The sequence below is a fragment of the Mobula hypostoma genome, chromosome 6 (genome assembly GCF_963921235.1).
Source record: "Mobula hypostoma chromosome 6, sMobHyp1.1, whole genome shotgun sequence".
NCBI lineage: Eukaryota > Metazoa > Chordata > Chondrichthyes > Myliobatiformes > Myliobatidae > Mobula > Mobula hypostoma.
The window spans coordinates 110,482,645-110,554,733 of NC_086102.1; the positions used below are offsets into that span (position 1 = coordinate 110,482,645).

Genomic DNA, 72,089 nt, shown 5'->3' on the forward strand with positions numbered 1-72,089 from the left:
TGAATAAGAATCCTACAGAAGAAAATTCAAAAACCTCTATCCCCTTGCTTTACAAAACTCCATCTGCCTCTGACCTGAAAATTAAGATTTGAGGTCATTACTTTTATAAAATAACTTGATTTGTTACATGAACATCTAACCATATGGAGAAATGTGTTGATTTGTCTCAGTGACCAACACAGACTAAAAACATGTTGGGGACAGCCTGCAATTATCACCGTGATTCACGTGCCAACATAGCATGCCCACAAGTCACTAACCCTTACCCACGTGTCTTTGGAATGTGGGAGGAAACCAGAACACCTGGAGGAAACCTTCACAGTCACAGGGAGAATGAACAAACTCCTTACAGGCAGTGGCAAGATTTGAACCCAAATCAGTGATCGCTGGTGCTGTAAAGTGATTGTGCTAACCATGGTACTATACGGAATTTGCTGAGGTGTGTTGGTCAGGGGACGAGATACAACAGATAACAACAACATTCAAAATTCAACAACGTTGTGGGCCGAAGGGCCTGTTTCTGATGTACTGTTCTATGTTCCAAATGCACGTGTAACCAGTACGAGCGCTGAGCCACAACTGACATCTGGTGGCCTCTGCTCGTGCTGCCACGTCACACCTGAGTGATGTCAGCTGTTGGCGAGAAAAACTTTGGTTTTCGGAACTTTTTGGATTTCAGAATTTCGGATAAGGGATTGTGGATCTGTAATTTTATTTTATCTTATATTAGGCCAGGATAGAGTCCTTGCAGTCAGCCAAATAACATTTATTAACATAAATGCAGTTACAGCAAATATCAAGTAAACAAAGAGTGCATTGCAACATAAACAACAGGTCTTCCAGTTCAGTCTTCTGAATGGCATCTTCTCCATCTCCCCAAACACGTCAGTATCTTTATCTGATGATGTTATTCCGCACGGTGCTGGTGAACCGCCCACAATGAGAGGGTTAATGTATGAGGAGCTTTGATGCTCTGCGCCTGTACTCACCAGAGTTTTGAAGAATGAAGGGGATCCATTTTGAAGAATGAGGGGACCTTGTACACTGAGACTGTGCACAAAGACATCCCTTTTGAATAGAAATGAAGAGGAATAGAGAGGATGGTGAATCCGTTACCACAGATGGTTGTGGAGGCCAAGTCACTGGCTATATTTAAAACAGAGTTTGATCGGTTCTTGAGTAGTTAAAGGTTATGTGTAGAGGGCAGGAGAATAGGGAAGAAATGGAAGGGCCACGGTGGAGTGGTAGAGCGGACTGCATGGGCTGAGTGGCCTGCCTGCTCCTGTATCATCTGGGCTATGAAATTTGAAATCGCATAGACAAGTAAATACTGAGAAGAGATACTGAAAAGGAAAGGTAAGTTGGTTACAGTCCTGAAGGGAGATGTGTTGTTAAAGCAAAGCTGAAGCTTTTTCACCTATCTCCCCAGAACAAGAGGATAAAACAGACAATATACAACACAGAAAAGTACAGCACAGTACAGGCCTTTCAGTCCACGATGTTGTGCTGACTATTTCTCCTAGCCCAAGATTAATCTCGTCCCACATTCTCTCAATTTTTCTTCCATGGGAAGTTGCCACATTCACCGTAATGATTAAAGGGAAAGAGCAATGGCTGGGAGAAAAAAATCTATGTAGCTTAAAAACTATGGACGTATATTGTTCTCCAGTCTGCTCACACCGGGTAGAGCCAATGCCTCGATTTTGATGATGCTGAGTTATGGAATAGTTCTTAATCTAGAAATCTTCAACTGGTGTGCAAATATTTCTTCCTTATTCAGAAGGCTAGGAACAGCTTGGCTGCCCGAATGGCCCGTCCCACAGTGCTAAAATTCTGGGTGAAGCCAGTAGTCCTTGTGGTTCGTTTTCAATCACCAAATATCATGTAATGTATCAGTTGCAGATGATAATGCGAAAGCGAGAGCTATCATTGGGATAGCAGAGATGAAACCATTCAAATCACATTATTGATCATCAACACACGCAAAGTGCTGGAGGAGCACAGCAGGTCAGGCAGCATCTATGGATGGAAATAAACAGTCGACTTCAGGCTGAGACCCTTCATCAGGACTGGAAGGGTAGGGTGAAGAAGTCAAAATAAAAAGGTAGGGGAGGGAAGAGAGGAAGAGGCACGAGGTGGCAGGTGATAGGTGAAGCCGGGAGAGTGTGAGGGGCTGAAGTAAAGAGTTTTCTCGATCTCTCAATCTCTATCTCTGGAGTTAGCCTACCTACTGATATCTTTTATAAACTCACTGACTCTCACATCTATCTTGACTGTACCTCTTCCTACGTAGACGCTTGTAAAATTGCCATTCCAGTTTCTCAGTTCCTCTGTCTCTGCTACACCTGTTCTCAGGATGAGGGTTTTCATTCCAGCACTAATGAGATGTCCTCCTTCTTCAAAGAAAGGGACTTCCCTTCCTCCACAGTCAATGCTGCCCTCAACTGCATCTCTTCCATTTTAGGCACATCTGCTCTCAACCCCATCCTCCCGCCACCCCACCAGGGATAGGGTCCTTCTTGTCCTCACCTACCACCCCACTAGCCTCCGCATCCAGCACATAATTCTCTGCAACTTCTGCCATCTTCAGTGGGATCCCACAACCAAACACACCTTTCTCTGCCTCCATTTTCTGCATTCTGCAGGGATTGCTCCCTGAACAACTTCCTTGTCCACTCACGCCTCCCCGCTGATCTCATCCCTGGCACTTATCCTTGCAAGAGGAACAAGTCCCAGTCCTGACCCTACACCTTCTCCCTCACTACCATTCAGGGCCCCAACTTGTCCCTCCAGGTGAGGTGACACTTCACCTGCAAGTCTGTTGGGGTCGTCTGCAGTACCTGGTGTTCCTGGTGTGGCCTCCTGGAAATCGGCGAGACCCGGCATAGATTGTGAGACCGCTTCGCCAAGCACCTTCGCTCCCTCTGTCACAAAATGCGGGATTTTCCGATGGTCACCCATTTCAATTCTATTTCCCGTTCCCATTCCAACATGTCTGTCCATGGCTTCCTCTACTGCCACAATGAGGCCTCTCTCAGGTTGGAGGATATATTCAGTCTGGGTAGCCTCCAACCTGATGGCATGAACATTGATTTCTTGAACCTCCAGTAATTGCCCCCCCCACCTCTCTCTCAGAATTCCCCATTCTTGTTTCCCTCTCACAACTTATCTGCTTGCCTGCCCATCACCTCCCTCTGGTGCTCCTCCCCCTTCCCTTTCTTCCATGGTCTTCCCTTCTCCAGCCCTGTATCTCGTCCACCAATCAACGTCCTAGCTCTTTACTTCACCCCACTCTTCCTCTCCCGGTTTCACCTAACACTTGCCTCCTTGTACGTCTTCCTCTCCTCTCTGCACCTTCTTAGTCTGACTCGTTCCCCCTTCCTTTCTAGTGCTGGTGAAGGGTCTCGGCCTGAAATAGCGACTGTTTACTCTTTTCCAAAGATGCTGCCTGACCCACTGAGCTCCTCCTGCACTTTGTGTGTGTTGCTCCAGATTTCCAGCATCTGCAGAATCTCTTGGGTTTATTGACCATCAAACTAGATAACAGCAAAGAGTGGAAAACATCCCACACAATAATGGCTCCAACATCGTATTTAAGCTTCTAGTTCGACAACATTCTGATTGGATGAGATTCCACCATCACAGACAGTCTATATTGTAGAAGAAACGAGTCCGGATTCCGAGGAAGTGGACACCGATCGCTTATAATGTGCTTTTGCATGTTGACTAATAAGTCCTTTATCCGCCAAGAGGTTGAGTAAGTTCCTCCGGAATTTGAGCCCAATGAAGCCGTATAAGATTGGATTAATGCAGCAATGCAGGAATCCCAGAATCCGAGTCACGGACAGACCCCGGTCGATGTGATTGCGCCTGTCACAAGTCTCGGTGATGAGTTTGCTTCTCATCAGAGTGTCAACAAACACAGTGATATTGTGGGGCAGCCAACAAATGAGAAATGCAAGCACCACGGCGATAATGACCTTCATGGCTTTCTGCTTCTGGAAACCCTTCGTCTGACATAGTCTGCGGATGGTGACACTGTAGCAGAAGACCATGACACCCAGTGGGATGAGGAACCCAATAACATGACGCAAGAACCTGGTGCTGTTTTTCCAGGTTGCGATGGATTCACCCTCGAGTAACTCATAACACAGGACACTTCCATCGTAGACGAACTTGCCCTTGTAGAGGATGGGTAAAGACAAGAGAACAGCCAGCACCCACACAACAGCACAGACCAGTTTGATCAGGAACGGCCGCTTCTGCCTGTGGGACTGGGCAGAGTGGACGATGGCGAGGTAACGGTCAACACTGATGCAGGCCAGAAACAGGATGCCACTGTAAAAGTTCACCTCCTGGAGCATGCTGACAACCTTACACATGGCATCATCAAACACCCAGCCAGACATGGCATCCACTGCCCAGAAGGGCAGAGAAACAGCAAAGAGCAGGTCAGCCGTGGCAAGGTGGAGCAGGTAGATGTCTGTGGATGATGTTGAGCGCCGATTGTGTAGAACGACGATCATCACCACCAGGTTCCCCATCACAGCGAGGAAACACACCAGGCTGTAGACAACGGCCAACGTGAGATTGACCCAACTTCCAAAATTTACAGGATGGCAAGGACTGGAGTTCTGATCAGTGAGTACATATTCTGGATATGTGTAATTGTCAAACATATCCTCAAAGTCTACATCATTGAGATCATAGTTCAGGACAGCCATCCCTGAAAGAAACAGAGAAATACATCATAAATACAAGAGATTCTGGAGATGCTGGATATCTTAGGCAACACACACAAAATGATTGAGGAACTCAACAGGTCAGGCAGCATCTATGGAGGGGAATAACCAGTCAATGATTTGGGCTGAGCCTTTCATCAGGACTGGCAAGGAAGGGGGCTGAAGACAGGAAAAGGTTGGTTGGGCGATAGGGGAGATGAGGTAAGAAGCTGAGGGGTGAGAGTTGGAAGGGGTAAGGAGCTGAAAAAGAAGTCAGGTATCTGATAAGAGAAGAGAGAGGGGAGAAAGGGAAAGAGGAGGATCACCCATGGGAGGTGATGGGCAGGCGAGGAGAAGAGAAGAGGTGAGAGGGGAGCTAGAACGAGGAATGGAAAGACAGAGATAGGAGTGGGGGATAAATTAGTGAAATCAATGCTTTTGTTCCAGTTGCTACCATCTGGGAAATGGTACCGCATCATAAAAGCCAGGACCAACAGGACAGCTTCTTCCACCAGGCCATTACACTGCTTAACTCATGCTGACACAACTGTATTTCTATGTGATATTGACTATCCTGTTGTACATACTATTTATTATAAATGAACATAAATTGCACATTGCACATTTGGATGGAAACGTAACGTAAAGATTTTTACTCCTCATGTATATGAAGGACGTAAGTAGTAAAGTCAATTCAATTCAATGGTGCTATCAGGTTGGCAGTTACCCAAATAGACTGAGAGCTGTTGGTCCTCCAACTAGCAAGGGTAAGAAGGTGGCATGACTGTGGAGAGGTTAGCAGAGCACTTTACAGTATCAGCCACCCAGGTTCAATTCATGCCTCCTCCTATCAGGAGCTTGTATGCTCTCTGCTTGACCAAGTGGATTTCCTCTGGGTGCTCCAGTTACCTCTCACAGTCCAAAGACGTTCTGATTGGCAGGTTAGTTGGTCATTGTAAATTTTCCCATGATTGGGCTGGGATTAAATTGGCGGGTTGCTGGGTGACACGGCTTGAAGGGTCTATTCCGAGCTAAATCTCAATAAATAAATCAATAAATAAACTTGTCTTATCTTGGTCATCAAGGAGGTTATGGATGGACATGTCGGAATGGGGACGGGAAGTCAATTTGAAATGGGTAGCCACTGGGAAATTCTGCCTTGCGATGCTGCAATTGACATCGGGTCTCACTGATGTAGAGGAGACCAGACCAAGAGCACTGGTTACAGTCGATGACCCTGACAGCCTCATAGGTGAGGCTTGATTTGTTACATGAACATCTAACCATACGGTGAAATGTGTTGATTTGTCTCAGTGACCAACTCAGACCAAAAACATGTTGGGGACAGCCTGCAATTATCACCGTGATTCACGTGCCAACATAGCATGCCCACAAGTCACTAACCCTTACCCGTGTGCCTTCGGAATGTGGGAGGAAACCAGAACACCCGGAGGAAACCTTCACAGTCACAGGGAGAATGAACAAAAGCAGTGGCAAGAATCGAACTCAAATCAGTGATCGCTGGTGCTGTAAAGTGATTGTGCTAACCATGGCACTGTACGGAACTTGCTGAGGTGTGTTGGTCAGGGGACAAGATAAAACAGATAACAAGAACATTCAAAATTCAACAACATTGTGGGCCGGAGGGCCTGTTTCTGATGTACTGTTCTATGTTCTAAATGAATACCAGCATGTATTTACAATGTAAACAGCATTATAAAATCATTACACCTGAAAAATGTGTCATAGATATTCAGAGAAACTCTTTCACAAATCTCTACAGAATGCTGAAGAGGTCTGTCAATAAGTGAGATGATTAAAATCTGCTTACCTCCACGACAGGACTTTGATGTTTCCAACTTGCCGGTGTGAGGGTTAACTTGTTCCTTTCCTCATCTAACGGGTAAGACACACACTGAGCCTTTGACGAGGTTCGTTTACATGAATGTGTCAGTCAGTCGAATAACAATGACCGTCTGGAAACTGGTGAGGTGTTGTAAGAAATGTCGAAATGTGTCTACCTACGGGAAGAAGAGTGGCAAATCCCACAGACTGGAAACTGCAAGAGCATGCGTCATCTGTATGGGTGAAGTCAGATTGTGACAGAACCAACCCAGTTTGCAACATTATCTCTCCTTCCTGTCGTGTTCTTGTTGAATCGGGGTCATTGGTCAGAGCTGTTCAAATGCAAGTTGTTATTTATCAGAGAAACAAATACCCAAGGTGGAGCTGCAGTACCAGCACAGTACATCACAAACATAACCACTCAAGATAACAAACTTAAAATTATGTACTTCATACATAAATTACATGTGCACAAGATAACCAACAAAGTAAATGACAAGTCTGGATAAGGTTCTTGATTAGTAAGGCTATCAAATGTTATGGGGAGAAGACGGGAGAATGGGGCTGAGAGGGATAGTATGATGATAGAATGGTGGAGGAGAATTGATGGGCCAGGTGACCTAGTTCTACTCCCATGTTGTAGAGCCTTCTGGACCTATGATCCACCAAGACCTGTGTGGATGAGCATGTGTCTTCACATACTTACCAGACATACCCAAACCAAAAGCCACGGATGAACCAGGAGATTCGTAGACTATCAAAAGCTAGGTATGCGTAATTCAAGACAGGTTATCCAGAACTACACAAGAAGTCCAGGTAAGGCCTATGGAAGGCTATTTTAAAAAAGCATTTCCGATTGAGGTTAGGGACAGAATCGGATGTACGCTAGCTCTGGCAGGGTTCGCAGTGGATTACTTCCGAAAGGGTGAAAGCTAACATCATGAATGGCAGTGATGCTTCATTCCCAGGTGAGTTCAATGCTTTTTACACACACTTTGAAAGGGAGAATTAAACTACACCTGCCCAATTCCCTGTAGCATCTGGTGACCTGTAATCTCTGTCTTGGAGGCCGATATCAGAACATCTGTCAAAAGGGTGATCCCTTGCCAAGCATCAGACCCAGATGGTGAAACTGTAGGGCTCTGAAAACCTGAGCCAACCAACTGCCAGGAACGTTCAAGGACATCTTCAAACCATCACTGCTGTAGTCGGAGGCTCCCACCTGCTTCAAATGGGTGACAACGTTTCAGTCCCCAAGAAGAACATGGTGAACTGCAATGACTATCACCCTGTGGCACTCATTGACTGTGATGACGTGCTTTGAGGGGTTGGCCATGACGAGAATCCACTCCTGTCTATGCAAGAAGCTGGACCCACTGCAATTTGTCTATCACCACAATAGGTCTACAGTAGATACAATCTCACTGGCTCTCCACTTGGCCTTGGGTCACGTGGACAATAGTAATACTTATGTCAGGCTGCAACTTATAGACTACAGCTCAGTGTTCAACACAATCATACCCTCATTTCTAATCAATAGGCTCTAGTACCTGGGCCGCTATACATCCCATTGCAACTGGATGCTTGATTTCCTCACCAGAAGACTACAGTCTGTATGAATTGGATGTAACATCTCCACCTTGCTGACAGTGAACACTGGTGCACAAGGGTGTGTGCTTAGCCTACTGTTCCACTCTCTCTACACCTGTGATTGTGTGGTTAGGAGCAGCCTAAACGCCTTCTATACATTTTCCAATGATACAGCTGTTGAACGGTGTCGCAGCAACAAACTTGCCCTCTACATCAGTAAGACCAAGGAATTGACTGTGACTTCAGGAAGCATAAGATGAGGGAACACACACCAGTCCTCACTGAGGGATCAGAAGTGGAAAGGGTGAATGGTTTCAAGTTTCTGGGTATCATCATCTCTGAGGATCTATCCTGGGCCCAACATATTGATGCAGTTACAGAGAAGCCTTGACAACAGCAATATTTCATTAAGAGTTTGAGGAGAATTGATATGTCACCAAAGACACTCACAAATTTCTACAGATGTACCACAGAGAGCATTCTAACTGGTAGGATCATTGTACAGGGAGGGAGTACCGCACAGGATCTGAGAAAGCTACAATGGGTTATAAACTCATCCAGCTTCGTCATGGCCACTAGCCTCACCGACATCAAAGGCACCTACAAAAGGTGATGCCACTAAAAGATGGCATTCGTCATTCAGGAATCCTTTCACCCAGGACATGTCCCCTTCTCATTGTTAGCATCCTGGAGGAGGTGCAGGAGTCTAAAGACTCACACTCAGCATTTCAGGAACAGCTTCTTCGCAGTGCTATCAGATTTCTGATTGAACACTGAACCCATGTCCACCACTTCATTATTTTTTCTCCCTTTTTGCACTACTTATTTAATTAATTATTATTTTTTAAATGTATATTTCTTATTGTCATTTACACTTTTTACTATTAGGTATTGCAAAGAAGTGTTACTGCATGTTAGGTGTCCACAATTTGGTTTTCCTGGGAGTCCATAGTTTCGTTTACTGTGGGCATCACATGTCCCCAGTTTCGTCTTACCAGGAGTCCACAGTTTCGTTTCTGTGAGTGTTACCTTATGACATATGCTGACGGTATAAAAGGAATCTGGGCATAGTGTTGAGAAGGAGTAGAAGGAAAGAGAGAGAGAGTGAAGATCGCAGACTTCGAGCTATCCGGGAACAGCTCACAATCGAGAAGTGTAAAGTCTAATGCTTACCCAAACCCAAAAGATTGGGTTAATCAGTGGCACACTGTGCATTGTGGAGGCGTGTCCGTCCTTCGTATGATCCATGCGTGTGGATTTCATGATAGTCACTTTGTGAAATTGCTCTTCGTGGACTTCGGAACAGTGTTCCTCAGCTGGGATCTTTGGTAACCGTTCCTTCATTCGCTAGCTGTGGAATTTTTGGAATTCATCGTGATCGCCTCATTGCTGCACTGTGATTCCACAAGTCTCTCCTCTCACCTGTTTCGTGAACTACTGGGACTCTCTGAACTGCCACTTTATGACTGTGCTTGAGTAAGATTTGTTAAAAATGGGTTCTAAGTTTGACTGTAAGGGAGCTATAGACGCATAACACTGTTAACTTCTGTTTAAGAAAGTAGTTTATTTAATTTTCTATAACTTTGAGTAGACGTAAATAAATATAGTGGTTTTAATATTAAAAACCGACTCAATTTGTCATCTCTTGCTGCTGGTACATTACGGAGTCGTAAAACTGCAAAATAACAAACTTCATGACACGTGCCAGTGATATTATCTGATTCAGATTCTGAATCCAATAAGAACCTATTCCCTGGAGTGTAGGAGAATCAGGGAATATTTGATAGAAGTGTACACACCTAGGAGGGGCATAGATAGGGAATGTGATCAGGCTTTCTCCACTGAGGTTGGGTGAGACTGGAACCAGCGGTCATAGGGTTAGGGTGAAAGGTGTAATGTTTAAGGGAAACATGAGGGGGCACTTCTTCACTCAGAGGGCAATGAAAGTGTGGATTGAGCTGCCAGTGGAAGTGGTGGATGTGGGTTCAATTTCAGCATTTAAGAAAAGTTTGTATTAGTACATGGATGGGAGAGGTGTGGAGGGCGATGGTCCAGAAGCAGGTCAATGGGTCTTGGCATAATAACTTTTTGTCACAGGCTAGATGGGCTGAAGGGCCTGTTTCCATGGTATAATGCTCTCATACAAAGGCACATCTAACCATTTGTATGTTCTAGTCCTCCACCTCCTCACTGTAGGCTGTCTCATCATTGTTGGTGTAAAGCCCCACCACTCTCATATCATCACCAAACTTGATTATGTGTTTGCTTGGGTGTTTGGCTGTGCAGTCCATAAGACCATAAGACCATAAGACAAAGGAGCAGAAATCGGCCATTCGGCCCATCAAGCCTGCTCCGCCATTTTATCATGAGCTGATCCATTCTCCCATTTAGTCCCACTCCCCCGCCTTCTCACCATAACCTTTGATGCCTTGGCTACTCAGATACCTATCAATCTCTGCCTTAAATACACCCAATGACTTGGCCTCCACCGCCAGCCGTGGCAACAAATTCCATGGAAAAGGATGAGATTATGAACAGATGGACTGAGTATATTCAGAAATTGTTTTGAAGACAATCGAGGTGAAAAACCAGAAATTTACAAACAACATTGAAGGTCCAAGTATTTTAAAACCTGAAGTTCATAATGCAATAAATAAGATGAAGAAAGGAAAGGCAGCAGGTTCTGATGAATTTGTAATAGAACAAATTATCGCCCTTGAAGACTACAGAATTGAAAAACTTACTGATTTAATCAATGACATTTGTGAGACTGGAATAATACCAGAAGAAATGAAAAAAATCAGTATTTATCACTCTTCTTAAGAAACCTGGAGCAACAGAATGTGAATTACATAGGACCATAAGTTTAATGAGTCATACCACCAAGATACTTCTGAGAATTTTGATGACAAGATCTAAAAGTAAGATACAAGCTGAAAAAGGTAAAGAACAATGTGGTTTTGTGAAAGACAAAGGTGCAAGAAACACAATATTGATGTTAAAGATACTATCAGAATGAGCTACTCAAGTGCAAAAAGATTTGTTAGTTTGTTTTATTGACTACACAAAAGCATTTGATAAAGTGAAACACAATAAGTTATTTGAAATGTTACAGAAAACTCTAGATCTAGATTCAAAAGACCTCCGCCTAATCAGAAATCTGTACTGGGAACAAACTGCCGCTGTAAGAATAGATGGAGAAGTGAGTCAGGTTACGAAAATCAAGAGAGGCTTTAGACAAGGGTGTGTTTGCTCCCCTGATTTATTTAATGTGTACAGTGAAACAATATTACAAAAAATAAGAGACAACTTGGGAATCAAAATTGGTGGTGAAAACATCAATAATTTCAGATATGCAGATAACACTGTGTTAATTGCAAGTACGGAGGAAGAACTACAAAACTTAATTGATATAATTGTTGAAGAAAGTGCAAAAATAGGTCTATCTATCAATTACAAAAAGACAGAGTGTATGGTGATATCCAAAAAGAAGGAGAATCCCATCTGCAGGCTGAGAATAAACGGGGAAGACATAAAACAAGTACAGAACTTTTGCTACTTAGGAAGCTGGGTAACATCAGATGGCAGGTGCGACATGAACATCAAAAGAAGAATAGAGATGGCAAAAGACACCTTTACCAGAATGAAGAGTATACTGACCAACACTTAAGTAGGCATGACAACCCGCCTCAGAGCTCTGAAATGTTACGTTTATCCAGTTACGTTATATGGCTCAGAATGTTGGACAATATCTAGTAACATGAGGAATCAAATTGAAGCAGCAGAGATGTGGTTTTTGAGGAGGATGCAAAGAATATCATGGACAAAACGAATATCTAACGAGGATGTCATGAACAGAGCAAACACAAAAAGAGAAATAATGTGTGAGATCATGAAAAGGCAACGTAACTTCATTGGACATGTGATTAGGAAAGAGGAGTTAGAATGCATGGTAATTATGGGAAAGATTGAAGGGAAGAAAGCAAGAGGAAGACAACGAGAAATGATGATGGAGACAGCAGCCAGAGAACTGGAAATGAATACCAATGAATTGATCTACTTGACCTGAAACAAGAGTGCGTGGGCCATGGCAGTCAAAGCTCAAACTGGGCACAATACCTGATGATGATGATGTTTACTTGTATGAATACTGACACTCCCATCAAAATTTTTTGTTTGCCAGCAAGCTACAACTTAGCTCATACCAGTATAAACTTGGATTAAAATTGTATAGACAAACTATTTTAAACTATAGCAAACAAAATAAAGAGAAAGGGCCCATCATAAATATATATTATTCTATAGTGTGCATGTAATTATTAGAGCTCATTGTCACATAATCAATCCAGTTTGCTTCACTTCATTTACTCACTGTACTGAAACGGTTCTGCGCTAAAGAACCAGTCCAATAAAAAAAAGTACCCATGCAACAGCCAAGGAAAAAAGCATCAAACTTCCTCCAATGTTGTGTGCTAGCTGGTTAACTGAAAGTTATCTGCACATTCTTTGTGAAACCATAGTCTGCCTGAGGATTTTCTGGCATCGATGTCTGTCCTTCCAAATGGGATTCTGTGAGTATTTCACCATGTTCTTCCACTACGTTTGTTGCCCAGTTTCATTCTCCCTCTTTCTCCTTCTTCCCCGAAACTCCTTTGATCCCGCGCCCTGTGTAGAAAAAGTGGCTCCCTATTCTTTTTCCCCCACACTCTCTCTAGAATGTTCCCAAGACAAATGACCAAGCCTAACTTATTAATCAACTGAATTTTAAACAGCAAAAAAATGAAATACATGATTGTATAATGTAATTAAAGAAACACTCATTGCATTTTGAGAAAATCTACAGAAAATAAAATACCCGACAGCATAACTTTATTAATGAAATAAAGCATGGTCTGTAACCGGGGATTTTACACACACACACACACGCACATATAAAATAAGCCGTGTAAAAAGAGCTTAAAACAAGTGAGGTCGTGTACATGGGTTCATTGTCAGAAATCTGGTGGTGGAGGGGAAATAGCTGTTCCTAATATGTTGAGGATGTGCCTTCAGGTTCCTTGAGGGTAGCAATTCAAAGACGGCCTGTCCTGGGAGCAGGGTCCTTAATGATCCAAATCTTCTCAAGCTCCCAATAAAGTATAGCCACTGGCATGTTTTCTTTGTAATTACATTTGCCTGCTTTTGGCCTGTATCTTTAAACCTATCTTATCTACGTACCTCTCCAAAAGTCTTTGAAGCATTGCAATTGTACCTGCCTCAACCACTTCCTCTGGCAGCTTGTTCCTCGTACCCAGCTGTGTGAAAAAGTTGCACCTCAGGTCCGTTTAAAGCTGATCCTCTCTCATCCCATCTCTATGCTCTCTGGTTCTGGAATCTTCTACCCTGGGGAAAAACTGCTGCAATTTCCCTTCTCCATGACTTTCAGAATTTTTTGTATAAAGTCGCTCTGATTCTCCCACATTCCAAAGAGTAAAGATCAGGTTTGGGCAGCATCAAACTCCTAATGAAGTATAGCCACTGTCATACCTTCCTCGGTAATGAGATTCCCCTCATTCTTCTAAACTTCAGCGAGCACCTCAGTGGTGTGTGCTTAGCCCACTGCTCTACTCCCTCGACACCCATGACTGTGAGGCTAGGCACAGCTCAGATGTCATCCATAAGTTTGCTGATGATACAACCATTGTTGGTAGTGTCACATACCCCGTGACGGGTTAAAGAACCAGCAGAAATAAAAAACATTTTGGAGTCTGGTATTGCTATTCACTAATACTATTTATTAATAACTAGGCAATACAGTAATATAAATTCAGATATATCAAACAGGTTAGCAAAGATTATATGTATATTAGTGTGGAAATATATGAAAACCAAGCTTCTTCAAGCTTGGGGGTAAATAGATACAGTCTTATGGTGATGGGTAAAGTTCAGTTCAGTTCATGGTATTCAGCTGAGTGGTGATAGAGAGAGAGGTTTCAGTCTTCAGGTGAGCTGATGCCGTCAATTCTTCCCGTTGTCCTCCGAAATCCTTCAGAAGTCACTGAATGTGACCACAACAAAGGGGAACATTCTTCTATGGTGGAATTATCAACCCAGGTGAGGGTTGGTTACATGGATAACTCCCCACTGATCACACCTTTTCCACACTACGAGAGCCACTGATCGATTCTCCAGATCAATCCTCCAAAACCCCACCTTTCTGTGGGCACAACAAAGCTCATCCAGTGTCCAAAACCATGTGTCTGTCAGTCTATCAACTGATCTTCTATTTATCTCACTGTGCTGAACACCAGTTGTCCATCAAGTAGCTCCTCCTCTCTCTGTAAGAACTTAGAAGCTGCCAGTATCCTTGCAGAAGTGTAAACATGCTGCAGAGAAACCATAACACCATCTCCAAGCAGTCTTTCTCTCTCTCTCTCTCTTAATAACAAGGTGTCTGTATTGGACACCTCCCTCTCTCTCTCTCTCTCTCTCTCTCTCTCTCTTAAAAGCACAATTCATAGGGATAATTCAGGATCCCGTCACACCCTCTTCCTTTTAGGAAAAATACTAATGTATCAAAATTTTTAGTTTACCTGTAAATTACAAAGTTTGAAACAATACATGTATAATCATCAGCTAACAGAGCAAAAACATGTACAATTTCTAACTTAACATCTGGATAAACAATTAGCTATAATGTTGTCAGTACCTTTCACATGTTTGATTTTTAGGTCATATTCTTGCAATATCAGACTCCAGTTTAATAACCTTCTATTCTTATCCTTTATCATAGTTAGAAACGCTAACGGATTGTGATCCGTGTAAACTACAAGTGGTCTCTGGGCAGAACAAACATAGACTTCAAAATGTTGTAAAGTCAGAATAAGTGATAGCAACTCTTTTTCAACAGTGGAATAATTTTTTCTGATGCATATTAGATTCCTTTGAGGAATAAGCTACTGGGTGTCCAATGTCATCCACTCCCTTCTGTAACAGTACTGCCCCAGCAACTTCGTCACTAGCATCTGTCGCTATAGAAAATGGCTTTGAAAAATCAGGTGCTTTGAGCACAGGATGATAAAATGGGATGGTTTTCAGGCGTTCAAATGCCTCCTGGCAAAGGTCATTCCATACAAATTTTTCACTCTTCCCTAGGAGTTTTGTTAGGGGGAGAGCGATATCAGCAAAGTTACAAAACTTACGATAATACCAACCATTTCCAAAAACCTTCTTCAAGCTTTCTTGCTTGTTGGAACAGGAATCTCAGCAATAGCCTGAACCTTGGCCTGTTGAGGAGCCAGTTGGCCCTGGCCTACTACATAGCCCAGGTAAGTAACTGTGGCATGGCCAAATTCACTCTTATCAAGGTTCATGGTAAGATTGGCCTTGGAAAGTCTGTCAAATAGTTTCCTTACCGCCGCAATATGCTCTTCTCACGTATCATTCCACACAACCACTAAATTATCAATATAAGCCCCTGTGTTTTCTAGACCTCTAATCACAGAATTGATCATCCTTTGAAATGTCCCTGGAGCGTTTTTCATTCCAAAGGGTAAAACATCGTACTCATACAGTCCAGACGGTGGCACAAATGCGGATATTTCTTTAACCATCTCTGTCAAAGGAACACACCAATATCCTTTTAACAGGTCAATCTTTGTAAGGTATTTAGCCTTCCCCACTCTATCAATACAGTCATTCACTCTCTTTCCTTGTTCTTTCTTGTTTCCAATTTCTTGTTCAACCATTTTGCTTTTCTCTAAATTCATTCTGTAAGGATGATGTTTGATAGGCTGGGCTGAATTTACAATGACGTCATGCACTGCAGCTGTGCACCATTTTGGAATGTCAGGAAATAAATCTTTATGCCTGCTAATTAATTCTTTCAATTGTTTTCTCTGTGCAGGCACCAGATGACAGACTTTATCAGTAAGGTCTGTCAAAATAATGGAATTCTCAAGTTGATACTATATTCAGCTTGTTAAAATGATCTTTCACCTCATTTCCAGATTCCACAACCCCATTTGTTTTCATAGCAGTACTTACTGGTACCATCTCAGAGTCATAATAAGGCTTCAACATATTTACATGCACTAACTGGGTAGCCTTCCTTCTGTCAGGAGTGTTATTAACATAATTCAAAGAATCAATTTTCTTAATTATTTCATATGGTCCATGAAATTGTGCTGGGGGGGTTGGTTGCAAGGGGGAACAGAAGCAGAACCTTATCTCCAACCTCAAACACCTGTTCCCTCGCTCTTCTATCATACCAGTGTTTCATTTTAATTTGGGAGTTTTGCAAATTCTGTTTTGCAAGGTTACAAGCCTTGTTGAGTCTTTCTTGGAATTTCAAAACATAACCCAGCACACTGACACATATTTCCGAATCAGACCACTGTTCTCTGAGCAAGGTCAAAGGTCCTTTGGGCCTGTGGCCTAAAATGAGCTCAAATGGACTAAATCCCAGCAATTCTTGAATTGTATCTCTCACGGCAAAAAGTAATAAATGTATCCCTTCATCCCAGTCCCTGTCATTCTTATGACAGTAGGTTTTAATCATGGTCTTTAAAGTGGAATGAAACCGTTCCAAGGCTCCCTTGGACTCTGGGTGATATACAGATGACCCAATGTGCTTAGCTCCCAGTTCTCCAACTATCCCCTGGAATGTTCTCGAAGTAAAGTTACAACCCGGGTCAAATTGAATTTCTTTGGGCAGACCTACCAGTGTGAAAAACTTACTGAGTGCTTTTACCACAGTCTTGACTTGGATGTTTCTGAGAGGCACGGCTTCAGGGAACCTAGACGCAGCACACATAATTGTTAACAAGTACTGATGACCAGCTGCAGTCTGTAGCAATGGGCCAACACAATCCACTATGACCCTCGAAAAAGGTTCACCAAAAGCAGGTATCGGTTTAAGAGGTGCTACTTGAATAACCTGATTAGGTTTCCCCTCAACCTGACAAGTATGGCAAGTCCTGCAAAAATTCACAACATCCTTTCTTAAATTAGGCCAGTAGAACTCCTTCATAATCCTGTTCACTGTCTTTCTCACTCCAAAATGTCCACCTAAAGGCATACCATGAACCATGTTTAAAATCTCAGCTCTGTAAATTTTTGGAACCACTACTTGATGTTCAATAGCCCAATCCTCACTTGCAGGCACAGTGGCTGGTCTCCACTTCCTCATTAACACCCCATCTTTAAGGTAGTATCCCACTGACTCTCTCTGAAACTCCTCTTCTGGGTGAGAGCTGTCTCCTTTAACACAGCAATTTCAGAATCTCGTTTCTTTTCCTCTATAAATTCCTCCCTGGATAAGGACAAATCTTCCTCATACACCTTACTCTCCAAATCCTGTTGTAACATGGAAGGTAGAGAAGTCTGTGACAAATCATCATGATCTAAACCCCTGATTTTGCTATCATGGGCCTCAGCAGACTTTCTGTGTGGGTCATTAGCAACAGCTTTGCTTGTTAGCTGAACTGCTGAATAAACATTACTTTGGATAGGTGTCAACCTCCCCCCAGTGTTTACTAAACTCAGCACTATCACTAGACTTACAAAAACCATGTGTATATTATGAAAAATGCCAAACAATCCATTTATTTTATTCCTGCAACCTTTATCCTGACCTGTCTCCATAGTAATCTCTTCAAATGGCTTCTCAAAACCAAAACAATCCTTCTTCTCTGCATCACATTCGTGAAAAGCTCTATAACTTTGAAGGTGTTTACATCCAAATATTAAAACAAAATTCAACAGAGTGGCACATGCATCCTTAGTAGGCCCTTGTCCTGCAAGCAGGGTCAAAGGTCGTGAAGCCAATCCAAATTTCACAAGTACTTTATTCAAAAGTCCAGAAAGAACACTTTTCTCAATATCTTCAGTAACATTTGTAGTCATTTGTAACTTGCAGAAACAGCTCGACTTCATTGTCTGTCCAAAAACCCACCTTTCTGTGGGCACAACAAACCTCATCCAGTGTCCAAAACCATGTGTCTGTGAGTCTATCAGCTGACCTTCTATTTATCTCACCATACTGAACACCAGCTGTCCATCAAGTAGCTCCTCCCTTCTCTCTCCGTAAGAACACAGAAGCTGCCAATGTCCTTGCAGAAGGGTAAACATGCTGCAGAGAAACCATAACACTATCTCAAAGCAGTCTTCGCCTTTCTCTCTCTTAATAACAATGTGTCTGTGTTGGACACTTCTCTGTCTCTCTCTCTCTCTCTCTGTCTTTTAAAAGCACAATTCATAGGGATAATTCAGGATCCCGTCACAGTAGAATCTCAGTTGTAGATGACAGGGCATACAGGAGTGAGCTATACCAGCTAGTTGAGTGGTGTCACAGCAACAAACTTGCACTGGAAGTCCGAAAGGTGAAAGAGCTGATTGTGGACTTCAGGAAGGGTAAGACGAGGGAACACAAACTAAACCTCATAGAGAGATCAGAGAGAGTGAGCAATTTCAAGTTCTTAGATATTAAGATCTTTGAGGATTTAACCTGGGCGCAGCATATTGATGCAGCTATAAAGAAAGCAAGATAGTGTCTATACTTCGTTAGGAGTTTGAAGAGATTTGGTTTGTTACCTAAAACACATCTCATCCTTGCCCTGCACCTACTATTAACACCTCCACATACAAGCTTTTGTCCCAATCTTCACCTGCCCTGCATGCACCTTCCACTAACTCCCCAGGCATCATGGACTTACCTTCACTACTGAGCAGATGAGAAGAGCTCTGGGTAAACTCAGACACAGCAAAACATTGGGAACAGATAGTGTGAACCCCAATATCCTGAAGGAGTGTGCTGAGCAGCTGTGTGGAGTTCTCCAGCATATTTTCAATCTGAGTCTCAGCCTGGAAAAGGTCTCGACTGTGTGGAAAACATTATGTGTGGTCCCAATACCCAAGAAGGGTGAACCAAAAATCTTGAATGACTATCGTCCAGTGGCCCTGACCTCACACATCATGAAGAGCCTAGAGAGGCTGGTCCTGGTTTACCTCTGACCCCTGGTCAGATCAGCCCTCGTTCTCCTGCAGTTTGTCTACCAGGAGCACATTGGAGTTGACCATGTTGTCATCTACCTACTGATCAGAGTCTACTCCCATTTGGATAAGCAGGGCAGCACTGTGAGGATCAATGTTGTTTGATTTCTCAAGTGCCTTCAATACCATACAACCTTCGTACAGCTGGGGGAAAAGCTCTATTCAATGCAGGTTGGTGCTTCCATTGGATCCTGGATAATGGACTATCTGACTGTATCATCTGCAGCTCAACATTAGTAAGATAAAGGAGATGGTGACGAACTTTAGGAAGATTACGTCTGCACTGTTTCCTGTTACTATTGATGGTGAGGACGTGGATGTGGTGAGAACCTACAACTATCTGGGAGTGCACCTGGATGACAGACTTGAGTGGAGCACCAACACAGAGGCTGTGTACAAGAAAGGCCAGAGTGACCTCTACTTCCTGAGGAGCCTGAGGTCCTTTGAAATATGCAGGCCTCTCCTTCTCATGTTCTACCAGTCTGTTGTCACCAGTACAATCTTCTATGTGGTGGTGTGCTGGGGCAACAGCATCAACACGGGTGATGCCAACAGGCTCAGTAAACTAATTCTTTTTATTTTGTAATTTACTTTTTTATTGAATTTCATCATCAACCAAACATTTGTGTAAGATGTATTTCAGATACTGTACATATATATCATTTAATCATATTTGTCACAAATCTCCACATAATATTTATCTCAGGTATACACTTATAGAGAGGAAAGAAAGAACAATCGAAAGAAGAAAACTATGTACAGAGTAAGGAGTGATTTTTTTTACAACATATTCATTGACTTGTGAGAATAAAATCAGGCCTATGAGGTGTTATATAGTTAAACCATTCTTTCCAGTATGAATAAAATTGTTCCAACTTATGATTAACAGATGCTGTTATCTTCTCCATTTTGTAAATATCCATTGTAATTTCCATCCGTACATTTAAAGTTGGGCTCTCCTGAGATAACCAATTCCTGGTAAGGGTCTTTTTACCAGCCACCGGTAGTACATTTATTAAATATTTATCTCTTTTCAACCATTCTTGAGGTATATACCCAAAATATATGGTCTTACTCTCCAAGGGTATTTCACATTTAAAGATGTCTTGTACTGTATTATGTATCCCACTCCAATAGTCTTTGATAACGGGGCATTCCCAATAAATATGATAATTGTATGCATTTTGATTTCCACAATTTCTCCAGCAAGCGGGGGAGTTACTATTATAATGGGATTTCTGAGAGGGTGTAATAAAATATCTTATCAAGTTTTTCCACCTGAACCTCCATTTCTGTGAACTGGTACACTTCCGTTGATACCTCCATATTATTATCCAGTCTTCCTCAGATATTATTATCCCTCCTTCCTTCTCCCATTTTGTTTTAATGTATGAAGTCGAATGTGTTTTAAGATTTGACAAACCCTTATAAACGCTTGAAATTATTCTATTACCGTTGTCTGAATTATAACCATCCTATTAACATACTGTCACATCTGTAAATACCGGTAAAAGTCTTGTTTTTCTAATAAGTGTTTCTCTTTGAGCATTTCAAAACTGAACAGTGTTCCTTCTTTCATTATATTGCAAATAACTGTTATTCCTTTAGCTGTCCAGTCCTTAAATCTAGCATCCAGTTTATTCAGTATAAAATCCGAGTCATGTGCACACCATTTAAGAATTGCAGTGTCTCTCTCCAGTTCATATTCTTTTATAATAGTTTTCCATATTTTAAGAGTCCATTTCACCCACGGGTTGTCAATATTATTTATGTAACTTTGTAGGTTGTTATCAGCCAAAATTGCCTGTATGGGGATGGGAAGTATCCTCTCCTCAATGTTTTTCCATTGAGCATCATATGATGGGTTGCACCAGCATATCACCGCTCTCAACTGTGCTGAAAAATAAGGATCTCTAAGAGAAGGTAGGCCCCATCCTCTCTTTTCCTTGGCTAATTGCAAAGTTTTGAGACGAACCCTAGTCCTTTTACCTTGCCATATATATCTTGATAGCATCTTGTTCCATTCATTGAATTGATTTTGGTTAATCTCTATTGGTAGGGTCTGAAAGAGATATAGTATGATGCCTAAATATTTGACAGACTCTGTTTGCCATGCCCAAGGATATCTACTTTCAATTTCTCTTGGGGGGCTATAGTTATATGAAAGTAGTTGGGTTTTATCTATGTTGAGCTTGTATCCTGATAATTGGCCATATAGTTCAAAGGATTGCATCAATTTAGGTAAAGAGTATGTTGGTTGCCCTAGGTAGATCAAGATGTCATCCGTGTAACAGGCCAATTTATGCTCTGTCCCTTTAATAGTAAATTCCCTGATATCTTCATTTTGTCTGATGTATTGAGGTAATGGTTCCAGATATAATACGAAGAGTAGTGGTGATCATGCACAACCCTGTCTCGTCCCCTTTCTAGGGTAAAACTATTAGATAAATATCCATTGATTTTAATCCTGGCAGTTGGATTGTCATATAGTGCCTGTATAGTTTTAATAATTGTGTCATGTAGACCAAATCTATTTAAAACTCTGTAAAGAAAATTCCAATTAACCAAATCAAATGCCTTTTCTACGTCCACACTTATCACTATTGCTTCAATTTCATTTTTTAAAAATATGATCCATAATGTGAAGTGTCCTTCGTATATTGTCTTGTGTTTGGCATTGTTGTATAAAACCTGTCTGATCATTATGTATCAGTGTGGGTAGAAACTCTTCTAATCGTTTGGCCATGATGGAAGTAAATATTCTATAATCCACATTAAGAACAGATATTGGTCTAAATGACCCACATTCCATTTTATCCTTCCTTCTTTTGGTATAGCTGAGATTATCGCCTCCTTCCAGTTGGGTGGCATTTGCGCCTTTCTTAGGGTGCAGTTCAGTGTGGGGAGTAAAACGGGGATTAACTCACTTCTAAACCCTTTATACCACTCTGCCGTATATCCATCTGATCCTGGTGACTTGCTTAATTTAAGCCTACTAATCACAGTTTTTAGTTCAGCTTCAGTTATGTCAGCAGTCATCGTTCTATTTTGTTCGTTGCTTAAAGTCGGTAACTCTAAAGAATTCAGGTAGGTGTCAATTTGGGTTATGCTTCCCCCTGGAACTTTGAAATATAGAGTTTTGTAAAATATTTCAAAAGCTTCTTGAATTTCACTTAGCTTATTTTTTTTTGTATTTTCTGCTATCTTTTTTTTCCAGTTTCCATGCCAGTATTTTCATAGTCTTAGATCCACTTTCATAGTGTCTCTGTTTCAGAAACATTAATTTTTTCTAATTTCTTGTGCAGCCAAACTATTAATTTCATTCCTAATTTTGAAAATTTCCTCTAGTGTATCCTGTGCCAAACTGAATTTGTGTTTTTTTTCTAGCTCCTTCAGCTTATTTTGTAATTTCTCTAATGTTCTATTCCTTATTTTTTTCTTATATGAAAATATTGCTATAATTTTCCTCTTAAGGCAGCCTTCAAGGTATCCCATAGAATGGGAGGTGAAAGCTCTCCATTATCATTGAATTCTAAGTAAAGACCAATTTCTTTTTTAATTTGTTCCTTAAAATAGGGATTATTGAGTAGACTTGAATTTAGTTTCCAAATAGTATTCTTTGGTTGTAGGTCCAAATCAACAGATAAATATATAGGTGCATGGTCATTTACATCTATTGTCGCAATTCCACATGTGTTTATTTTGTCTTTGTCTTTTCGAAATGTTATGAAATAGTCTATTCTTGTATATACGGAATGGGGGGGGGGCAGAATAATGAATGTAATCCCTTCTGTTGGGGAAAATGTCCCTCCATATATCAATTAGACCAACATCCTCAAAAAGATTGTTAACTTTCTTATGTAAGGACTTTGTTTCATAAGTTTTTCTATTGGAAGAATCTAACTTTGGTTGTAATTGTAAATTTAACTCTCCCCCACATATCAGGAGACCTTCCGTTTCTGTTACCATAATATTAGTAATTTCCTGGAAGAAACTAATATCACTTCTTGGGGGTGCGTATATATTCAATAAAGTAACTGGATTTCCGTCTATATTCCCCCTTACCAGAACCTATCTTCCCTCCTTATCTCCCATTTCGAATACTTTTTAAAAACTTAGCTTACTTGAGATGAGAATAGCAACTCCTTTTCTATGTCCTGATTTATATGAGGAGAAAAACAAATTAGTGAAGCCCATTCTCTTTAATTTTCCATGCTCATTATCACTTAAGTGAGTTTCCTGTAAATATATTACATAGACTTGTTCCTTTTTCATTTTTGATAGAATGTTACTGTGCTTGACGGAATTCAACAGCTCTTTGACATTAAAAGAAATTAATTTTACTTTGTCCTTAGCCATGTATATTTAGCTGTTAGTATATCATTGAAATTTGCAGAATATAACTTTGCAGAATATATCATTGAAATTTGCAGAATATATAACAACCTACTCCCTGAACAAGTAAAGAGCCAAGAAACGCGAATAATGGAAAAAAGGTAACAAGGGTGTGATTCCAAGGCTGGGGTCTCTAGATGACCCTGGGTTGGGCTAGAGGAAAAGTCTAGCCGGGGGATAGCCCCTCCTATCTGTGGGTTGAGGGCCCCCGTTGCAGTACCTGTGTATTCCTCCCATGTATATATTCTCATTTAGGTGAGGGAAAAGGAATGAATGAATGAACTTTTAAAAATTGAGTAATATAAAATCCGCATTATAGCACGTATTCCCGAGATAGGTCTATCACCGTCTATTTTTGCTTCCGTTTAGTTTATCAGCACTTTTAAAGTTAGCCAAACCTTATGGCTTTTCTGGAGGAGGTGAGGGCTGCCCTCGGGGAACTGACAATCTCTTCCTAATATCCTTCTCTCGTCCTGCTTCCATCCCCTGCTTTCTAGGTTCTCTTACTATTTCCCAAGCCGATCGGGATAACTGCTCAGCCAGACTTTCCCCTGGTTTGACCACGCTAATGGACAGTCCTCTGTTGTTCATGTCTGTAGTCGCCTCTTCCACCATCTGGTACAGTCGCAGATGGTAAAATACCCTCAGTTTAGCAGGGTACGGGGTTTGGAATTTAATCTTTTCTTGCTTTAATATTCGTTTCGCTTCGGAATATTCCTTCTGTTTCTGTAGGACCACCGGGGTGGGGGGGGGGTGATCATGATCGAAGTATATTAACTTCCTGTTCCAAAAAACCCTCTTCTTACCCCAGCCCCTTCGTAGAATCTTCACCTTGCTCTTGAATCGAAGGAATTTAAGTACTATTGAGCGCGGTTTACTTTGTCTGTTTCCGGGAGGCCACTGGACGAGCGAACTATGTGCCTTCCCAATTTCAATCTCCAGAGTCTGGGGAACCCCCAGCGCCTCCCGCAGCAGCTTGTCTACAAAGTCCATCATCGACAATCCCTCCGCTCCTTCGGGAACATTATAAATCCTGATATTTTTCCATCGCAATCTTCCCTCCTGGTCAAGCAATTTACTTCCCTGTTGATTTAATATTTTTATCGTCTTACTTAGTATCTGTTCCACATTTTGCACGCGATCTTCCACCATCTCAATTCGAGTCTCTGCCACCGCTATTTTCTGATTGACATTGGCGAGCTCTGACTTGATGTCATTGAGTTGCTGCTTTATATCTTTTTGGACTTCCCTTATCTCTTCCAAAATCCTCATCATATTTGCCGCTTCTCCTGAATGAGGCTCAGTGTCAGCTTCACCGCCACGCGCAACTGTAGGACAGCCGCGCGTTGTACCTCTCTCTTCCATAGGCTCCGCAGTGGTGCTTTTTTTTATCTCCATTCTTTCTCCCCATTCTTGCTCCCCTTATCAATTCAGATATTTTCTAAAGATCTTATACTTGATGGATTAACAGGACAAAATATGCGTTTTTCCGGAGGTGCTATTGATTTAATCTGCCATTCTGAACGATGACGTCACCCGAACCCCTCAATAAACTAATTCAAAAGACTGGCTCTGTTATAGGAGTCAAACTGGGCACATTGGAGGCTGTGGTAGAACAAAGGACCCCACAGAAAATCCTGGCAATTCTGGACAATGATGCCAGCTTGGCTGAACAGAGGAGCACTTTTAGCAATAGACTAAGACAACTGTGCTGCTCCAAAGAGCGATATATGAGGTCATTCTTACCCTCGGCCATTAGACTTTATAACGAATAAGAGAAAATCTGAAGATGCTGGAAATCCGACCAACACACACAAAATGCTGGAGGAACTCAGTAGGCTGGGCAGCATCAATGAAAAAAGTACAGCTGACATTTCGGGCCCAGACCCTTCAGCAGGACAGACTCTATCATGAGTCAACCTGCAGCCAGGGAAATGATGACCCTCTCCTGTTAGAATATTTGAAGTAACCTACTTTCTGCTTTTTACTTCTCTTCTAATATTTGTATATCTGTATACTTGTGATGCTCTTAACATTGCAAATAACACTGTAATTTCTTTTGGGATCAATAAAGTATCTATCTATCTATCTAGTCCTCGAAATGAATGCTAAAATTGCATTTGCCTTCCTTATCAATGACACAATCTGCAAATCAACCTTTAGGGAATCCTGCCCAAAGACTCCAAAGTCCCCTTGCACCTCAGATTTTTGAATTTTCTGTCTATTTAAAAAAGTCTACTCTTTTATTTCTTCTGTCAAGGTACATGACCATACATTTCCCAAGACTGTATTCCATCAGCCACTTCTTTGCCCATTCTCCTAATCTGTCTAATCCTTCCGCAGCCTCTCTGTTTCCTCAACACTACTTGCCCTATCCTATATCCCTATCTTTGTATTGTCTGTAAACTTGGTCACTAAACTATCAGTTTGTCATCAAAATCATCAACGTAAAACATAAAAAGAAATGGTCCCAACACAGACCTCTGCGGAATACCACTAGTCACCTGCAACCAACCAGGAAAGGCTCCCTTTATTCCCACTCTTTTCTTCCTGCCAATCAGCCAATGCTCTATCCATGCTAGTATCCTTCCTGTAATACATGGGCTCTTAACTTGTTCAACAGCTGCCTGTGTGGCACCTTGTCAAAAGCCTTCTGAAAACTCCAGTACACAACATCTACTGATTCTGCTTTGTCTGTCCTGCTTGTTATTCCTTCAAAGAATTCCAACAGATTTGTCAGCAAGATTTTCCCTTAAAGAAACTATGCTGACTTTGACCTATTTTATCATGTGCCTCCAAGTATCCCAAAACCACAGCCTTAACAATTGACTCCAGCATCTCCCAACCACTGAGATCAGCCTATAATTTCCTTTCTTCTGCCTCTCCCTGTTCTTGAGGAATGGAATGCCATTTGCAATTTTCCAGTCCTCTGGAACCATGCCAGAATCAACCAATTCTTGAAGGATCATTACTAATGCCTCTACAATCTCTTCAGCCACCTCTTTCAGAACCTAAAGTTGTAGACTATCTGGTCCGGATGATTTAACTACCTTTAGACCTTTCAGTTTCCCAAACACCTTCTCTCTAGTAATGGCAACTTCAGTCACTTTTGCCCCCCTGACACTCTCAGACATCTGGTATACTGCTAGTTTCTTCCATAGTGATGACTGATGCAAAATACTCATTCAGTTTGCCTGTCATTTCCTTGTCCCCCATTACTACCTCTCCAGCATCATTTTCCAGTGGTCTGATGCCTACTCTCACCTCCCTTTTACACTTTATACATCTGAAGAAACTTTTGATATCCTCTTTAATTATATTGACTAGCTTAGCTTTGCATTCCATCTTTACATTCTTTATGACTTTCTTAGATGCCTTCTGTTGGTTTTGAAAAGCGTCCCAATCTTCTAACTTCCCACTAATTTTTGCTCTCTTACATGACCTCACTTTGGCTTTTATGTTGGTTTAGATTTCGTTTGTCAGCCACGGCAATGTCATCCTGCCTTTAGAATATTTCTTCCAAGGGATGTATCTATCCTGCATCTTCTGATACATTTGACTTTAGCTTCTCCATCTCAAACTTCAGGGTGAATTCTATCATTTTATGATATCTTCCCCTAACGGTTATTTTACCTTAAGCTCTCTAATCAATTCCTCTTCATTGCACAACACCCAATCCTGAATAGCTGATCCCCTATTGGGCTCAACTATGAGCTTGTCACAAGTGCAGAGCACCGGTGGACTCAAATGCAGGACGCAAACATGTTTTGTAGCGTTAGTAAAAATAGAGTTTATTAATAGTTACTAGGAAAGCAGAGAAGCAAGGATTGTACAGTGAGACATCAAGAAGTGAATGAAGCAGAAGCAGGAATATGCATGGCTGGAGTTGTCTCGGACCCTGGACCTTGGCCTGGGACTCGGGACCCAGATTTGGACTTGGCCTGGACTTGGACAGGGACTTGAACTTGGACTGGGACTTGGAACTCGGAACATCGGAGCCTGCAATTGGAACTCGGAACATTGGAGCCTGGACTTGGAACTCGGAACATCAGAACACAGAGCTGGGACTCTTCTTGGACACAGAACACAAAGCCAGGACTCTTCCTTGGATACAGGACACAGAACTCAGAACACGAAGAGACAGTTCTCAACTCAGAGTAGCAGCAAACAGCTGGACCTACTCAGCAGAGGCGAGGACACAAAGAGACAAAACCACACAATGATAGACAGTTCTTTATCTTGGCAAGCTCTCGACTCAACCCTGGAACTACAGACAGTGGCTCTTGACTCACTCCGGCGGGTTAACTAGATGGACCTGCTCCAGCGAGGTAGCATAGCAGGCTCGCTCATGCGCTGTAACTTGACGGGCTTGCTCTGGCGAGGAGAGGCGACTTACTGGCACTCGCTTCGGAGAGAAGACTCGACTTGCTCTGGTGATGTGACTTGGCTCACTCTGGCAAGGTGACTTGCTTTCATTTGCTTCGGTGACATGAGGTGAGGTCTTGCCCCGAGCAGCTGTAGGCCCGACACTATATACTACTGGTTCAGCTGAGAATCAAGTGCCTTTAATTACAGAGCCCAAAAAACACGGGGAAACAAAGAATTAAAGGAAAACAAGAAGTCAACAGTCCCGATCGTGACACAAAGGAAATTTAAAGGGAACTAGGGAATAACCGATCAGGACCTTGACAGAGCTGCTCTAAAAAGCCACCTTGTAGGTACTCTAAAACTCCCCCTCTTGGGATCCAGAACCAACCTGATTTTCCCAATCTACCTGCATTTTTAAATCCTCCCCGGACTATTGTAATTTTGCCCTTTTCGTATACATTTTATATCTACCATTCTAATTTGTAGACCACATCTTCACTATTGTTCAGAGGTCTGTATATAACTCCCATCAAGGTCTTTTTACCCTCGTAGTTTCCTAGCTTTACCCACAATGATTCTAAACCTTCCAATCTGAGGTCACCTGATTTCAATATTCACCACATCCCCTCTGCCTGTCTGCCTGTCCTTTCGTTTCAATGTGTGTCCTTGCATCCTATAATCTTCTTTCAGCCACGATTCAGCGGAGCCTACAACATCATTCATGCCAATCTGTAACTGTGCTACAAGTTCATCTACTTCAATAGGTACATTTAATGTCAGAGAAATGTATACAATGTACTGTAAGGTTAAATATACAATTGTATAATGCTACTGGCGCTCTCATAATGTGTACTGGGTGGCAGCAGCGTGTTCAGGAGCCTCACTGCCTGAGGAAGGAAGCTGTGACTCAGCCCAACAGTTCTTTTTTCTCATATTGTCGTACCTCCTGGTAATGTAAAACAACTCATCTCATTCTACATTTCAATGAAAACATGACAAATAAAGCTAATCTTTAATCTTGAATAATACTGCGGCATTAACTCAAATCTCACCAAGGCAGCTGAAAACTTCAGTTTACAGCATCAGGTACAAGCTTTGGTAGATCATGGTACAGCTGTACAAGATGTTGGCGAGACCTCACCAGGAATATTGTGTGCTGTTCTGATCACTGAGGTTGGGTGAGACGTGGTTAAGGGTGAAAGGTGAAATATTTAAGGGGAACCTGAGAGGGAACGTCTTCACTCAGAGGGTGGTGAGACTGTGGATGAGCTGCCAGTGGAAGTGGTGGATGTGGGTTTGATTGTAACATTTAAGAGAAGTTTGGATAAGTACGTGGAAGGGAAGAATGGGGAAAGCTATGGTCCAGGTGTGGCTCAATGGAACTAGACAGAATAACAGCTTAGCATGGGGTGTGGGAGCTGGAGGTCAGGCTGGAGACTAGGCCTCTGCTCAGCGGTCAAAGGCCAGCAACATGGTTGGATGTCAGCCTGGCAGACCAATGAGGACAAGGGCTGGCAGCCTCCCGGATCAATGAGTCTTCGGTGCATTCTGGGATTGGAGTTCTGTGCAGACAGGAGCACGAGGGCTGTTGACCCCTCAGAGGCAAAGGCAGAGATTCAAGCCTATTGTCCGGGGATCAGTCATTGGAGAGTCTGGAGTTAGAGACCTGAATTTCGAGGGCCTCATTCAACGTCATTGGTGAGTCCTGGGGTCAATACCAAAGACTAAAGCCCAAAGATCTATCGAAAGTCCAGAAACTGAAGCTTGGGTCTGCAAGTCTCTGCGATTCACTGGGGAAGTCCCAATATCTGTGCGTCTGAGTCGCTGGAGGCAGGAGGACAAAGACGGCCTCTCCCGGGTTAGAAAACCCCGTGTGAGTGAATGGGAGGGAGGAAGGGATTTGTTTTGCTGCTGTTGTTTTGGTTTGTTGTGGCTGTTGAGTTGTTGTTGCTGATTGTGTTGTCTTGCTGAACATGGTGGGCTTGCTGTGTTGGAATCAAAATCAGGTCTATACATCATACATACCTGTATGTCGGGAAGTTTGTTGTTGTTTTGCGGCAGTGATACAGTTCAATACATAAAAATGCTATCAAGCACAATAAGAAAAAATATATAAAATAAATCAAGTAACTAGTGAAAAAGAAAGCAAAAGTAATGAGGTCGTGTTCATGGTTTCATTATCCATTCAGAAATCTGATGGCAGAGGGGAAGAAGCTGTTCTTAAAACATCTATAATAGTATCTGAAATAGACACATGAATGTATCATGTTAGGGGATGTGTAGGAAGGAAGGGTTTGACTGAAGGTGGAGTAGGTTTATATACACTGTGGCCACTTTATTAGGAACACCTGTATACCTGTTTGTTAATGCAAATATCTAATCAGCCAATCACGTAGCAGCAACTCAATGCATGAAAGCATGCAGACATGGTCAAGAGGTTCAGTTGTTATTCAGACCAAACATCACAATGGGGAAAAAATGTGAACTAAGTGACTTTGACCGTGGAATGATTGTTGGTGCCAGATGAGGTGGTACGAAACTTCTAATCCCCTGGGATTTTTACACATAGCAGTCCCTGTATGTAAAAAGCAAGAATACACATACAGTAAGAGGCAGTTCTGTGGGTGAAAACACCTTGTTAATGAGAGAGGTCAGAAGCGAGAGGTCAGAATGACAGGATGGCAACAGTGGTGTGCAGAAGAGCGTCTCTGAATGCACAGCATGTTGAACCTTGAAGTGGATAAGCCACAGCACCAGACGACCATGACCAGACCCTCAGTAGCCACTTTGTTAGGTAATAAGGGGGCCACTGGGTGTAGGTCAGCACAGCATCATGGGTCAAAGGACCCATACCATTCCGTACTGTTCTATGTCAGAGCAGAATGCAGCAGGGATATCAGAGGTACATTGTTTTTTACACAGAGAGGTGTGTGGATCACCCTGCCGGTGTGGTGGAAGAGGCAGATACTTTAGAGACATTGAAGAGACTCTTAGACTCTTATGAGCAGGTTTGTTAGAGCTGTTGGGGTGGGTTTAACCTAATTTGCCAGTGGGGGATTGGGAAGTGGAATAAAGGGATTCAGGATAGGACGGATGGTAAAAAAGTAAAGATAGCATGCAATCAGACTGTCAGGAAGGGCAGGTAGATGATAGGACAAAATTGCAGCCAACAGGGTGAGTATCAGTGCATTAGGGATGCAGAATCAAAAAGGGTAGCAAATACAGTACTACAGAGTGTTATATCTCAATGCACAGAGTATAAGGAATAAGGTGGATGCTCTTGTTGCACTTCTACAGATTTTCAAGTGTGGTGTTGTGGCCATGACTGAATCATAGCTGAGTGATGGTTGTAGTTGGGAGCTGAATGTCCAAGGTTATGTGTTGTATTGGAGTCACAAGAAGATAGGCAGAGGGGGTGTGTGGCTCTGCTGGTAAAGAAAGGCATCAAATCAGTAGGAAGATGTGACATAGGATCAGAAGATGTTCAATCCTTGTGGGTTGAGTTCAGAAACTGCAAGGGTAAAAGAACCCTGATGGCAGTTATATACAGGCCTCCCAACACTAGCTGGGATGTGAACCACAGATTACAACAGGAAATAGAAAAGGCTTGTCAAAAGGACAATGTTATGATAGTCATGGGAGATTTCAACACGCATGTTGATTGGGAAAATTCGGTCACTCTCAAGAGAGTGAGTTTGTTGAATGCTTACGAGATGGCTTTTTAGAGCAGCTTGTCATTGAGCCTACTAGGAGCTCTGCTACACTGGATTGGGTGTTATGTAATGAACCAGAGACGATTAGGGAGCTTAATGTAAAAGAGGCTTGAGGAGCCACTGATCACAATATGATTGAGTTCAACTTGAAATTTGTTTTCGAGAAAGTAATGTCTGATGTAGCAGTATTTCAGTGGAGTAAAGGAAATCACATTGCCATGAGAGATGAGTTGGCCAAAGTAAATTGGAAGGAGCTGCTGACAGGGATGACAGCAAAGCAGCAATGGTGTGTGCTTCTGGGACAACTGAGGAAGGTGCAGGACAGACGTATTCTAAAAACAAAGAAATACTCAAATGGCAAAATGGTACAACTGTGGCTGGCAAGGGAAGTCAAAGTTAATGTAAAATCAAGAGAGGGCATACAACAAAGCAAATATTGGCAGGAAGATAAAGGTTGGGTAAGCTTTTAAAAGCCTACAGAGAGCAACTAAAATAATCATTAGAAGGGAAAATATGAAATCTGAAAGCAAGCTAGCAAATAATATCAAAGTGGATAGTAAAAGCTTCTTCAAGTATGTAAAAAATAAAAATGAGATGACGGTGGATATAGGACCACTAGAAAATGAGGTCGGAGAAATAATAATGGGGGGGGGTGAACAAGGAAATGGCAGATGAGCTAAATGAGTATTTTGCATCAGTCTTCACTGTGGAAGACACAGTGCCAGATGCTGCAGAAGGAAGAGAAGTGAGTGCAGTTACTATTACAAGGGAAAAGTTGCTCAAAAGGCTGAAAGACCTAAGGGTACATAAGTCACATGAACCAGATGAACTGCACCCTAGGGTTCTAAAAGAGGTAGTGGTAGAGATTGTGGAGGCATTAGCAATGATCTTTAAAAAAATCATTGGGCTCTAGCCCGGTGCCAGAGGACTGGAAAATTGCAAATGTCACTCCACTCTTTAGGAAAGGAGGAAAGCAACGGAAAGGAAATTATAGACCAGTTAGCCTGACCTCAGTGGTTGGGAAGATGGTGGAGTCAATTGGTAAGGATGAGGTTATGGAGAGTTTGGTGATACAGGACAAAATAGGACAAAGTCAGCATGATTTCCTTAAGGGAAAATCTTGCCTGATGAACCTGTTGGAATTCTTTGAGGAGATTACAAGTATGGTAGATAAAGGGGATGCAGTGGATGTTGTATAGTTGTATTTTCAGAAGGCCTTTGACAAGGTGCCACACATGAGGCTGCTTGCTAAATTAAGAGCCCATGGTATTACAGGAAAGTTATTAACATGGTTAGAATATTGGTTGATTCATAGGAGGCAGTGAGTGGGGAAAAAAGGATCCGTATCTGGTTGGCTGCCAGTGACTAGTGGTGATCCGCAGGGGTCTGTGTTGGGACCACTTCTTTTTATGCTGTATATCAATGATTTGGATAATGGAATAGATGGCTTTGTTGCAGATAATACGAAGATTGATGGAAGGGCAGGTAGTGTTGAAGAAACAGGTAGGCTACAGAAGAACTTAGACAAAGTAGGCAAGAAACTGTCAAATGAAATATATTTTTGGAAAATACATGGCAATGCACCTTGGTAGTAGAAATAAAAGTCCAGACTATTTTCTAAGTGGGAAGAAAATTCAAAAGTTTTCTATCAGGTCTCTGGTCAGCCTCTGCTGCTCCAGAGATATCAATGCAAGTTTGCCCAACCTCATGTTATAGCACATGCCCTCTAATCCAGGCAGCACCCGAGTAAGATTCTTCTGCACCTTCTCCAAAGCCTCAACATCCTTCCTATAATGGGACAACCGGAACTGTGTATAATACTCCGGATACGGCCGAACTAGAGTGTTAATAAGCTGCAACATAATTTTCTTACTTTTGAACTTAGTGCCTTTAATGTCTTATCCTTTACCATGTACTGTCTGTTTACATTTGACCAACCAAGGTGCAACACTTGACGTTTGGCCAGGTTAAACTCCATCTGCCATTTCTCTGCCCATATCTGCAGCTGATCACTTTCCCATTGTATTCTTTGCCAGTCTTGTACTCTATCCACAACACCACCAAAATTTATAGCATCTGAAAAATACTTACCAACACACTCATCTACATTTTCATCCAGTTCATTTATGCATGTCACAAACAGCTGAGGTTCAAGTACAAATCCCCACAGAACACCGCTAATCACAGACCTCCAGTTAGAATAAGAACCTTCAACCACCACCCCATTTCTTCTATGGGCAAACCAATTCCAAATCCAACAGCCAGTTCACCATGGATTCCCATGCATCTTAATCTTCCGGTTGAAACTCCCATAAGGGACCTTGTCAAACGCCTTACTAAAATCCTTGTAGCAGCTCTACCTTCATCAATCACCCTCATCACTCATTAAAAAACTCAATAAAGTTCAAAGTTCAAAGCAAATTATTTTCAAAATACATGTGTGTCACTATATGGCACCCAGAGAATTAATTTCCTGTGGGTATACTCAATAAATCCATGCTAGAATCAGTGAAAGACTGCACCAATTGAGTGTTCAATCAGTGTGTAAAAGACATCAAACTGAGCAAATACTAAAAAAGAAAAGAATAATAATAATAATAATAAAAAATAAATAAGCAATAAATATCGAGAACATGGCATGAAGACTCCTTGAAAGTGAATCCATAGTTTGTGGGAATATTTCAGTGATGGGAAAAATGAAGTTGAATGAAGTTATTCTCTTTGGTTCAAGAGCCTGATGGTTGAGGGGTAGTAACTGTTTCAGAACTTGGTGCTGTGAGTCCGAAGGCTTCTGAAACTTCTTCCCACTGGCAGCAGCGAGAAGGGAGCATCACCTGGGTGGAAGGGGACCCTGATAATGGATGCTGCTTTTCTACACCAATGTCACGTGGCTCTCAATGTTTCTCAATGGTGGGGAGGGCTTTACCTGTGATAGATCGGACCGTATCCACTACTTTTTGTCAGATTTTCCATTCAAAGGCGTTGGCGCTTCCATAACAGGCTGTGATATAGCCAATCAATGTTTTCTCCACACATCTATAGAAGTTTGCCAAAGCTTTAGATGTCATGCCAAATCTTCACAAACTTCTAAGGAAATGGAGGCACTGCTATACTTACTTCATATTGGACTTATGTACTGGACTGAGGACAAGCTCTCCGAAATGATAATACCAAGGAATTTAAATTTATTGATCCTCTTCACCTCTCATCCTCTAATGAGGACTGGCTCATGGACCTCTGGTTTCCCATTCCTGCAGTCAATAATCAGCTCCTTGGTCTGGCTGACATTGAGTAAGCGGTTGTTGCTGTGGCACCACTCAGTCAGATTTTCAATCTCTCTCTTCTTTGCTGATTCATCGCCATCTTGATTCAGCCTATGACAGTGATGTCATCTGCAAACTTGAATATTGGATTGGAGCTGTGCTTAGCCTCACAGTCATAAGTGTAAAGCGAGTCGAGCAGGGGACTAAGCACACCGCCTTGTGGTGTACTTGTGCTGATGGAGATCGCGGAAGAGATGGTGTTGCTAATCTGAATGGCCTGGTGTCTGCAAGCGAGGAAATCAAGCATCCAATTGCACAAGGAGGTATTGAGGCCAAGGACTTGAAGCTTATTGGTTAGTTTTGAGAGGATGATAGTATTGAGTGCCAAGCTGCAGTTAATAAAGAACATCCTGATGTGTGTATCTTTGCTGTCCAGATATTCCAGGAATGAGCGACAAGCCAATGAGATGGTTCTGCTGTGGTATGCAAAATGGAGCAGATTCGAGTCACTTCTCAGGCAGGAGTTAATATTTTTCATTGTCAAGCCCTCTCTCAAAACATTTCACCACTGTGGATGCAAGTGCTACTGGATGATAATTATTGAGGGAAGTTACCTCGTTTTCAGTAAGTTCGTAAGACAAAACTTGCCCCACGCAAAGCCATGCTGGCTCTTTCTAATTAGACCATGGTTTTCCAAATGTTCATAAGTCCTATCCCTAAGAATTCTCTCTGGTAATTTCCCTACCACTGATGTGAGAGTCAACGATCTATAGTTTCCAAGATTATTCTTGGTTCCCTTCTTGAACAATGTTGACGTGTTCTTTGGTAGGTCAAATATAAAGAGACAGTACACTGTTGAAGGCAAAACCTTTAACAGTGTTGATGAGCAGAGGGATCTTGGGATCTCTGAAAGTGGTCCCAAGCTACTATTATGAACTGTAACGTTTAAGAAATAAACCAGCAGCAAGAAATTTCACAGTGAGTCAGGTTTTACTGTTAAAACCACTATCTTTATCAGTATCTAGTTATACTAACGTAACTTAGCCAAAATAAACAAATGTTAACAGTGTTATGTGTGTAACTATAGCTCCCAAACTAAATTAAGCTTGGGGAAGCAAGGCTTAGTGTCTTGAGATGGTAAGGTAGGAAAGTTCAGCTCATCCACAGAATGAATGATAGGAGAGAGAGATTTGTAATATAGGGTGAAATGTAGAGAAAAGGTGGTTACGTCGAATTCCACAGGTAAAAGAAAGTATTCCACAGATTCCACGATGGTAAAACGAGATAACAGTTGCTGTAGATCTTGTCCGTCGTGTCGTTCCAAATCCACATACGAACTATCACCGAAAGTGATCTGTCACAGGGATATCGTCTTCAATTGGCTGCTGCACAACATACCCAGGTAAGGGTTGACACATAAGTGGTCTCCACAGGATATCGCGAAAAATCCGCTCCTTCGGATTATACAAAATGACAGTCCCACATTCGTTGTGCACTGTGTGCCGATATTTAACCCAATCTTTTGGGCTTAAAAGAGTTTTAAACCATCGCAATGACCAGCTGAAGTTTCAGCAGCTGGTCTCCTTTCCCCCGCCTCTCTCTCTCTCAGCTGTGACTGTCTGTGTCCTTGTTTTAAAGTTAAACAAGCCGCAAGTCAGTCAGTGAACAACATCGTAGTCCCGCTTCACTTAGGCGCTCTTAAAGTGACAGTCCCCAGTAAACAAAACCTGTGGGTTCGTAACACTACAGAGATTGAAGAGTTGGTTAAAAAGGCATATGGCATGCTTGCTTTTATTAGTCAAGGCATTCACCAACAAAGATAAATAACAAATTTCATGACCTATGCATCAGTGATAATACATCCGATCCTGATTCATGGATAGGAAAGATAGGAAAGGTTTACACAGGGCAAATGAGACTAGCTTAGACAGATAATTTGGTCAGCAATGACGAGTTGGGTTGAAGGCACACACACAGACACACACACACACACACAGACAGACAGACAGACAGACAGACACACACACACACACACAGTTTCAGCATCTATAACTCCATAACTCCCGATCTTACTTGCATGAAACTCAACCAATATCTTGATCGCTTTGGCAGGAGCGTGTTCAGTCCGACACCATGCATCCAGCGCTCTGCGGAGGAATGTTAGAGAATGCAGAACTCTCAGATCCTCGTTGACATAAAACTCCTAAGGTCAGCATTCTAACAAGGCAGGCCCTCTGACCAGCTTCAAAAATCAAGAACAGAAAGCAACACGAGAAGAAGTTCAATGGCCTGGCCACAAAATGCAATCTCAGTTTTTTTGTTATTGTTGCACATCCTGATTCATCCCACAACCTCAGTGGGGTGCCACGGAAGCATGGAACTTAAGGCAATGTCATTACAGCTCAGGGCACTGAAGTTCAGAGATCAATTCCAGAATCCTCTGTAAGAATGCTTATACCTTCTTCCCATGAATGCATGGGTTTCCTCCAGGTGCTCCGATTTACCACCACAGTCCAAAGATGTATTATTTAGCAGATCACTTGGTCATTCTAAATTGTCCCGTGATTAGGCTAGGGTTAAATTGGTCAGTTGCTGGGCAGTATGGCTCATTGGGCAGAAGGGCCTGTTCTGTATTGCATCTCTTAAAACAAGTTGTATTTACACATCGCTCATGATGAAGTTACAGCTCAATAAAACTCTGGTTACAACTTTAAAGCTAATCTTTAAAACGCTCATCTTGAACATTGGATGTTGTTAGGCAAATACACTGTGGGGGGTGAGCTGTGTATTATAAAGAAGACCGATGGATATAGGCTGAGTACAGACTTAATGGCACGATTCTTAGCAGCGTAGAAGAACAGCGGGATCCTAGGGTTTACATCCACAGGTCCCTCAAAGTTACTGCTCAAGTTGATAGGGTTTGTTAAGAAGCTATATGGTGTGTTTGCCTTTGTTAGTTCAAGAACCGTGATGTAATATTGCTGTTCAATAAAACTCTGGTTAAACCACACCTGGAATATTGTGTTCAGTATTGGTTGCCTCATTATAAGAAGAATGTGGAAGCTTTAGAGGGTGCAGAGATTTACCAGGATGCTTTCTGGATTAGAGAGCATGTCTTATGAGGGTAGGTTGAACAAACTAGGGCTTTTTTGCACAGGGAGAAAAAGGATGAGAAGTGACTTGATAGAGGTGTACAAGATGATAAGAGGTGGATAACAAGAGACTTTTTTCTCATGGCAGAAATGGCTAATATGAGTCATTTTAAGGGGATTGGAGAAAAGTATAAGGGGGTTGTCAGCAGTAGTTTTTTACAAGAGAAAGTGTTGGGTGTATGTAATGCACTGCCTGGGTGGTGACAGTGAAAGATACACTAGGGACAATTAAGAGGCTCTATAGCTAGGCACATGGACGATAGAAAAATGGAGAGCTAAGTAGGAGGAAAGGGTTAGATTGATCTTAGAGTAGGTTAAGAGGTTAGCACAACTTCTATGTTCTATAAATACATGTTTCCCCCACCCATCCCCCCCACCACTTTCTGGAGTCCCCTGTCCACTCATGATGGCAGGGTGAAGATACACCTCGACCAAAGGCTCCTTCCCTCCGCTAAGCGAGGGTTTAAATTAATTTGGCGGGGGAAAGGAAACCAGAGTGATGGGGCTGAGGATGAGCTAGTTGGTTTACAAACCGAGGCAGCATGTGGTGAGACTCGTGGCAAGGAGATGTTGATGATAGGGCAAAATTGCAGTCAGCAGGATGAAATGCATTGCAAAAAGGCGACAAAATCAAAAACGGGTGATTAATGCAGGACTGAAGGTGCTATATTTGAATGCATGCAGTATACAGAATAAAGTATATCGGAAACAGTTCTTTTTCTATCTTTAATGTCCTTTAATATCTCTTTTTTTCCCTTTCAGGGTTCTTTTGCAGACCCTGACCTGGAGTTACATGCTGACTTTGGTTCTTTGCAGGAATGGGACCCACTCTCAGGGTCTCACGACTGGCCGCTATTCAATATGCCAAGGACGCAGCCTAGAAAACTAGTGCGCCTTCAGGGTGCCAGATTTTCGTGGCTCTGGAGGTGGGTGGACTTGAGGTCAGTGTCGCCGCCCGGTGCATCGGGGGAGATGGAAGATCGAAAGCAGCGAGCTGGCTGCTGGCTGTGTGCCCAGAGACCCGAGTTCTTTGGGCACAGAGCTCGGAAAAAGCAACGCAACAGACTTTTAACACCATAAATCGGCAAGTTGTTTGTTATGTCTCCCCTCTTGCTGTGAAACCTCTTCTTCCTTTGTTAGAGAGAGAGAGAGAGAGAGCCTGTGGAATGTCAGATACTGGGTGAACAAGTACTCTTTGGGGTACTGCAAGTGTGTGACTTTATTGATGCTTTGCTGCACACTTGGGCGCTCGGTGGGGGTGTGCAGATGCTTTTTTGCGGGTGGGGGAGGGGGTATCATCACTTTGATGCTGTTTATGCATGGGAGGGGGGAGCTGGGGGCCTCTGGGGTTCTAACATTTAACTGTCATCCATTCTTTGGGCCACTCCTCTGTTTTTGTGGATGTTTGTGAAGAAAGAGAATTTCAGGGTGTTCACAGTCGCAGAAATTTTGACCGGGGTGCCCAAATGTTTACATGCCACTGTATATTGTATACATTTCTCTGATATTAAATGTACCTGTTGAAGTAGACGAACTTGTAGCACAGTTACAGATTGGCATGAATGATGTTGTAGGCTCCGCTGAATCGTGGCTGAAAGAAGATTATAGGATGCAAGGACACACATTGAAACGAAAGGACAGGCAGACAGGCAGAGGGGATGTGGTGAATATTGAAATCAGGTGACCTCAGATTGGAAGGTTTAGAATCATTGTGGGTAAAGCTAGGAAACTACGAGGGTAAAAAGACCTTGATGGGAGTTATATACAATATAACTCTGAACAATAGTGAAGATGTGGTCTACAAATTAGAATGGTAGATATAAAATGTATATGAAAAAGGCAAAGTTACAATAGTCCGGGGGGGGGGATTTCAAAATGCAGGTAGATTGGGAAAATAGGTTGGTGCTGGATCCCAAGAGGGGGAATTGTAGAGTACCTGCAAGATGGCTTTTTAGAGCAGCTGATGGTTAAGCCCACTATAGGGGATCAGCTATTCAGGATTGGGTGTTGTGCAATGAAGAGGAATTGATTAGAGAGCTTAAGGTAAAATAACCTTTAGGGGAAGATATCATAAAATGATAGAATTTACCCTGAAGTTTGAGATGGAGAAGCTAAAGTTAAATGTATCAGAAGATGCAGGATAGAGGTATTCTAAAGGCAGGATGACATTGCCGTGGCTGACAAACAAAGTCAAAACTAACATAAAAGCATGTGAGGGACTGGGCTGTAACCACCATTTTCTGTTGCCTTTTCTATTCCTGGGAGTTGGCGTTTCTACACCAGACCATGATGCAATCAGTCAGGATACTCTCTACTGTGCATCTATTGAAGTTCGCCAAAGCTTTTGGTGGCATACTGAATCTATGAATCTCATCTAAGAAAGAAGAGGTGCTATTGTGCCTTCTTTGTGATTGCACTTACGTGCTTTTCCTCGGACACATCCTCTGACATGGTAACACGGATGAATTTAAAGTTACTGACCCTCTCCATCTCCAATCCCCCAGTGAGGACTGGCTGAGAACGTCAATATCTGGCACCGACTGGTGTTACATGAGTTTTATTTGCCACCTAGTAGCCCAGGCCTAGAAACTGCCCCGGTATTGGTGTATTTGGTTGTGGATGGCTTCATTATCTGAGGAGCTATGAATGAATGGCACTAGTGGTGGACCTGCTGTCCTTCTGGTTTGCTGTGCATTTGCTGGTTCGTAGCACATCTACTGGTTTGTGATGGATCTTCTGACTTGTGCTGTGCCTGCTGGTTTGTGATGGATCTTCTGACTTGTGCTGTGCCTGCTGGTTTGTGATGGATCTGCACGGTTAGAGACATAGAGTCATAAAGTACTACAGCACAGATGCAGGACATTCAGCCCATCTAGTTAGTGCTGGACTGTTATTCTGCTTAGTCCCATTGACCTACACCTGGGTCATAGCCCTCCATACCCCTTGTGCCCATGTACCTATCCAAATTGCAATGTCTACATCTAACCCACACAATCACTTCTGCTCAAAGCTCATTCCACACTATCACAAACCTCTGAGTGAAGAAATTCCCTCTTATATTCCCCTTACAACTCAATGGAAATAGTCTGCTTGCATTTACCCTATCTATACCCCTCATAATTTTGTAGATCTCTGGCAGATCTCCCCTTATTCTCCTGTGCTCCAGGGATTAAAATGCTAACCTATTCTCTATAACTCAGGTCTTCAGTCCCAGCAATATCCGAAGTAAATTTTCGCTGTACTTGTTGATATATCACTGAAGACATGTACAAATTTCTACAGATGTACTGCAGAGAGCATTCTAACTGGCTGCTTCACCGTCTGGTGTTAGGGAGGGGTGCTACTGCACAGGATTGAAATAAGCTGCAGAAAGTTGTGACTCAGTCAGCTCCATCATGGGCACTAGCCTCAGTAGCATCCAGGACATCTTCAAAAGTGAAGCCTCAGAAAAGCAGCGTCAGTTACGGGCCCCCACCACCCAGGGCATGCCCTCTTCTCATCGCGACTATCAGGAAGGAGGTACGGGAGCTTGAAGACAAACACTCAATAATTCAGGAACAGCTTCCACCCCTCTACCATCAGATTACTGAATGGACAATGAACCCATGAACATAACCTTATTAAATTTTTTGCACAACTTATTCAATTTATCTATTATATATATGTATTTACTATAATTCTGAGTTCAAGGCTTCATGGTCATGGTAGTCTTTCTTGGGGTAAACACAAGTGTCCCGTCAACACACACAAAAAGTGCTGGTGAACGCAGCAGGCCAGGTAGCATCTATAGGAAGAGGTACAGTTGACGTTTCGGGCCGAGACCCTTCGTCAGGATTTGACTGCTACTTTTGTCCCTTATTTGGGAGTGAGAAAGTTGGCAACCCTAACTGTAAAAGACAATGTTGAGGTGAGTTTAACCCTACTTGAACACCCACCCCTTGGTCCGCAAGAATATTGTCAATATTAAAGCGGTCTGCGGTGCAAAACAGGTTGGGGACCCCTGCCTTAAGGGGAAATCCTGCCTGAAAAATCTGTTAGAGGAAATAACAGGCTGGATAGACAAAGAGGTGTCAGTGGATGTTGTTTACCTGAATTTTCAGAAGACCTTTGACATGTTGTTGTGTATGTGGCTGATAAATAAGATATGAGCCCATGGTATTACAAGACAGATACCAGCATGGATAAAAGATTGGCGAGCAAGAGGCAAAAAGTGGGCATAAAGGGGGCCTTCAGTGGTTGGCTGCCAGTGACTAGTGGTGTTCCACAGGGATCAGTGTTGGTACTGCTTCTTTTCACATCATATGTCAATGATTTGGACGACAGAATTGATAGCACTGGGGCTAAGTTTGCAGACGATACAAAGATAGAAGGAGGGGCAGGTAGTGCTGAGAAAGCAGGAAATCTGAAGAAGGACCTGGACAGATTGAGAAAATGGGTAAAGAAGTGGCAGATGGAATATACACTTTTATAGAAAGAATAAGGGCATAGACTATTTTCTAAACAGGAAAAGAATTCAATAATCAGAGGCACTGTGGAGGAAAGTTACAGAGCATAGAACTTTCATATACTCATTGTTATAAACTTCCTGGTGTCAGCAATCTAACAAGGCAGGCTCTCCTCTGACTCAGAATGGATGCCTCAGCTTTCAAAAACCAGAGGTGAAAATTGGCTGATCCAGCTTACTACATTATCACCCAGATCATTGACATAGATAAGAAATGACAACGGACCCACCTAGCACTGTTCCCTGCAGCACGCCACTTGTCACAGGCAACCATCTACTCCCACTGTCTAGCTTCTCCCACGAAGCCTATGTTAAATCCAACTTACTACCTCATACTGAATGCCAAGCAACAGAACCTTCTTGACCAAGCTTCCATGCAGGACCTTGTCAAATGCACCACTGCTTTGTGGTGTTTCTGCTAGACCTATAAGACTACAAGACAAAGGAGCAGAATTAAGCTATTCGGCCCATCAAATGTGCTCCATCATTCCAACATGGCTAACTCATTTTCCCTCTCAGCCCCATTCTCCTGCCTTTTCCCCTTCGATGCTCTGAATAATCAAGAACTTATCAACCCCTGCTTTAAATATACTCAATGACATGTCCTCCACAGCCAACCATGGCAATGAGTTCCACAGATTCTCCACCCTCTGCCTAAAGAAATTCATCCTCATCTCTGTTCTAAAGAACAGAGACGAGGAGTTATGAGGATGTGCTTTCTGATCCTAGACTCCCCCACTGTAGGAAACAATTTGTCCACAGCCGCTCTACCTGGGAGGAGAGAGAGCAGCGCGCCGCGTGTGCGCAGCCCTCCGGTGAAAAATGATATAGTATCCGTTAAATAGGGGCCGTGGACAATTTTGATTTGATGGAGACAGACATGAAAGCACAGAGGAACATCTGGAGAAAATTCTGAAACGCCAGTTCGCTGCTGTTGTTACTGCGTGGTTGGGAATCTTCCGGAGGGAAGGCCTCAAAATCCCCGGCTTTGCCAGCTGTTGGCGACCGAGATTGAGGTCGAATTGTTCAGACAGAGATGGCGCTCAGTACTCAGTGTTGCAGAGCTGATCGGAGGCTCGAAGTTTTCGGATAACTCAGAGTTGGACTGTGGTCAGGCATGGCAGGAAGAGTTTTCTTCCTTCTTCCGTCTGCGTGAGATGTGGGACATTTGAGAGACTTTGAACTTTTTACTGTGCTCATGGACTTCTTCATCGAGTTATGGTATTGTTACACTGTTGTAACTATATGTAATAACTATGTGGTTTTGTTAGTTCTTTCAGTCTTGGTCTGTCCTGTGTTTTGTGATATCACACCGGAGGAAATATTGTATCATTTCTTAATGCATGCATTACTAAATGACAATAAAAGAGGACTGCGTGTCTTCATAATCTAGAATGAGATCCTCTTCATTCTCGAGAAGCCCCTCTGGAAGCCCCCTAGCAAGCACAGGCACAGAGCCATCAAACACTTCTCATATGTTAACCCTTTCATTCCCGGAATCATTCTCGTGGAGCCCCTCTGGACCCTCCATAATGAACTTTTTTTTTCCTGCGATAAGGGGCCCAAAACTGCTTCCGACACTCCAAGTGCAGTCTGACTAATGCCTTATCAAGCCTCAGCTTTACATCCCTGATTTTATATTCTAGTCCTTTTGGAATGAATGTTAATATTGCATTTGCCTTCCTTACCACTAACTCAACTTGCAAATTTACCTTCCTGGAATCCTGCATGAAGACTTCTAAGTTCCCTTGTATCTCTGATTTCTGACTTTTTTCCCCATTTAGAAATAGTCTGTGCCTTCATTCCTTCTACCAAGTTGCATGACCATGCAGTTCCCTACATGATATTTCATCTGCCATTTTTTTTGCCCAAGCTCCAAATCTGTCCAAGTCTTTCTGCAGACTCTTTGCTTCCTCAAAACTATTTACCCTTCCACCTATCTTCGTATCATCCACAAACCTGGCCACAAAGCTATCAGGTCTGTCATCCAAATCATTGACATATAACTGAAATGAAAGGGTCTCTACATCAGATGCCAATAGCCAACCAGATAAGACCCCATTTATTCACTCTCTTTGCCTCCTGCCAGTTAGCCAATCCATGCTAGTATCTTTCCTGTAAGATCATAGACTTTTTCTCCGTTCACAAACATCGGAGGTTTGTGCTACTTGCAAGTAAATGCCGAGTCACACCAAATCGTGGAATCCCTCTGCGGTTTGGAATCCTACTCAATCTGCGTGAGTCAATCCTTTGTGCAACTGATTACACCACATTTTGCAACATCCTTCCCATTCCACAGTGCCTTGGCTTCATTTACCAGAAGGTTTAGACTGAAGAGACCTCACTTCTCAGGGGCACATTTCTGCCTTTACCAGGAATTGTGGAGGGGGCTCCCGATCATCCTCCCTGCTTGTGGCTTGTCAATTGGATGACCTAGGAAATCATTACAGCAGCTGATATACAGGGCACAAAACACCAGGCGATCTTTGAAAAGGTATGTAGATTTTAATCGGTGATTGAATTAAGTTGAACCTGTATCTGTGATCAAGGAGAAATGATGGTGCCTGGATCACCCTCCCTGCTTGTGGTTTGCCCATTGGATAACCGAGAAAATGACCGTAATCTCATAGAAGCACTAAAGATTCTGCAGGTGCTGGAAATCCAGAGCAACACACGTGCACACACACACCCACAAAGTGCTGGAGGAGCTCAGCAGGTCAGGTAGCATATATAGAGAGGAATAAATAGTCATCGTTCTGAGCTGCAACTCTTCATCAGGACTGGAAGGGAAGGGGGAAGCGACCTGTATAGGAAAGTGGGAGGAGGGAAAGGAGGACAAGTTGACAGGTGAATGGTGAGACCAGGTGAGGTGGTAGGTGGGATAATAGAAAGATAGAAACATAGAAAATAGGTGCAGGAGTAGGCCATTCGGCCCTTCGAGCCTGCACCGCCATTTATTATGATCATGGCTGATCATCCAACTCAGAACCCCGCCCCAGCCTTCCCTCCATACCCCCTGACCCCTGTAGCCACAAGGGCCATATCTAACTCCCTCTTAAACATAGCCAATGAACTGGCCTCAACAGTTTCCTGTGGCAGAGAATTCCACAGATTCACCACTCTCTGTGTGAAGAAGTTTTTCCTAATCTCGGTCCTAAAAGGCTTCCCCTCTATCCTCAAACTGTGACCCCTCGTTCTGGACTTCCCCAACATCGGGAACAATCTTCCTGCATCTAGCCTGTCCAATCCCTTTAGGATCTTATACGTTTCAATCAGATCCCCCCTCAATCTTCTAAATTCCAACGAGTACAAGCCCAGTTCATCCAGTCTTTCTTCATATGAAAGTCCTGCCATCCCAGGAATCAATCTGGTGAACCTTCTTTGTACTCCCTCTATGGCAAGGATGTCTTTCCTCAGATTAGGGGACCAAAACAGCACACAATACTCCAGGTGTGGTCTCACCAAGGCCTTGTACAACTGCAGTAGTACCTCCCTGCTCCTGTACTCGAATCCTCTCGCTATAAATGCCAGCATACCATTCGCCTTTTTCACCGCCTGCTGTACCTGCATGCCCACTTTCAATGACTGGTGTATAATGACACCCAGGTCTCGTTGCACCTCCCCTTTTCCTAATCGGCCACCATTCAGATAATAATCTGTTTTCCTATTTTTACCACCAAAGTGGATAACTTCACATTTATCCACATTAAATTGCATCTGCCATGAGTTTGCCCACTCACCCAACCTATCCAAGTCACCCTGCATCCTCTTAGCATCCTCCTCACAGCTAACACTGCCGCCCAGCTTCGTGTCATCCGCAAACTTGGAGATGCTGCATTTAATTCCCTCATCCAAGTCATTAATATATATTGTAAACAACTGGGGTCCCAGCACTGAGCCTTGCGGTACCCCACTAGTCACTGCCTGCCATTCTGAAAAGGTCCCGTTTATTCCCACTCTTTGCTTCCTGTCTGCTAACCAATTCTCCACCCACACCAATACCTTACCCCCAATACCGTGTGCTTTAAGTTTGCACACTAATCTCCTGTGTGGGACCTTGTCAAAAGCCTTTTGAAAATCCAAATATACCACATCCACTGGTTCTCCCCTATCCACTCTACTAGTTATATCCTCAAAAAATTCTATGAGATTCGTCAGACATGATTTTCCTTTCACAAATCCATGCTGACTTTGTCCGATCATTTCACCACTTTCCAAATGTGCTGTTATCACATCCTTGATAACTGACTCCAGCAGTTTCCCCACCACTGACGTTAGGCTAACCGGTCTATAATTCCCCGGTTTCTCTCTCCCTCCTTTTTTAAAAAGTGGGGTTACATTAGCCACCCTCCAATCCTCAGGAACTAGTCCAGAATCTAACGAGTTTTGAAAAATTATCACTAATGCATCCACTATTTCTTGGGCTACTTCCTTAAGCACTCTGGAATGCAGACCATCTGACCCTGGGGATTTATCTGCCTTCAATCCCTTCAATTTACCTAACACCACTTCCCTACTAACATGTATTTCACTCAGTTCCTCCATCTCACTAGACCCTCTGTCCCTTGCTATTTCTGGAAGATTATTTATGTCCTCCTTAGTGAAGACAGAACCAAAGTAATTATTCAATTGGTCTGCCATGTCCTTGTTCCCCATAATCAATTCACCTGTTTCTGTCTGTAGAGGACCTACATTTGTCTTAACCAGTCTTTTCCTTTTCACATATCTATAAAAGATTTTACAGTCAGTTTTTATGTTCCCTGCCAGTTTTCTCTCATAATCTTTTTTCCCCTTCCTAATTAAGCCCTTTGTCCTCCTCTGCTGGACTCTGAATTTCTCCCAGACCTCAGGTGAGCCACTTTCTCTGGCTAGTTTGTATGCTTCTTCTTTGGAATTGATACTATCCCTAATTTCTCTTGTCAGCCACGGGTGCACTACCTTCCTTGATTTATTCTTTTGCCAAACTGGGATGAACAATTGTTGTAGTTCATCCATACGATCTTTAAATGCTTGCCATTGCATATCCACCGTCAACTCTTTAAGTATCTTTGCCAGTCTATCTTAGCTAATTCACATCTCATACCTTCAAAGTTACCCTTCTTTAAGTTCAGAACCTTTGTTTCTGAATTAACTATGTCACTCTCCATCTTAATGAAGAATTCCACCATATTATGGTCACTCTTACCCAAGGGGCCTCTCACGACAAGATTGCTAATTAACCCTTCCTCATTGCTCAAAACCCAGTCCAGAATAGCCTGCTCTCTAATTGGTTCCTCGACATGTTGGTTCAAAAAACCATCCCGCATACATTCCAAGAAATCCTCTTCCTCAGCACCCTTACCAATTTGGTTCACCCAATTCTGCTCCTATGTCTAACATTCCAAGTGTGGTCTAACCAGCATTTTATGGAGCTGCAACATTACCTCATGGCTCCCAAACTCAGTTCTCCAATTAGCAAAGGCCAACAGACCATACACCTTCCCAACAACTCTATCAACTTACAACTTTGAGGGATTTATGAACAATCTATACACTGAACCATTTGAAGTTCCATTGCCTATTTGTAACATTTTCAGCTTTATTTCAGATTATAGATATATTTTTATCGATCTCCATATATTTATACACAATGACCCCTTCATTCAGTACCTCTTATACCTAATAAAGTGGACACTGGGTTTACGTTCGTGGTCTTCTGCTGCTGCTATAGTTCATCCACTCCAAGGTTCAACATGTTGTGCATTTAGGGAGGTTCTTCTGCACACCATTGTAGTAACGCGTGTTTAATTTGAGTTACCGTTGCCTCCCTGTCAGCTTGATCAAGTCTGGCCATTCCCCTCTGACCTCTGTCATTATCGAGGCATTTTTGCCCACAGACTTGCTGCTCACTGGAAGTTCCTTAGCTTTTGTCTCCATTCTCTGTAAACTCCAGAGACTGTTGTGCGTGAGAATCCCAGCAGATCAGCAGTTTTTGAGATACTCAAACAACCCTGTTTGGCTTCATCAATCACTACACAGTCAACATCACTCAGGTCTCATTTCTTTCCCATTCTGATGTCAGGCCTGAACAAGAACTGAACCTGCAAGCTTTTATGCATTGAGTTGCTGCCACAAGATTGGTTGAGTAGGGCAGTACGGTGGTGTAGTGGTTAGCACAATGCTTTACAGTACCAGCGACCTGGGTTCAATTCCTGCCACTGCATGTAAGGAGTTTGTACGTTCTCCCCGTGACTGTATGGGTTTCCTCCCACAGTCCAAAGGTTAATTGGTCATTAAAAATTTCCCCATGGTGAAGCTTGGATTAATTTAGGCATGGTTCGAAGGACCGGAAGGGCCTATTCTGCACTGTATCTCAATAAATAAATAAATAAATATTTGCATTATTGGGCAGGTGTACGGGTGTATCTAATAAAGTGGCCACTGAGTGTGTATTTTTTCTTCTACCTTTTGTTTCAGAAAATGGCTGCCATAAAAATAAAAATTGATGACATCAATATTGATGACCTTTTTGGAAACTCCACCACCCCTCAATACTACAGTTATGACCCAAGATTGTCACCCTGTGCACAAATAATTATCAGTAGTTCTGCAAATGTTGTCTTGGCTATTGTCTACAGCCTGGCATATTTCCTCGCCGTGATGGGGAACCTGGTGGTGATGATCGTCATTCTTCACAATCGGCGCTCAACATCCTCCACAGACATCTACCTGCTCCACCTTGCCACGGCTGACCTGCTCTTTGCCATCTCTCTGCCCTTCTGGGCAGTGGATGCCATGTCTGGGTGGGTGTTTGGCGATGCCATGTGTAAGGTTGTCAGCATGCTCCAGGAGGTGAACTTTTACAGTGGCATCCTGTTTCTGGCCTGCATCAGTGTTGACCGTTACCTCGCCATCGTCCACTCTGCCCAGTCCCATTGGCAGAAGCGGCCATTCCTGATCAAACTGGTCTGTGCTGTTGTGTGGGTGCTGGCTGTTCTCCTGTCTTTACCCATCCTCTACAAGGGCAAGTTCATCTACAATGAAAGAGTCCTGTGTTATGAGTTACTCGAGGGTGAATCCATCACAACCTGGAAAAACACCACCAGGTTCTTGCGTCATGTCATTGGGTTCCTCATCCCACTGGGTGTCATGGTCTTCTGCTACAGTGTCACCATCTGCAGACTGTGTCAGACGAAGGGTTTCCAGAAGCAGAAAGCCATGAAGGTCATTATCGCCGTGGTGCTTGCATTTCTTATTTGTTGGCTGCCCCACAATATCACTGTGTTTGTCGACACTCTGTTAAGGAGCGAACTCATCACCGACTCTTGTGATAGGCGTAAACACATCACCATTGCTCTGAATGTGACCCAGTGTTTGGGATCTCTACACAGCTGTGTGAACCCAATCCTGTATGGCTTTATCGGGATAAAATTTCGGAAGAACCTGGTCAGACTCCTGGCTAATAAAGGACTCGTGAGCCCAAGTGATGAATCTCAGTTTCAGAGAACCGTCCAGTCCTCAGTCACTGGGACAACATCATTCACTATTTAGACACAGTGTGAGAGCTTCTGCCATCTTTCAGTGTGAAGTTGGATGCATAATAAAGGACTGCTACTACTATTGATCAAACATGAGGAATTCTGCAGATGCTGGAAATTCAAGCAACACACATCAAAGTCGCTGGTGAACGCAGCAGGCCAGGCAGCATCTCTAGGAAGAGGTACAGTCGACGTTTTGGGCTGAGACCCTTCGTCGGGACTAACTGAAAAAAGAGATAGTAAGAGATTTGAAAGTGGGAGGGGGAGGGGGAGATCCGAAATGATAGGAGAAGACAGGAGGGGGAGGGATGGAGCCAAGAGCTGGACAGGTGATTGGCAAAAGGGATATGAGAGGATCATGGGACAGGAGGCCCAGGGAGAAGGAAAAGGGGGAGGAGGGGAAAAAACCCAGAGGTTGGGCAAGAGATATAGTCAGAGGGACAGAGGGAGAAAAAGGAGAGAGAGAGAAAGAATGTGTGTATATAAATAAATAACGGATGGGGTACGAGGGGAGGTGGGGCATTAGCGGAAGTTAGAGAAGTCAATGTTCATGCCATCAGGTTGGAGGCTACCCATACGGAATATAAGATGTTGTTCCTCCAACCTGAGTGTGGCTTCATCTTGACAGTAGAGGAGGCCGTGGATAGACATATCAGAATGGGAATGGGATGTGGAATTAAAATGTGTGGCCACTGGGAGATCCTGTTTTCTCTGGTGGACAGAGTGTATCTTTCCAGCTTCCCCCCCCCCCTACTTTCCGCAGGGATCGCTCCCTACGCGACTTCCTTGTCCATTCGTCCCCCCCATCCCTCCCCGCTGATCTCCCTCCTGGCACTTATCCGTGTAAGCGGAACAAGTGTTACACATGCCCTTACACTTCCTCCCTTACCACCATTCAGGGCCCCAGACAGTCCTTCCAGGTGAGGCAACACTTCACCTGTGAGTCAGCTGGGGTGATATACTGCGTCTGGTGCTCCCGATGTGGCCTTCTATATATTGGCGAGACCCAATGCAGACTGGAAGATCGTTTTGCTGAACACCTACGCTCTGTCCGCCAGAGAAAGCAGGATCTCCTAGTGGCCACACATTTTAATTCCACATCCCATTCCCATTCTGATATGTCTATCCACGGCCTCCTCTACTGTAAAGATGAAGCCGCACTCAGGTTGGAGGAACAACACCTTATATTCCGTCTGGGTAGCCTCCAACCTGATGGCATGAACATTGACTTCTCTAACTTCCGCTAATGCCCCACCTCCCCCTCGTACCCCATCTGTTATTTATTTATATACACACATTCTTTCTCTCTCTCTCCTTTTTCTCCCTCTGTCCCTCTGACTATACTCCTTGCCCATCCTCTGGATTTTTTCCCCGTCCCCCTTTTCCTTCTCCCTAGGCCTCCTGTCCCATGATCCTCTCATATTCCTTTTGCCAATCACCTGTCCAGCTCTTGGCTTCATTCCTCCCCCTCCTGTCTTCTCCCATCATTATGGATCTCCCCCTCCCACTCCCACTTTCAATTCTCTTACTAGCTCTTCCTTCAGTTAGTCCTGACGAAGGGTCTCGGCCCGAAACGTCGACTGCACCTCTTCCTAGAGATGCTGCCTGGCCTGCTGCGTTCACCATCAACTTTGATGTGACTATTGATCAAACTCTATCCTATTCCGCCTGGGGAAAGTCACTTCTAGTTCCTTACAGATAACATCAAGTTATAACCAAAGATTAAAGATTAGCTTTAATTGTCACGTATACATCAGAAAATACAGATGAATCTGTCCTGTTCTGCCAAGGAAATTGGACATAGAGTATGGACCACAGCCTGTAGTGGGCTGTAATGCTCAATGTTCAATGTATGTTCTATGACCATCAATGAAAATCTCAATGAGCAGAGGTCCCAGAACAGATGCACATAGAACACCACTGGTCACTGATGTCCATGTCGAATACACTTCACTGATTACCATCCTCATGCAAACCAATTCTGTATCCACACATCCCGGTTTTCCAAGATCCCATGCATCTTGACTTTCTGAATGAGCCTACCATGGGGAACCTTACCAAACGCCTTACTAAAATCCATATACACCACATCCACTGCTCCATCTTCATCAATATGCTTTGTCACATCCTCAAGTAATTCAGTGGGGCTTGTGAGGCAAAACTTACCACTCACAAAACCAGGCTCACTATCCCTAATCAGACTACGCTTCTCCAAATGCTCATAAACTCCTCTTTAAGACTGCTCCCCAATAATTTGCCCACCACCGTAGTAAGACTCACTGGTCTATAATTCCCAGGATTATCCCTACTTCCTTTCTGGAATAACATTTCCCACCCTTCAATCATCTGTTACTACTCCAATGGGTAGTGAGGATGCAACGATCATCACCGGGGCATAGCAATCTCTTCCCTCACTTCCCATAGTAATCGAGGGTGTATTCTGACTTTCCGATGAGTCTACCATGGTTAATAGATAAAATCACTTGTGGAAAGTGACTTCAAATTGCTTCCAGATAATATCAAGTTATAATGGAGAAACAAATTTTGAACATAACTGCAAGTGCCCGAGACTGTAAATAAAACCAGAAAATGCTGTGAATTCTCGGCAGATCAGTTGGGGTCTGTGGAGAGATGAAGCTGATGAAATGACATCGATCTGAATTTCTATCTGCTTCTTCCTCCAAAGATGCCGATTTTTATTTTTGAATAAATGCTACTGCTTCTCTGGACTGATGTGTTTCTAAAATAAACTGGCTTTGTTTTCCCGTGTGATATGTTTGTACATTGGAGACCTTTATCAAATAAAATTGCACTTACGACGGTAACTGGCTCAAATATGGGAGTCTTAGAGCATGACACTGTAAGGCATATGATTAAGGTTAGGCCATTCCATGCATTGAGTCTGCACTGTTACTCGATCATGGCTGATTTATTATCCCTCTCAACCCCATTCTCCTGTCTTCTCCCCAAACCTTTAATGCCCTTACTAATCAAGAACCACTGCTTTAAATATACCCAATGATTTGCCATCTGTGGCAATAAATTCCTCTGGCTAAAGAAATTTCTTCTCATCTCTGTTCTAAATGGATGTCCTTGCATTCTCAGGTTAGACTCCCCAGCTATAGGAAAAAACCTCTCCAGATCTCCTCTGTCTAGACCTTTCATAACCACATGGCCTTTGCCATAGTCACACACTCAAAGATGAAGGATAAACTTTTTTTGTTACATATACATTTAAGTGCACTAGGCTCTTGCTGTGGTGTGTTGTTCAGGGCACAGTACACACCGTAACCTGCAAGGGGTGTAACACCTGTCTGTACATCTCCTCCCTCACCACCATCCAGTGCCCTCAAGAGCCCATCCAGATGAGGTTGGCATTCACATGTAAAACATAATATAGAACACTACAGGCCCTTCAGCCCATAATGTTATGCCAACCTTTTCAGAGTCATAGTCATAGTCATACTTTATTGATCCCAGGGGAAATTGGTTTTCGTTACAGTTGCACCATAAATAATAAATAGTAATAGAACCATAAATAGTTAAATAGTAATATGTAAATTATGCCAGTAAATTATGAAACAAGTCCAGGACCAGCCTATTGGTTCAGGGTGTCTGACCCTCCAAGGGAGGAGTTGTAAAGTTTGATGGCCACAGGCAGGAATGACTTCCTATGATGCTCTGTGTTGCATCTCGGTGGAATGAGTCTCTGGCTGAATGTACTCCTGTGCCCAACCAGTACATTATGTAGCGGATGGGAGACATTGACCAAGATGGCATGCAACTTAGACAGCATCCTCTTTTCAGACACCACCGTCAGAGAGTCCAGTTCCATCCCCACAACATCACTGGCCTTATGAATGAGTTTGTTGATTCTGTTGGTGTCTGCTACCCTCAGCCTGCTGCCCCAGCACACAACAGCAAACCTGATAGCACTGGCCACCACGGACTCGTAGAACATCCTCAGCATTGTCCGGCAGATGTTAAAGGACCTCAGTCTCCTCAGGAAATAGAGACGGCTCTGACACTTCTTGTAGACAGCCTCAGTGTTCTTAGACCAGTCCAGTTTATTGTCAATTTATCCTACTCCGAGATCAATCTAACCCTTCCCTCCTACATAGCTCCCATTTTTCTATCACCCATGTGTCTATCTAAGAGTCCCTTAAGTGTCCCTAATGCATCTGCCCCTACCGCAACCCTGGCACACACTCAGCCCACTCTCTGCGTACCTTCCTTCTTATTTGCTGTAACTGAAGTTACAGAAACATGGGGGAGGCAAGGTAGTGTAGCGTATAGTGTAACGCTGTCACAGTGCCAGCAAGCCGCGTTCAATTCCGCCGCCTTCTGTAAGTAGTTGGTACGTTCTCCCCATGATCGTGCGGGTGCCCTGGTTTTCTCCCGCATTCCAAAAACGTACGGGTTAGTAGGTCAATTGGTCACGTCAGTGTAACTTGGCGGCACCGACTCGTTGGACTGGAAGAGCCTGGTGCCTTGCTGTATCTCAAATTAACTGAGATAAATGGAGCAATACCACACAGACACAGGCCATTTGACCCATCTAGCTATGCTGACCACAGTGCCTACCTGGATTGTCCCAATTCCCTGTTTTCAGCCATAGCCAAGACCCACCCCTCCAACGAAGAAGCACTTGGACGTACCTGTCCAAGGGCTTGATAAATGATACTATTGTACCTGCCTCAGCCAATTCTGCAGGCAGCTTGTCCATATGCTCACCACCCTCTGTCTGAAAAAGTTGCTGGGGTGTTAACTTTGGAGGGCACTCAATGTCCACATTCTATGAACCAATAATAATTTTGGATATAACTGCCTTTGCATCTTTTACCTCAGTGCCACTTTACCACGTTACTCACTTCCCCATTAACCCTTTAGTGTTTAATGTTTCCCACACACAAAAAAAAGCCATGTCTGAAAAATCAGACCTCTGCAAGTCCGGACCGATTGGCTGGAGCCCCAAGTCTGCGAATCTCCGTGTGTCCACTGGGGAAGTCGAAGGCCCTTTCTCTGCGGGGCTGAGTTTGAATCCGCTGAGGGTGGAGGAGGAAGAAGAAGATGGCCTGTCCTGGTGTTGAAGGACTCTGTATGTATAGGGGTGGGTGGGAGGAACGGGACTGGCTTTGCTGTTGGTTTGTTGCTTCTTGTGTTCTGTGTTGTTCTTCCAAGCATTTTGGGACTGCCATGGTGGTGCCGGACTGTGTGGTGACACTTGGGGTTTGCCCTCAGCACACCCTTATATTGTGTTGGCTGTTAACACAAATAATACATTTCATGCTATGTTTTGATGTACATGTGATAAATAAACTTGAATCTCGAATCTTGCGATGGTTCTGAAAATCAATGACTGCACAGTCTTTTGGAGGAAGTCTTATTTCTCGGTGGTTATCCCTGTGGTTTTTGAAATTTGTTATTTTAAGAGCTCCAAGTATGACGACATACTCTCATTTTTGTTAGTTACAAGGCAGGTCTCAGAGGACTTGCAATAATATTCCCCAAACAGTCCTTTTTTTTCCAAGATGGCACTGAGCTACGATCTCCATCAAGGTTGTGGCGTGCACTTAACATAAGTTCTTTGCGGGTGGTTTTGGGGATAGAGGGGGAGGTTAGAGGTCAGATTAGAGTTTAGGGACAGTGATATGTGAGGAGTTAGAGGGCATACCTCTGCTCCAGGCTTGAAGGCCATGCAAGCAGAAGGAACAAGGGTCAGTCCTTTGGCGCGCCTGGAGTTCATCTCGAGTTTGGGAGAAAGGTTGAGAAGATTGGATGTGTTGCCCTTGGAGTTGAGAAGAATCAGTGATGAAGCCTGGAGACCTGTCCTAGAGTTGGAGAATTGTCCATGCATGTAGGAGTGAGGAAAGGGGCTTGTTTTGCTGCTGTTGTTTTGTTGCTTGTCGTGGTCTGTGTTGTTCTGCTGAACACTGTGGGTGTGCTGTGTTTGTGCCAGAATGTAGCCCAGCACATCCTTGGGTTTGCTGGTTATTAATGCAAGTGACACATTTCACTGCAAGTTTTGATGTACACGAGTAAAATAAATGAATCTGAGGAGTCTCAACTCACTAGGTTGGTTTCTGGAAAGAAATACATTTAAAAAATATTATTCTTATTTTAGTTTGGACATTCAGCATGGGACAGGCCTTTCCAGCCCAATGAGCCCACACTGTTCAGCCCTATTTAACCCTAGTCTCATCACAAGACAATTTACCATGACCAATTATCCTACCAACTGAAACTTGATAGAAAACTGGAGCACCTGGTGGAAACCAACACACTCACAGGAAGAACAAACAAACTTCTTACAGACAGCTCCAGAACTGAACTCCAAACTCCGATGTCCCGAGCTGTAATAACATCACACTAACCGCTATGCTATCGGGGATGATTGGATGCATTACCTCTGGAGCTGAGAAGAATCAGTGAGGATCTTAATGATCAAGGATCAATTTTATTCACCATATTAATTTGCATGTGTGAGGAATTTCCTGTGGTGTGTTGGTCAGGGTGCAACATGCAGTAGTTATAAAGAATAAATAATTATATAAATATAAGGAACTATTTGCAAATATAGAACCTAATTAATTTAGAGGTTGGGGGGGATATGGAATAAAATGTGCATAAATATATGAATACTAGTGTGTACTTGCAATGTAAACAGCATTTTTAAAAGAGGCTTAAAGTGTTTAAAATGCAGAGCAGTGAAGGCAGTAATTGAAAGAGGAATTGAGGGGTGCTAGCTAGAATGGTTGATCAGATTAACTGTCCCCGGAAAAACCTTCTAAGATGGTGTGAAGTTTTTGTTGTAATATTCCAAAAGGGCTTTCCAGAAGGGAGGTTTTGGAAAAGGCAGTGAGCAGGGAGGGTAGTGTCCGCAATGAGTTTTCAGCACGCTCCTTTGTCCTGGACACATACAAGCCCCTCAGTGATTTTAGACTGCAGCCAAAGATCTTTTGTTTTGACCCAATGGTTAGCTGTAGTTTTTTGTATATAGTGAGAGAATGCTGCACCAACGCAGACAGTAATGGCTGATGTTTGATTTTTAAATTTAATTTAAATCTGTTGGATTTGACTATGCCTGGTATAAGACGGGGTAATAAGCAGCTTCTGTGGAGGGGGGAGTGGGGAATTCTGTGGAAGGGTTAATATTTGTGTTGAACCCTTGCATTAGGACTATATAAGATCTGGACTCTGTGAAATGATTGCCAAAACTGGTCCATATAGAGATGCAGACTGCAGGATCTGGCCCCGACTGGACTGCTGGAGGAAGAGAAGATATGACGGAAATTCATTTTCTGGAGCCCAAGGATGTGATAGTTATTCATTGTCCATGGCCCAAGGATGTGATAGATATTCATTGTCCAGATCCCAAAGATGTGGTCGATATTAACTGTCCAGGGCCCAAGGATGTGACAGAGATTCACTGTCCAGGGCCCAAGGATGTGATAGATATTCACTGTCCAGGGCCCAAGGATGTGATAGATATTCACTGCCCAGGGCCCAAGGAGGTGACAGATATTCACTGTCCAGGGCCCAAGGATGTGATAGTTATTCATTATCCAGGGCCCAAGAATCAGAATCAGATTTAATGTTACTGGCATATGTCATGAAATTTGTTAACATAGTGGCAGCAGTACAATGCAATTCATGACAATATAGAGAAAAATCAATAAGTAAATCAATTACAGTTTGCACATAAATTCATATTAAATAGTTAAATTAAATATAGTGCAAAAACTGAAATAATAAAAGTGAGGTGGTGTTCATGGGTTCAATGTCCTTTTAGGAATCAGATGGCAGAGGGGCTGAAGCTGTTCCGGAATCGCTGAGTGTGTTCCTTCAGGTTTCTGTACCTCCTTCCTGATGGTAACAATGAGAAGAGGGTACGTTCTGGTTGGCGGGGGTCCTTAATGATGGACGCCGCCTTTCTGAGACACTGCTCCCTGAAGATGTCTTGGGTAATACAGAGGCTAGTACCAAGATGGAGCTGATTAATTTTACAACTTTCTGTAGCTTCTTTCAGTCCTGTGCTGTGTCTCACTGCGCCCCCCCCCCCCATTCCAGATAGTGATACAACCTGTTAAAATGCTGTTCACGGTACATCTGAAGAAGTTTTTGAATGTTTTAGGTGACAAACTAAATCTCTTAAACTCCTAATGAAATATAGCCACTGTCTTGCTTTCTTTATAGCTGCATCAATATGTTGGGACCAGGTTAGATCCTCAGAGATCTTGACACCCAGGAACTTGAAATTGCTCGCTCTCTCCACTTCTGATCTCTCTTTGAGGATTGGTTCACGTTCCCTCATCTTACCCTCCCCGAAGTCCACAATCAGATCTTTGGTCTTACTGACATCAAGTGCAAGGTCACCACTCAACTGCTTAACCAGCTGGTATATCTTGCTCCTGTGTGCCCTCTCGTCTCCATCTGAGATTCTGTCAACGATGGTTGTATCAACAGCAAATTTATAAATGGCATTTGAGGTATGCCTAGCCACATAGTCATAGAGTAGAGCTGCAGACTAAGCACACACCTATGAGGTGTGTCAGTGTTGATTGTCAGCGAGGAGGATTTATTCATACCAATCTGCACAGACTGTGATCTTCCAGTTAGGAAGTTGAGGATCCAATTGCAGAAGGAGAGGTACAAAGACCCAGGTTCTGTATCTTATTGATCAGGACAGTAGGAATGATGGTGTTGAAAGCTGAACTACAGTCAATGAACAGTATCCTGACATAGGTGTTTGTATTGTCCAGGTGATCTAAGGCCGTGTAAAGAGCCATTGAGAATGCATCCTCCACTGATCCGTTGTGGCGATTGGCAAATTGCAGTGGGTCCAGATCTTTGCTGAGGCAGGAGATGACTCTGGCCATGACCAACCTCTCAAAGTTACTGGATGATAGTAATTAAGGCACCTCACGCTACTCTTCTTGGGCACTGGTATAATTGTTGCCATTTCGAAGCAGGAGGGAACTTCTGACCATAGCAGTGAGAGGCTGAAAATATCTTTGAATACTCCTGCCTGTTGGTTGGCACATATTTTCAGATCCTTACCAGATACTTCACTGGGGCATGTCAAGTCCATGAAGTCCCATGGTGATCAGCAAGTGGTGAAGGGGACAGGTTTGTGAGATCTGGAAGCCCTTAGTCTAGAATATGTGGATCCCAGATCAGCCTCTATTGGAGGAGCCAGCAACAGACAAGCCCTGAGGAGAACATCATACACAACTCGAGCGATCGCACCAGTACTACCATCTTAACTCTGTCCTGATGAAGGGTTTCAACACAAAGTATTGACAATTCCTTTCCTGTTGTGATAAACTGGAGAAATTGTTTTAGGGTAGTTAGCAACTTGACAGCATGCAAATGTTATGAATGTTTACTACAACACCACTGAGGAATTCGAGACAGCAGATGGCACCACGGTAGCACAGTACAGGCATATTAAGCCATGATGTGCCGACCTTTTAACCTACTCTAAGATCAATCAAACAATTCCATCCCAAATATCCCTTCTATCATCCATGAGCCTACAGAAGAGTTTCATAAATACCCCTAATGTATCTGCCTCTACCACACCCCTGACAGGCATCCCATGCATCCATCACTCTCTGTGTACAAAAAAAAAAGACTACCTCTGATATTCCCCATATTCTTTCCTCCAACCACCTTAAAATTAGGAAGTGGAGGGATGGGGTAGTAAATTTGCTGATGACACAAAGGTTGGGGGTGTTGTGGATAGTGTGGAGGGCTGTCAGAGGTTACAGCAGGACAACAATAGGATGCAAAACTGGGCTGAGAAGGGGCAGATAGAGTTCAACCCAGATAAGTGTGAGGTGGTTCATTTTGGTTGGTCAAATATGATGGCAGAGTATAGTATTAATGGTGAGACTCTTGGCAGTGTGGAGGATCAGAGGGATCTTGGGGTCCAAGCCCATAGGACACTCAGAGCTGCTGCGCAGGTTGACTCTGTGGTTAAGAAGGCATACGGTGTATTGGCCTTCATCAACTGTGGGGTTGAGTTTAAGAGCCGAGAGGTAATAGAAACATAGAAACATAGAAAATAGGTGCAGGAGTAGGCCATTCGGCCCTTCGAGCCTGCACCGCCATTTATTATGATCATGGCTGATCATCCAACTCAGAACCCAGCCTTCCCTCCATACCCCCTGACCCCTGTAGCCACAAGGGCCATATCTAACTTCCTTTTAAACATAGCTAATGAACTGGCCTCAACAGTTTGCTGTGGCAGAGAATTCCACAGATTCACCACTCTCTGTGTGAAGAAGTTTTTCCTAACCTCGGTCCTAAAAGGCTTCCCCTCTATCCTCAAACTGTGACCCCTCGTTCTAGACCTCCCCAACATCGGGAACAATCTTCCCGCATCTAGCCTGTCCAATCCCTTTAGGATCTTATACGTTTCAATCAGATCCCCCTCAATCTTCTAAATTCCAACGAGTACAAGCCCAGTTCATCCAGTCTTTCTTCATATGAAAGACCTGCCATCCCAGGAATCAATCTGGTGAACCTTCTTTGTACTCCCTCTATGGCAAAGATGTCTTTCCTCAGATTAGGGGACCAAAACTGCACACAATACTCCAGGTGTGGTCTCACCAAGGCCTTGTACAACTGCAGTAGTACCTCCCTGCTCCTGTACTCGAATCCTCTCGCTATAAATGCCAGCATACCGTTCGCCTTTTTCACCGCCTGCTGTACCTGCATGCCCACTTTCAATGACTGGTGTATAATGACACCCAGGTCTCGTTGCACCTCCCCTTTTCCTAATCGGCCACCATTCAGATAATAATCTGTTTTCCTATTTTTGCCACCAAAGTGGATAACTTCACATTTATCCACATTAAATTGCATCTGCCATGAGTTTGCCCACTCACCCAACCTATCCAAGTCACCCTGCATCCTCTTAGCATCCTCCTCACTGCTAACACTGCCACCCAGCTTCGTGTCATCCGCAAACTTGGAGATGCTGCATTTAATTCCCTCATCCAAGTCATTAATATATATTGTAAACAACTGGGGTCCCAGCACTGAGCCTTGCGGTACCCCACTAGTCACTGCCTGCCATTCTGAAAAGGTCCCGTTTATTCCCACTCTTTGCTTCCTGTCTGCTAACCAATTCTCCACCCACACCAATACCTTACCCCCAATACCGTGTGCTTTAAGTTTGCACACTAATCTCCTGTGTGGGACCTTGTCAAAAGCCTTTTGAAAATCCAAATATACCACATCCACTGGTTCTCCCCTATCCACTCTACTAGTTACATCCTCAAAAAATTCTATGAGATTCGTCAGACATGATTTTCCTTTCACAAATCCATGCTGACTTTGTCCGATCATTTCACCGCTTTCCAAATGTGCTGTTATCACATCCTTGATAACTGACTCCAGCAGTTTCCCCACCACTGACGTTAGGCTAACCGGCCTATAATTCCCCGGTTTCTCTCTCCCTCCTTTTTTAAAAAGTGGGGTTACATTAGCCACCCTCCAATCCTCAGGAACTAGTCCAGAATCTAACGAGTTTTGAAAAATTATCACTAATGCATCCACTATTTCTTGGGCCACTTCCTTAAGCACTCTGGGATGCAGACCATCTGGCCCTGGGGATTTATCTGCCTTCAATCCCTTCAATTTACCTAACACCACTTCCCTACTAACATGTATTTCGCTCAGTTCCTCCATCTCACTGGACCCTCTGTCCCTTACTATTTCTGGAAGATTATTTATGTCCTCCTTAGTGAAGACAGAACCAAAGTAATTATTCAATTGGTCTGCCATGTCCTTGCTCCCCATAATCAATTCACCTGTTTCTGTTTGCAGGGGACCTACATTTGTCTTTATCAGTCTTTTCCTTTTTACATATTTATAAAAGCTTTTACAGTCCGTTTTTATGTTCTCTGCCAGTTTTCTCTCATAATCTTTTTTCCCCTTCCTAATTAAGCCCTTTGTCCTCCTCTGCTGAACTCTGAATTTCTCCCAGTCCTCAGGTGAGCCACTTTCTCTGGCTAATTTGTATGCTACTTCTTTGGAATTGATACTATCCCTAATTTCTCTTGTCAGCCACGGGTGCACTACCTTCCTTGATTTATTCTTTTGCCAAACTGGGATGAACAATTGTTGTAGTTCATCCATGCAACCTTTAAATGCCTGCCATTGCATATCCACCGTCAATCCTTGAAGTGTCAAGGATTGACGGTGTAATGTTACCGTGGTCAGACCCCACTTGGAGTACTGTGCTCAGTTCTGGTCGCCTCACTACGGGAAGGGTGTGGAAACCATAGAAAGGGTGCAGAGGAGATTTACAAGGATGTTGCCTGGATTGAGGAGCATGCCTTATGAGAATAGGTTGAGTGAACTCGGCCTTTTCTCCTTGGAGCGACAGAGGATGAGAGGTGACCTATTAGAGGTGTATAAGATGTTGAGAGGCATTGATCGTGTGGATAGTCAGAGGCTTTTTCCCAGGGCTGAAAAGGCTAGCATGAGAGTGTACAGTTTTAAGGTGTTTGGAAGTAGGTACAGAGGAAATGTCAGGGGTAAGTTTTTTATGCAGAGAGTAGTGAGTGTGTGGAATGGGCTGCTGGTGACGGTGGTGGAGACAGATACAATAGGGTCTTTTAAGAGGACAGGTACATGGAGCTTAGAAAAATAGAGGGTTATAGATAACCCGAGGTAATTTCTAAACGAAGTACATGTTTGGAACAGCATTGTGGGCTGAAGGGCTGTATTGTGCTGTAGGCTTTCTATGTCTCTATGCCCCCTCGTATTAGCCTTTTCCACCCTGCGAAATAATGTCACGGTCTGGTCCGTGGACTCAGGACTCCGGGTCTTCCAGCTGTCCCTTGTTTTGGTTGAGTTAATCATAGGCATCTGACTCCCATCTTGCGGCTTGGACTATAAGTAGCCTTGGGGATGACCGTGGGCTGCTGGTTTGTCTTGTCAAGATTCCCTGGGAGTAACCTGCTGGTGGAAGGCTAGAGTGGCCATTTGCCATCTTTAGGCTGTGTTAGAGAACCATTGCTTCATGGAGCCTTGCTGTTGGTAGTTGGAGCTGTCTTTGTGGTATGGATCCGGCTGTTTCCTGGGCCAGCTGACTGGCTGCCAGCCACTCCGAGCTAGGCAGGGATCTGGATGTTTCCGGACCCAGCTGAGGTTGCTGGCCGAACTGTGACTCGGAGCAACCCCAATGCAGAAATGGAACTGTCTGTTGTTCTTTGGTGTTTGTCTCTTCTTGTCCTCGCCTCTGTGGGGTAAGTCAGGCAGTTCTACCGTTGCACTGTGGGGGGATCTGTCTTGGCTTGCCCTTGCCTCTGTGGGGTAAGTCCGGCTGTTCTGCTGTTACCAGAGGGATGGACCTGTCCCACCTTGGAGTGGAGATAAAGTTGAGTCCTGGCCTGTCTAAAGATAAGTCCTGGCTCTATGTCTATGTACTGTCCAGTCTCATGTTAGTGTCATGTTAAAGATGAGACCTGGTTTTTCAAAGGATAAGTCCTAGCTCTATGTTGACGTACAGTTCCCAGTCTGTCTCTGAGCTCTAGCCTCCGAGTTATCAGCCTCTGCATTCTAAGACCTAAGACCCCAGACCCCAGCCTGTCTCCAAGTTCAAGACCCAGACCCCAGCCTGTCTCCAAGCTCAAGACCCAGACCCCAGCCTGTCTCCAAGCTCAAGACCCATGGCCCCAGCCTGTCTCCAAGCTCAAGACCCATGGCCCCAGCCTGTCTCCAAGCTCAAGACCCATGGCCCCAGCCTGTCTCCAAGCTCAAGACCCATGGCCCCAGCCTGTCTCCAAGCCTCTAGACCCATGGCCCCAGCCTGCGGCCCCAAGCCTCTAGACCCATGGCCCCAGCCTGCGGCCCCAAGCCTCTAGACCCATGGCCCCAGCCTGCGGCCCCAAGCCTCTAGACCCATGGCCCCAGCCTGCAGCCCCAAGCCTCTAGACCCCAGCCACGTCCTGTCCTGTAGTCATGTCATGTCCTTGCCTGGTTCTGGGGCCCGAGCCTGAGGCAAGACCCACGTTCTGGGTCCTTGTCCAGTCTCTGGCTCGAAGCCCAAGCCCAGGTTCCTAGTGCATAGTTCCTTGTCTGGGTTCTCTGCATACTCCATGTCCTAGCCCAAGTCTGCGTTCTTGTCCCTGCTCCTTGTCTGTATCCTGTCATGCCCCAATTCTAGTCAAGTCCTGTTCCTTGTACTTCAGTGTCTGTGTCTTGCATTTGGGTCCGCCATCAACGCCCCCCATTGTGACAAATAGTCTCTGGGTATCCCTGTTGCAATGATAATAAGACATATTTATGTAATTTCTTCCACTGCAACACAGATATATTTCCACTCCTTCATTGTTGCTATGATGAGATTTGGGAAAATTGTAGGAGTCATCTCTCGAGAAGAATTGGAATAGTTCTATTCCATGCTGAACTCTTATTCTGCCCAATCCCAATGAACGACACCTGGACCGTAGCCTCCCATACCCTTCCCTTCTGTGTACTTATCCAAAATCCCTCAAATGTAAAAATTGAACCCACAACCATCACTTCCACTGACAGCTCCTTTTACACTCTCACCACTTTCTGAGGGAAGAAGATTCTTCCTCACGCTCTTCTTAAACATTTCACCTTTCTCTCTCAACCTGTGATCTCTAGTTCTCATCTCATCTAACCTCAGTGGACAAAGCCGACTTGCATTTATCCTATCTATATCCCTCTTAATGTGCCCTCATTCTCCTACGTCCTATGCTCCAGGGAATAAAGTTTAACCTATTCAACCTTTCCCTAAGCTCAGGAGCTCAGGTCCCGGCAACACCTTTGTCAATGTTCTTTGCAGACTTTCAATCTTATTGACATCTTTCCTGTAGGTAGGTGAGCAGAACTGCAAACAATACTCCAAATTAGACTTCAACAATGTCTTGTACAACTTCAACATTACATCCTAATTCCTGTACTCAAACATCTCAACTCCTGGACTCAAATCAGATTTTTTTCCAGATTTCTAGCATCTGCAGTCTTCTGATTTTCACTTCTGTGTAGCTACCCACCTTCGAACTGAATGACACGCAGCCCAGTGTGTAACTGTGGGATCACCCTCTACTCTGTCCTGGATAATTTGATTCTGTGCTGTAATGAAGACAGGCGGAATAAGCAGGAGAGGTGAGGCCAGGCATTAAACAAAGCTGTTTTATTCCACAGACAGTTGGTGTACATACAAAATAGTTGTCAAAGCAAATTCCATTACACACTCACACAAAGTACACAATTCACACAATTCTATTCACATCTCCAAACCAAAAGCAGAAATATAAACTACACAGTCTTTGCTTTCTTGGTCAAATGTACTTGCTTTTGGCATAAATTCACTTCAGCGAAACGCCTTTCAGCAAGATATGCCCCCCTGTAGTTTTAGAATGAGATAATAGATGGGAGATGTTTAACTATTTAGCCATTTAGAATGTGGATCAATTCCCGGGTCCAAATGGAATATATCCTTGGCTGTTAAAGCAGCAAGCCAGAAAAGGTATTTATTTTTAATTTTTATTTAGAGTTACAGCATAGTTACAGGCCCTGCTAGTCCAATGTGTCCTCAAGACTCAAAAGAGGTGTACAAGATAATAGGAGGCAAAAATAGAGTGGACAGTGAGAGAAATTTTACCAGGGCAGAAGTGACTAATGCAAGTGGGCATAAAATTTAGGTGACTGGGGGACAGTATAGGTGGGAGGGGGATGCCAGAAGTAAGTTTTATACACAGAGTGGTGGTAGAGACAGATACATCAGGTGCATTTAAGAGTCTTCTAGGTAGCACATGGATGATAGAAAAATGGAGGACTATATCGAAGGGAAGGCTTAGATTAATCTTGGAATCGGTTAAAAGTTCAGCACAACATCATGGGCTGAAGGGCCTGTTCTGTGCTATGCTATTCTTTGTCCTTTAATCTCCAGAAAGTTGCACTTTCAACCAGCTCGTAAACCTGGCTGAGGTGCTGAACACGCATTTTAAGATGTCCCCAAAATTTACCTTCGTAATTGGTCACGTTACACCCAATAGCATGGTACACGGGGTGCATCAAACAGAGATGCGGCCTCAGCTGAGAACATAACGCAGTTGCTGAAGGCATCAGGACTTACGGGGAGAGAGAGGGAGGCCAGGTGGCATTGGTGTGAGGGCCAACTGCGATTGCATTGATGGTTTGCCTGTGTTCACTCCAGCTGAGAGGAATGATCAGAGACTACGGATGGACTGAACATAGAACATAGAGAAGTACAGCACAGGAACAGGCCCCTTGGCCCAAAGTGTTGTGCTGAATCAATTAAATTAGTAACCAAATGATCAACTAAACTAGTCTCTTCTACCTGCCCAATATCCATATCTTTCCATTTTCCTCACATTCACATGCCTTTCTAAATGTCTCTTAGAAGTCCCTAATGTATCTGCCTCTATCACCACCCTAGACAGTGCATTGTAGGCTCCCACCACTCTTTGTGAAAACCTGCTCCTCACATCTGCTTTGGAAAGTAATACCCCCCCCCCCCGCGACCCTAAATTAATTCCCTCTGGTATTAAACATTTCAACCCTGGGAAAAAGAAATTGTCTGTCCATGCTACTTATGCTTTTTGTAAGCTTATACACCTCTATCAGACCTGGCCTTAGCCTCCGCTGCTCCAGAGTTTGTCAAGCCTCTTGTTATAGCACATGCCCTCTAAACTAGGCAGCATCCTGGTAAACCTCTTCAACACCCTCTCCAAAGCCTCGACATCCTCCCTATAATGGGACAACCAGAACCGTACCCAATACTCCAGATGCAGTTGAACTAGAGTGTTATAAAGCTTACATAACTTCCTGAGTTTTGAACTCAATATCCTTAATGTCTTATCCTTTACCATGTACTGTCTCTTTACATTTGACCTACCAAGGTGCAACACTTTACGTTTGGCCGGGTTAAACTCCAACTGCCATTTCTCTGCCCATATCTGCAACTCATCTATATCCCACCATATTCTTTGCTATTCACAATACTACTAATCTTCTATGCCAGTCATCTATGCTATTCACAACACTACTAATCTTCGCAGCATCTGCAAAAGGCTTACTAATCCACCCATCTACATTTTCATCCAATTCATTTATGTACATCACAAACAGCAGAGATTCCTGTGATTCAAAAAAAATTGTAAATTTTGCAGGTATTTTATTTTCCAAGAATAAACAGGACAGTCCATCGTCATTTCCATGATTAGCCATCCTCTTGAATTGGATCTTGCAGTTGTGTCCTCCAAGAAACAGAGGCCATCCCTGCATTCGTGCTGCTGCTGTTAGTGGAAAACACCCTTCTGTGGATTGAACATGGACCCTAGTGGTTGATGATCAGTAACGAGGGTAAACTCTCTCCTTTACAAATACTGGTTGAAATGTTTGACACTCCAAACCAGACTCAAGATCTCTCTGTCAATCTTTACGTAACTTTTTTTCTGCAGTGGGAAGGGAATGTGATACAAAGGATACAGGGTGTTCACTTCTGGCGTAAGCCACATTGTTTGTCAGTTATTAGTCTTCGTATTGTAAATCTCAAGTCCTGCATCACTCACGTCATTATCAGAATTTTCGTCAACAGCACGCAAATTGGTGCTCTTTGTAACGCTAAAAGTTTCACCTTAGTGAGGCATGCACATAAGACGTGGTGACGTGGTGACGTGATGACATATGCTATTTACGTACTTTTACAAATATCCCATGATGTTTGCTATATTGGCTCGTATTTATCTGGAGGAAACCCTGTCTGCCACCCACCTTGTCTCACGGTGATGTCGGCTGCTTTACAACTGCCACCGAACTCAGCTTCAAACATCAATCATCAGCCAGCACACAATGTACGTTTTACCAATTACACTTTATAGATGTTACTAAGTCTATGAGATTAATAGAAGTTCAATGTAAAAAAGGAATGGAAAAGGTGCCAGACTTATCAAAGTTCAATTTCATCGTTCACATGTTGGAGCTCGGGGACCTCTTCGGGACCACTCTGATCCTGTCAACTCGCAGCTCGGGACCACCTGGTGTGATCAACCTGAGATTTCCCGCTCGTCCGTTGTCCTCACGGTCTCTCCTCTGACTCCCCGCCAATACCCCCTGGTTCCCAGCCATATCACCCCAAGAAAGAATAACATGGACACCCATTGGTTCATAATACTCTGCTATCTGTTATAACTCAAGCAAAGTGCTAGCTAGAGATCTTCTCAGCACTTAACATAACAAAGAAGCCATTTTAATTCACATACGCAGTAACATAAAAGATTAACATAACAAAGAATCCATTTTAATTTTAACATAACAAAGAAGAAACCCCTTACATAAGCAAGCAAAGAGTGCTTTATCGAAGTATATATTTACAATATTACTCAAATAATATTTGAGGGGCAACTTTTTCCACTCAGAGGACGGTGAGTATATGAAACGAGTTGTCAGAGGAAGTGGTTGAGGCAGGTAGAATAGTATCATGTAAGAAGAACTTGGATAGGTACATGGAGAGGCGGAAATTTGGGAGATATGGGCAAAACACAGGAAATAGTGACTAGCTAGGTGAGCACCACGGGCTGGATGGGCCAAAGAGCCTGTGTCAATTCTGTGTTGCTCTGTGACTCTATGCTAAGTGCATCCTTTTGATTCTGATTATTGTGCTTTGTTGGACTCCGGATCCTTCATGTTCAGCTGAAAGGTTCTATTGTTAAAGCAGCTCTTAGGGCAGTCAACACACACAAAACACTGGAGCAACAGTGGATCAGGCAGCATCTGTGCAAATGAATAAACAGTCGACATTTTGGGCTGAAATCCTTCATCAGGACTGGAACGGAAGGGGAAAGGTGGTGTGGGGAGGGGCAGGAGTACAAGATGGCAGGTGAGGTCAAGTGGGTGGGGAAGGGATGGAGAATGAAGTAAGAAGCTGGGAAGTGATGGGTGGAAAAGGTAAAAGGCTGAAGAAGAAGAACTCTGATAGGAGAGGACTGTGAGCCATGGGAAAAAGGGAGGGGGGTGGGGCACGAGCGGGGAGGTGAGAGGCAGGTGAGAAGAGGTAAGAGGGGGGCCAGAATGGGGAATGTAAAAGGAGAGAAGGGGAGGGGGAATGATTGCTGGAAATTGAAGAAATCAATATTCATGCCATCAGGTTGGTGGATACCCAGATGGAATATGAGCCGTTGCTCCTCCAACCCGAGGGTGGCCTCATTGTGGCAGTACAATTGGCCATTGACTGACATGTCAGAATGGGAATGGGGATTGGAAATAAAATAGTTGGCCACTGGGAAATCCTGGTTTCCTTCATTGACGTACATTTCCAATGCACTGATTGTGTCAAAAAGACAGCTGAATTTGTTCCAGAGGTTGATGACTGGACAGGTCTCTGAAAATGATATTCTTCAGTGTGTTTCATGAGACCTTTATCAGCCAGGAGTCTGAGCAGGTTTGCCCGGAATTTCACCCCGATGAAGGCGTATAATATTGGGTTCACGCAGCTGTGCAGAAACCCCAAACACTGGGTGACAAACAGAGCTCGGTTGATGTGGTTGCGCCCAGCACAAGAGGTGCTGGTGACCTTCATCCTCACCAGAGTGTCGATAAACACAGTGATATTGTAGGGCAGCCAACAGACGAGGAAAGCGAGCACAACGGCGATAATGACCTTCAAGGCTTTCTGTTTCCGGAATCCCTTCGTATGACATAATCTCTGGATGGTGACACTGTAGCAGAAGACCATGACACACAGTGGGATGAGAAACCCAATGACATGGCGACAGATTTTGGTGGCTATTTTCCATTTCTCATCATATTCACCATCATGATCTTCATTACAGATGAATTTGTCGGAGCTGGCCTTTGCTTGGTCCTTGTAGAGGATGGGTAAAGATAGGAGAATGGACAGCACCCACACAACAGCACAGACCAGTTTGATCAGGAGTGGTCGTTTCTGCCTGTGGGACTGGGCAGAGTGGACGATGGCGAGGTAACGGTCAACACTGATGCAGGCCAGAAACAGGATGCCACTGTAAAAGTTCACCTCGTGGAACATGATGACAATCTTACACATGGCATCGCCAAACACCCACCCATATACAGCATCCACTGCCCAGAAGGGCAGAGAGACGGCAAAGAGCAGGTCGGCCATGGCCAGGTGGAGCAGGTAGATGTCCGTGGACAATGTTGCGCGTCGGTTGTAAAGAATAACAATCATCACCACCAGGTTCCCCATCACAGCGAGGAAACACGCCAGGCTGTAGACAACGGCAACTAGAGTGTTCATGGCTGGATATGTCTCAAATGTACAAGGGATTGTGTTAGGATTAACTGAAAATGGAGTTCCAGTGGATATATTTTCTCCACAACAATTAGGAACTTTGATCTTTATAGAAGCCATTTTCTGGAACAAAAAAAAAGATCAATTAAAGATTAAGGCATTTTCCATCAATGCAAACGTTTTTAGAATATGCACTAAATCTGCTAGCATCACTCTTACCCCTAAGTGCCCAGACTGGCCAAGGTTTCTACAACACTGCATTCCCCACAGACCAGGAAACTCCAAGGAACATACTGTATCAGCAATATCATTTTGAGCTCCCCTAATGATCTAAGATACATCCTCAGTCACTGATTACACAAACTGTGCATTATAGAGCAGTGGTAGGAATAATCCTGGTGGGAAATTTAACCCCTCATTTATATGGCAAGAAAAACAAAGGAAGTCACAACTTCTATAGATGTACCATGGAGAGCATTCTGACAGGCTGCATCACTGTCTGGTATGGAGGGGCTACTGCACAGGACTGAAAGAAGCTGCAGAAGGTTGTAAATCTAGTCAGCTCCATCTTGGGCACTAGCCTACAAAGTACCCAGGACACCTTTAGGGAGCAGTGTTTCAGAAAGGCAGTGTCCATTATTAAAGACCCCCAGCACCAAGGGCATGCTCTTTTCTCACTGTTACCATCAGGTAGGACATACAGAAGCCTGAAGGCACACATTCGGCGATTCAGGAACAGCTTCTTCCCCTTTGCCATCCGATTCCTAAATAAACATTGAAGCTTTAGACACTACCTCACTTTGTTTTAATATACAGTATTTCTGTTTTTGCACATTCTTAATAATCTAATCAATGTACATAATTGATTTACATGTTTATTTATTAATATGTTTTATTTAATTTATTATTTTGTTTTCTCTCTCTGTTAGATAATGTATTGCATTGAACTGCTGCTGCTAAGTTAACAAATTTCATGTCACATGCTGGTGATAATAAACCTGATTCTCATTCTAATTATAAGATGCTGGAAATCTGAAATAAATACAGGAATTTATTATACAAAGCATGTGGCAGCCTTAGAGAAAGAGTGCAGAGGATATTTACCAGGATTCAGCAGATGCTGGAACTCCAGAGTAACACACACAAAATGCTGGAGGAACTCAGCAGGCCAGGCAGCATCTATGGAGAGGAATAAGGAGCTGCTCCACTGTGACATCTCCTTGAGGTACATCTACACTGAAGAAATTTAAATCTCTTTGACAGGAGTTCGGTGACACCGCTCTCATTACTCACGCTTTGGGATCTCTGCTGCTCTCTGACCCTTTGATCATGTGCTTACCCAGATTCCCGACTCCTTTCCCTCCCCTCCCTCCACCACACACATTCTTATTCTGGCTTCTTCCCCCTTCCGTTCCAGTCCTGGTGAAGGATCTTGGCCTGAAACATTGACTGTTTATTCCTCTCCACAGATACTGCCTGACTAGCTGACTTCCTCCGGTATCTTGCCTGTTTTGCTTTGGACTTTGATCAATATGAGCATTCCCTGAGCTCACACTAAATCTGTCCATGTCACTCTCAACACTGACATAACCAGGCAAGCCAAGGTCTCTCCAACACTGCATTCCCATGACAGAGCAAACACAAGAGCTGGGGGAAAAACACAGGAACGCCATTGTTAACATAGAACATAGAACAGTACAGCA

The 72,089-nt window shown here is 43.5% G+C and overlaps 3 protein-coding genes across 4 annotated transcripts; 1 reads left to right on the forward strand and 2 right to left on the reverse strand.

Moving 5' to 3' along the window:
* Positions 1-758: 758 nt before the first annotated feature.
* On the reverse strand, positions 759-37,047 carry LOC134347620 (C-X-C chemokine receptor type 2-like). 2 transcript variants are annotated; one of them, XM_063049988.1, is made up of 2 exons: positions 37,000-37,047; positions 759-4,726 (listed from the first exon to the last, which is right to left on the reverse strand). In XM_063049988.1, exon 2 carries the CDS (start codon positions 4,722-4,724, stop codon positions 3,651-3,653), a length of 1,074 nt encoding a protein of 357 aa, XP_062906058.1. In that variant the 5' UTR covers positions 4,725-4,726; positions 37,000-37,047; the 3' UTR covers positions 759-3,650. The 2 variants fall into 2 exon arrangements, with proteins under 2 accessions (XP_062906058.1, XP_062906057.1); XM_063049987.1 differs by lacking the exon at positions 37,000-37,047 and adding an exon at positions 6,553-6,865.
* A 7,865-nt stretch (positions 37,048-44,912) lies between these two features.
* On the forward strand, positions 44,913-50,271 carry LOC134347621 (C-X-C chemokine receptor type 2-like). Its single transcript, XM_063049989.1, has 2 exons — positions 44,913-45,076; positions 49,039-50,271. The coding sequence occupies exon 2, from the start codon at positions 49,042-49,044 to the stop codon at positions 50,110-50,112; it is 1,071 nt and encodes a 356-aa protein (XP_062906059.1). The 5' UTR covers positions 44,913-45,076; positions 49,039-49,041; the 3' UTR covers positions 50,113-50,271.
* A 17,813-nt stretch (positions 50,272-68,084) lies between these two features.
* On the reverse strand, positions 68,085-70,506 carry LOC134348743 (C-X-C chemokine receptor type 1-like). The gene is made up of 2 exons (XM_063052546.1): positions 69,426-70,506; positions 68,085-68,152 (listed from the first exon to the last, which is right to left on the reverse strand). Exons 1-2 carry the CDS (start codon positions 70,504-70,506, stop codon positions 68,085-68,087), a joined length of 1,149 nt encoding a protein of 382 aa, XP_062908616.1.
* Between the last annotated feature and the right edge of the window lie 1,583 nt (positions 70,507-72,089).

Excerpts from the sequence above, each read along its gene's own strand:
- LOC134347620 (XM_063049988.1), bottom strand. The coding sequence starts at position 4,724 with ATGGCTGTCCTGAACTATGATCTCAATGATGTAGACTTTGAGGATATG.
- LOC134347621 (XM_063049989.1), top strand. The coding sequence starts at position 49,042 with ATGGCTGCCATAAAAATAAAAATTGATGACATCAATATTGATGACCTT.
- LOC134348743 (XM_063052546.1), bottom strand. The coding sequence starts at position 70,506 with ATGGCTTCTATAAAGATCAAAGTTCCTAATTGTTGTGGAGAAAATATA. Across the intron at positions 68,153-69,425 it reads ACAATCAGTGCATTGGAAAT|GTGGTCCCGAGCTGCGAGTT; the intron begins GTACGTCAATGA and ends TGATCACACCAG.